Genomic DNA, 72089 nt, shown 5'->3' on the forward strand with positions numbered 1-72089 from the left:
AGATAAAGGAATTTAAAAAGAATAGAAATGTTATAAAGGAAAAGGAAAATATTATAAAGGAAAAAACAGGAAAAAACAAAAATTAATATATAATGAATATGCCAATTCCAAGAATGCCAATAATGAATTTCAGGAAACTCCAGATTCCAACAGTACGTACACCTGGAAGAGGAGGAAAAAAGCTGTGTGTGTGTCCCTGTACGGGATTCAACACCACTCAGATAAAGAGGATTTATTTTTCTAGGCTGCAGCTAACACTTGAGTAAAACAATTGAGATGCAGTATAAGTACTCTTTTTAAAATCTTTATTTAAGTAAAACTAGTAGTACCAAGTAAAATTGTAAAAAAAAGAAAAACTAAATAAAGTTAGCAAGTGCAGCATTAATGGTTAAGTTTAAGTGAATATCAACAACTTAAATCTCTGTTTAGTTGTTGAAAATAGCCCTGTGCATCATCATTATGTAAAATCATGAGATGTCAGTGGCATCACTGTCCAACATGTCTCTAAATTCAGCTTTTCATGGTCTCTGAAAATCAGCCATGTTTTTTACTTTTTCACAATGCTTTTTCCAGCTGATCCAAGAGGATTATCTAATGCTGTATTTTTCATTTATTTATTTAATTTCTTATCTAATTGTCTTTTATCTTCTTCATCTTCTTCCATAGTGTATCTATTTAATATGATTTATGTACCGGGGGTATACTCTATTTGACATACTTATCATAAATTTTCAGCAAAACTCAACAGAAAATGTTTGAAAAACTGTTTGAAAAAAAAGTTGCATAAAATATAAATATCTAAATGTTTAAAGTCAATGGGTCAGGGATAATGACTTCAGTGCGTGAATAAATGCAGCAGAAGTAGTCATGTTGATATAAAAACTCAACAAGAAGGTATCACATAAAGTAAACTGGCTACCCCAGATGTCCTGGGTGTAGGATATCCAAGTGATTTTCCACGAGATCACGATTTTTATGAAGGATTAGGACCTGGCACTTTCTCAGCACATGTGTTTCACTAAGCCGCGTGGCTGTTTTAAATCCTGGTGTTCACGCACTGGATACTGCTGCGTAATGGACGGAGCCCCGCCGCTCACTGCTGTGTGCGGCAGCGGTTCAATCCAATAGCAGCTGTGGAGCGGTGTATATGGGCTGAGCCACTAGTGAGTCACTAGGTGGGGTTTAACTTGAGTATAAAAAAAACCTCTTTCTGAAACTGTAATTCTCCTCGAATCACAGTGAGACTAACTTTCTCCCATCTGAAACCACTTGGTAAGTTATTCATCTGTCATGAAAAGCTTGAATTTGCTCTACCGCCTTTACTTTGCGATTTTTGTTGAGTTTCTAACTTAATGGGATGGCTGTAAGTCTCCTCTCCTTGAGGGTATTGATATACCCTATGAGGGTGTGGTTGGGAAAGTAACGGAGAGGTTTTGGCGTAATTAGAGTGCTGGCGTGATTTAATTTCGCGGTGGAGTTTATCAGTTGATGTTGTAGTTCAGAATTGAATAGCGTCTAAAAGTAAAACTTGGCTACATTGTGTGTGTCCATATCAGATCAGAACGTGGGTGTGGCCCATCAGTCTACACACTGATGTAATTACTGAAAATCTTCTGACATAAACTTTTAGAAATACACAGTTATATTTGTGCTCACCAGCCATGGATGACAGAAGACAAAGAGGTTTTCTTTCTTACTTATTTGATGGACAATAACTTTCCTTAAACAGGATCAGTAAAAGAGCAACCATCTTTTTTTTTTGGATACCACTGGCAGATGTTTATAGGAAAGTGTTCCATTCTTTCTCAGAGCAGATACATTTCTAAACAGCAAGTGCTACTGATCATATTAGTGCCGGCCTTCTGATTTCTTCCTTAATGTTGTCCTCTCTTTTACAGACAGACACCAGCAATCCCACCATGTCTTTCATCCAAGCCTTCATGCAGCAAACGGTCTATCTGGGCATGCCTGATGAGTCAGTACGTAGCTCTGTGTTTCTGTTCCTGTTGCTAAGGCCAACCAGCCTGTTATTTGCTTTTTTTCTCTTCCTGTGGTATGCTGGGGTGGAAAAAATGATCAGGCAGACAGAGGCGTGGAGAGAAGTTAGAAGATAGGGAGGGAGAAGAATGAATTAGTTTAAAGGTGAAAATTGGAAAGAAAAGGGAGTGAAGCTGAGCACAAAGATAAGATGAGAGTTGCATTAAAGAGAGAGGGAGTTTAAACTGTAAAAGTTCTATGAAATGAGAATGATTACTATTCTGAGTCTTGGCAGTGTGTGACTCAGAAGCAGGAATTTGTGCCCCTCCCTTTATAAACTCCGCAAGCTGAACAAAATGCTGCTTCTCCTTTCCCTGGTTGCTTAAAGTGAACAAGGGGAAAGTTGCATGAGCTTGTGCTGCATGATTTCAGTGTGAGCTCTTTAACTCTTCAGTTGCTGTTAGGTTCAGTCGAACAGGGGCGTGTCCAGGGATTTTACAGCGCACTGTCATGAGCTTTGAGAAAACACGGAGGGCAGGGCAGGATGTAAAATCTGTTGCAAATATGTTTATTTTAGCGTATTTTGTACATTTTAAGCTGAAGAATCGATACAGGCAATGTGACTGATAAATTTGTCCCAGCACTTATCATCTAAAGTACTGGAAAAATGCACTTGTGTGACCCACCTCATGCACACCTCAGAGCAGAAGTCAAGTATTTACCAGACACACAATAATCAGTGTTTTCTCTCAGGTCCTGAAGAACGAGGGAACAGTGACTGCAGCTCCCAATTTTAGCCCGAGTGGAGATGCAGCTGTCTTGGATAAGGCCATCAAAGCAAAAGGTAAACTTAAATGGCACAAATGGATCCTTTTCAGCATGTGTGAACATGTTTCGTCCTGAGATGGCGTCTCCATCTAGGGACAAAGAGCTGTTTTTTCTGTTAAGACTGTGAACATCCTCTGCTGGCCATCATGTATAATTACAGTGTATAGTGCTGTTATTCATGAAACTGGTAAAACATTTTTTATGAACATCTGCACATCTCTCTGTGGGTCCCCAACTTTGTGAAAATACACTGTCTGTACCGCCATATTGATTAGGAATGACAGAAATTGTTATTCTGCTCAATCACACTGCAGGTGTGGATGAGAACACCATTATTGAAATTCTGGTCAAAAGGAGCAATGAGCAGAGACAGCAAATCAAAGAGGCCTACCAGCAGGCCAGTGGCAAGGTAAGGAAGCCTGCATGCACATGGTGACATGAAGATGAAAAAGTCTTTAGTTTCCCACACTCCCTGAGCACTACGTTATTCTCCTATAGCCTCTGGAGTCAGCACTGAAAAATGCTCTGAAAGGAGATTTGGAGGAGGTGGTGCTGGCTCTGCTGAAAACACCTGCCCAGTATGACGCCCAGCAGCTGAAACTGGCAGTGAAGGTACAACCCACTCTAAATAAATAGTGATATAAATGTATGAACTTCTTAAACCTTTGCAAATCAACGATACTGGAAAACCTCTGTAGTGATTGCTTTGGTCTCACCATTATTTTTGGTGTGATACCATCCACCTACTTCCACATATTCTCCCATTGTTTTCTTAATTGCAGGTTGAGAGCTGCTTGTTTTAGTTGGGTTTGTGAACAGTTACTGGTCTTTCTCTATGTTAATCTATCTCTCACTGCATCCCTATCTCAGGGTCTTGGAACAGATGAGGATACCCTGATAGAGATTCTGGCTTCCAGAAACAACAAGCAGATCATGGACATAAAGAAGGTCTACAAGGAAGGTGTGTGCCAACAAAGTTGAACCAGCAGTTGAACTCAGAACTAGTTTTTGCTACAACTGTAGATACACAGGAGACAGAGAAAGTACAGCCTCAGGAACTTTGGGAGGATATAAGAAAAGGCCAAACTGCCCCTCCCTTTTTCAAGCATTTGTTATTTATGTTCCAAGAATACAAGAAGGACCTGGAAGAGGACATCAGATCTGACACCAGTGGGGACTTCAGGACTGCCCTCCTCACACTCTGCAAGGTACACATGTCTACACTTCCTTTCTGTCTTGTGTACTTTCTTTGGTGTTTTGTTGTCACATTTTGTGGGCATATTTACTGCAATTAAATATTCAGTCACAGCACCAGGACACTGTTAAGATTTGAGGCAACAAGACACTCCCTGCTGTAAGCTGACGCTGGTTAGCAAAACATGAACTCACTCCCTTGACACACATTCATTTATACACACATTTGGGCATCTAAAATGATCAACTCATTTCAAACTCAAGATGATGGACATCTGTTTAATTTAAATGATGTCAATCTTTTTTTGTTGTTTTTAAAGCTCAAAACAGTTTAAATAATTTCCCCTTATGTCTTTTTTTTATCATATAGGCTCCTATAAATGCAGTGAAATGTTGGCCTTAGAGTACAGAAGCTCACCTTGACTATGTTCATCACAACATCAGTAACTGAACTTGGTGTGTTTCTGCATGTCACAGGCCAGCAGGACTGAGGGAGTTAACGAGCAGCTGATTGACAGTGATGCAAGAGCTCTATATGAGGCTGGAGAGGGCAGGAAGGGCAAAGACTGCTCTGTCTTCATTGATATCTTGACCACCAGGAGCGCTCCTCATCTTCGCAAAGGTACACTAACTTTCCACCGTGTAAAGTAAAGTCTGTTTTTACTTTTTGTCTCTGTCAGATGCTTCACTCTTGTACTTTTTTCTTTCAGTATTTGAAAGGTACTCAAAGTACAGCAAAGTGGATGTGGCCAAAGCTATCGACCTGGAGATGAAGGGAGATATTGAAAGTTGTCTGACAGCAGTAGGTAAAGGCAGATACCTGAACTATAACTATATTACTTGAGTATTAAACCATCATCTTGTGTTCACGATACATTTAAACTTGAACCATTGTTTTAAAATACCACAGTGAAATGTGCTGGAAGCAGGGCTGGCTTCTTCGCAGAGAAGCTCTACTTGGCCATGAAGGTAGAATATATGTGGGCAACTTCAAACATGCACACACAAACATACACACACTCATACATGTTGTACCTTCTGTGACACTTTTGTTCTCATTAGGGTAAAGGTACTCGCAAACATATCCTGACTCGCATCATGGTCAGCCGCTCTGAGATTGATATGAAACGGATCAAGGACGAATACAAGAAAAACTACGGCAAAACACTCTACCAGGAAATTCTGGTAAGCAAACAAATAAAGATAATGACAGTAATCAGATTTTTTTGACTGAGACTGATTAAAGACTCACATTTTTATTTATTTTCTTTTTTTTAGGATGACACAAAAGGAGACTATGAGAAGATTCTGCTCGCTCTCTGTGGTAGTGAGAACTAAAAACCTGTCACTGCGATCAAAGTTAAAAAAGCCCATGATCGCCCATGATGTGGCAGACCGTCCACAATGTCTTGTTCTGAATGCCTTATGCACTTGTGGAGAACCAACAAGATGTATTTCTTTATGAAAGTCCTGACATTTTGCAAGCTTAACGTTTGCACTGCTTTCACGTACACATTCTTTGCTGGTAATTATGTTTTATTCGAAAGTAATTCAGCGAATATCTGACAACATCTAGCGACTGGACTTATACACAGACTTTGTGCTCTTTTTCTGATGCTAAAGAAGCCAAAGTCAGTTATTACAGTGCAGCTGATTTACAGAGATTACTATGTGCTAATCATTTAATGGTAGTGTTAACCTCGAAGGAGCAGCTTCACATCTGCAAATACATGCTTTTTTAATGAAATGCTGTCTAAGGTGTCTTCTGTTTTTCTGCATACACCACACATCAGTCACAAATGAACCTATCAACATCTTATATTGTTGAATGATTGAATTTGCAGCATGATCACAAATATCTACAAATAAAGATTTTTTTTACATTTTTGAGAAACATCCAACAAACATCAAAGTCATCAGGAAGCGCAGTTAGTTAACTAGCCATGTTAGTGCAGCAAAACATGAAAACATCGAGGAGTGAACGATAAGTCAGTTATTTCATTGTATTTTAAGGACCTGGCAAGTTGGGTAATAAAATATGGCAAAGAGGCAGGTGACGGACAAGTACATCAGTCCAAATGTGTTGTGGCCTCCAATTTGACACATGAATTTGAAATAATTAAAAAGGAGAAAAAAAATAATAAAAACCTTGATTTAGTGAATGATATTTATCAGCATTCAGTACATCCTAAATTTGTGACCATTTAATTTTTTTCCCCATAATAATAGCAATAACTTGAGTGCAGCAAATCTAAGGAAGCAAATTAGTGTCTCTGAATATGTTCTAACTCATTTTGCTGCACTAGACAGAATCGTGAGTAGGTACATTCAATAATGGACAAGACTTGATATGTAAGACAATTTTTATTGCACAACCATTTGGCGAGGTCGAGTGCTGGAATCCAGTTTGCGTAAGTACTGAGAGGACAAAGAGGGTATAACTGGCAAAGCAAGTTGGGATCACCAAAGGGTGGTGGAGTTGTGAGAAATAAAAGTAATCAAGAATGACCGCAATTGTCGCGTACTTACGAAGATGTCTTTTAACTTTAAGGAGAAATTGAGAATTTTTGGATATAGCTAAAGCCACAAGATGGCAGTATTTCAACTCCAGAGATGCCAACTACTCTTAAATAAACCAAAGAAGAAGAAGAAACGAACCGGTCGTGAAAGGTCTCTGTTTGGCTATCTGCAATAGGGGGATTGTGATCACAGAATCTGGCAACTTCATAGCTCACCCGACCAGCCCACAACTGTAAACAAGCGGAGGACTCACAACCATAAGCTAACACCGGGTTACCCAACGTTCTTCTCAGTATGTCTAAAATGTCTCTCACTGCACATGTTGAGCAACTCTTTATTACTTTTGAGATGCGACAACACGACAAATGATACTGACACGAATTATAAATGTGTTTAAAGCTATTCGTTAACTAATTTTAGCATGACGGAGAGCTAGCTCGCTAACAAAGCTTAACAGATAGTTTGGGAATGACAAGTGAAAAGTTCAATTGTGCATAGTAATGACTATGTAATGAGACAAATCAAATGGTAAAAAACACAGAGTTAACGTTGATACTAAACGGGTTTATTAACGTTTGAGTTTGAGTGGGCCTTTGCCACCCGGTTTAACATTACCGGTAACTGAGCTGGTCAGAGGGTCCCATCCTTTTAAGGCTGCCTGCGTGAGCTGCTGATGTATTTAGCCACCCAGCATCTCATTCAACTGAAGTCTAAGTTCACATTCAATAACGCTTGCTTTCCCACTTCTGTATCCTGTGTTTCAGGTCATCTGGGTACACCAGTTTATTTAAAGTCCCCCTTTAATAAAAATGGCAGCAACCTGACCCATGGACCACTGCAGTGTCTGCTCAACCAGAGGATTATTTGTGGAGTTAGATCATGAATGACAAACTCGTCTTCTTGGGCCTGCTGTACTTTGTCCAGGGCATTCCCTACGGTCTCCAGTCTTCTCTGCTTCCGGTCTACCTGCGTGGAGCTGGTCACTCTCTCACCCGCATTGGTTTCACCAAAATCTTGTACTTTCCCTGGGTACTCAAAGTATTCTGGGCCCCTTTGGTGGACCGAGTTGGTACTAAGCGTCGCTGGCTGGTGGGGACAGTGACAGGGCTTGCTCTGACATGCCTAACCAGCGCTGCCCTGGCACCAGAGGCACATATGTGGGGAGTTGCCGGAACTCTATTGGCAATGAACTCCTTGGCCTCTGTTCAGGATATTGCCGTAGACGGGGCTGCAGTTGGCTTATTGAAAGGACGAGGGGAACTGGGGCTCGGCAATACTGCCCAAGTTGTCGGCTATAAGGCTGGGTCTGTGTTTGCCGGAGGTGGACTTCTGGCTGTGATTGACGTCGCTGGATGGAGCTGGATGTTTGCACTGCTGATGTTCGTGTACGTGGGCGTGGCTCTGTTTGTGTGGGGGGCCCCTGTGCTGGATGATGAGACCTTGAGGGGCCAGCAGGCAGACAGCAGCAGGAGGGGAGAGCAGGCAACTGATGCTGTGAGGCCATGGACGGTGTGGAGGAAGCTGCTGGCAGTACCTGGCACACCTTGGACAGTCCTGTATGTGCTCACATACAAACTGGGTAAGTCTGATGAATAAACTAGATCTGTTTTAAAAACAGACTCGTGAACATTGCGGATATCTGTGTATCCTGTTAGTCGTGTATTCTTTTGTTTTATCCTAAACAAATTTTGATGAAACTGTGCTTTTTTTTTTTTGTCCACTACCAGTTATTGTTGACAAGTACTGTTGTTTGGTAAACGCTGTGCTCCACTGCTTTAGGACAGGAAACCCTAACCTGGAAATACAAAACTTTTTTTTCAGCTTTTATTCGTGGATTGATGACTTTTCTAGCTATTTGGGAGTTTAAGATTAGATCTTTAAACTCACATTAACGGGGAATCAGGGTCAAACAGCGGTGCTGAACGAGATGTCAGACTGGATTTCTCCAGAGATATTGGAATAAATGAGCTGAAAATCCGAGGACAGGCATATGCGGATAAAAACAGTAAATTATCAAAATAGTTGCATTTGATCTTCAAATGATTAATCTATCATTGCTTTTGCAGACTGAGTTGAAGTGATCACCACAAACAGTCAAAGAAGAAAGCTAAAACACACAAATACTAAACTAGATACAAGGCCGGTTCATCCTCACGACGTGGGACACAAATGATCAATTTCATCTGCTTCGGGGCTTCTTTGGAGCAATGAGAAGTTTTGATTCCAGAAACAATCCTTTTTGGTCCCGCTTTTTTCCTTTTTGTTGCTGTCTTCAGGCGGGACCTTGAGATCACCACTAGATGTCTCTGTTGCCGTTTTAATAAGTTAGGGACGTAATTGTCACAGACTATTTATTCTGTCCGTACAGGACAGACCATTGTGCTGACGGTGGAATAGAGGCACTGAACAGTTAAAGCAGTTTATTTTCAAGGTTATAAGATCACAAGTACTGAAAGTAGTGAAACTTCAGGTGCTTCAATGAGCAAATAATGTTAATTTGAATGCACAATGAGTTTGTGCTCACAGTTTTGTGAAAACTGAAAAAAACTAACAAAAAACCTATCGTTTTAAAGTAGTTTTTCAAAAAGTCGAGCTTGTGTGTGTGTGTGGGAGTGAGAGTTGATATGACCAGAGTTTGCTGTTTGGTAGCAGAAGGGGATTATGTAAGGATTAGAGCGTCTTTGTGTCTGTGACGTTCAGAAACTGAAATGGAAGACGGCACATCCTGCTGATGTGTGTTTACGTGAATGTGTGTACGTGGGTGGTGGGAATATAATTGTCTCCGCACATTTGCATAGCCCTCGCTTGTGAAAATGCATGAGTGTATATGCCTTTGTTTTTAAACTGTGTGTATGTGTTTTTGAGAGAGTGTTAAGGGTGGCTCAGTAATCGGATAAGCCCCCGCAGACAACACTACTAGACAAAATATGAAAGCTGGCTGGACCCCCTAATCTGTCTAGGGAGCACCCCCAAACCCAACACTCTCTCTCTGTCAAATGAGTGCACACAACACATTATTGGCTGATGCTCATGATTAGAAAAATAATTGCTTCTAATAATTTCAGTGCCGTGATTCTTATCTGTATTGACAGTGTTGTCACTTGGAAGCATTTCCCTCAGTAGCTATTGAAATATTTCCCATCTTTGCAGCAATAAAACAAAGGTTGTGTAATATTTTAGATTAAGCCTGGATGTGCCAGCATAATTGCCTTTGTGTGACGGTATTGTTTTTGCTCAAGAGTGTATGTGGGTATGTTTGTGTGAGACCGGTAATCTGCCTGTCTGAACCCCCCACTTCTCACACTCACATGGATATACAAGCACCAACCCCTCACCCTCATCTTTCCCTAATGAACTCTGAGTTTGTGGTGCGTCCAACACTGTGACCAATCACTGTGACCCCTGTGCCATCTGAGGCTACAAGCACGATGGGAGAACTGTCTGGGTAGACTCGGAGGGATGGATGGAGAGCGTGAGGAGGAGGGAAACGGGCAGAGAAAATGGGAAAATAGCCAGGAAAGAGGCAAACAATAGAGGCTCGGGGTCTCTCAGATGTTGGATATAAACATTTTAACATGTAACGATTACTTTTTGGTTAGTTAAACTATCAACAAACCTCCATGAGATTCATAATAAAATATTGGATCAATTGATATTTGATTGATGGCAAAAAGACATGAAGAACAACTTTTGACAAAAAGTTTCCACAAAGATAATAAGCTGGCTTGTCACATGAAAAGGCAACAAACGCCTCCAAATGGCAGCAGAAAATATTTGGATGATGTCTGACAAACTTTAACGTGATAAATTACATCTGTGGTTACTTTACCATGTGCAGTTTGGTCTAACTAAATTCCCTTTCGAACTGGTTGGTTAAAGGCAAAATGTCAAGAAAAGCGTGCTGAGAGAAAAGTGGATTCTGTAGGTTTCCAGTACAACTTATGAGCCAGTGCCTTTCTGTGTGGAATTTGCTTATTTTCCCCATATCTACCTGGGTCCTCTCCAGACACTACAAACTCCTCTCGCAGTCCAAAAACATGCCTGTGAGGTTAATTGGTGATTCAGAATTGACTGTAGGGGTGTGAGCTTGTTGAGTGGGAGCGGTTGTTAGCCCTTTTTTTCTCTGTGTTAGCAGGGCAGTTGACTAGTGACCGTTGCCCTGTGATTCCAGTCCCTACTCAGCCTCAGGTTAAATGAAAACATTAAATGGAACATTTGCTCCTTTGAAACTATTTTAGTCCTACTGTAGAAAAACGGACATGTGCTGCCTTTCCTCAGAATGAAATGTCCTTTCCTTTAACATTTCTTATTTTATACAGTTCAGGTCATAAATCTTTAAGTGTGGCTGAGGTGTCCATGTATGTTTTTGGAAAGTAGCTAAAAGGCAATCTTAGCTGAAAAAAAAAACAAGTCTTCATTACTCCTTTAGTTGTTGCAACTTGAAATTTTAACTATTATAACAGAACAGATTAGGGAACAATATTATTTTGCAGATTCTTTTGCCATTTGCTATGTATTAACAGGTTGGCTCTAATTGATATGGTTAATTTTCCATATTCATTACTTTCAAACTACATATAAATAGTGCAAATACTGTTGTGTTTTTATATGTATATATATTTATATATAAGGTCGAGAGATTAAAAGAAAACATTGTCTGTTTGGCAAGTGCTGTGAATGGTGGTGAGAAGAAAAAACATTTTTGGCTTCCTTTTTGGGAATTAAGCCAGATGTACGGAGTTATGGATGGATAAAAAAAAAGAAGCTTTTGTTCCAACAGTGCACACACTTTAACATCTCCCTCTGATAAAAGACAGCTCTTATAGCTTCCATGTTAATACAGTCATCAAAAACTCAGAAACACCATGTGTTCGGTGAGGTGGGAAATCACCATCGCCATCATTTTGAACAAAAACTGACCGTTACAGTATTGGATAAGTTGGACTCATTGCAGAAATGTTGTGCAAAACTGCATTTTATCTATCAGTTTTGGAATACAAGTTGGGAAGAGAATGGAAGTTATATCCAAGAAAAGAAAAGAAAAGAAGAACTGCAGGGAAGAAGGCTGAAGAGGGGATGAATTAATGAACACCCACCACATGGTGCCTTGAGAGAGGCAGAGAGCAAAATGGAAACAGAAGTAAACACATTTATCCCTGCTAATGCACTGGGTTATACTAAATGTCTATAAGTCAATATGTCCAAGATGTAAATACTGAGATAAATGCGTAAGCAAATACATTTATTTTTTTAATGTTTCTTAATGATTAACCATCAGAATTGCCCGAGCACTTAGCAGTTAGAGGACAGTAAGTGATGATATTGGCCTGATTTGTTTGAAAAAAAGAAAAAAAAAAAGAAAATAATACGAACCGCAGGAACTATACAACCTGAGTGGATATTGGAATAGCATCATTTTAGATGATGAAAAAAGAAACAGTACTATTTATGTTTAATTATTGATGAACCTTTATTTATACAGGTAAAATCTCATTGAGAGCCAGGGTCTCATTTACAAGAGAGACCTCATACACCTTTGGGTTGTGTAGAGTGATTATGGTGGTCTTGCTTTTACCTACTGTGGTCATAAAGTGTTCTTTCCCATGTTCAGGAGCCCTCAGGGTCATAAAGAACTCTTTGACATCTGCATCAATCTGCACAGACTCCTTGTGTTATTGTGTGCATGGCGAAACACTAATATGTGTTGCATATAAACAATGCTCTCTTTTGTCCTCAGGGAACACAAAGAACCGAAAAGTCTGTGGTTATGTATGTGTTTGCTCATTCGCCTTTGTATGTATACGTGTGTGATGTGCTCAAACTTATAGTATGTATGAACTCTTTACTTACCCAGCTCTTGGCAGGGAATGATAATGTCGCTCTACAAGGTGACTGTGTGTCCTCAGTGATCTCTCCTGCTCTGTCAGCTCTTTTGTTGGAGCTTCTGCGCAGACTTCAGGCTTTCACCCCACTGTCCTCGTTGACCTCTCACCCTCAACTCAAGCTTATCCTACTGTGATCCCACTCCATACCACCACCCAACTTCTTCCTGCAAATGGTCACACAAACACGCACGTATGTGTGCCACAACTTTAAAGCCACGTGCCTTCACATTAAAGTGTCCTGAAATGACTGATGTCGTGAAGAAGCAGCCCCTACTTCCTGGATGATTGAGATCTTCATGCTGTTCCTAAAGGGGAAGCCAGCAACCCTGAAATGGAGGCTCATTTGGCTGTGTGATCCTGCTGTAGTTGGAGCACACCATCTGGTCCTCCTTTTACTTTAAAAAAAAAAAAAAAAAAAAGGGTGGCCATCATCCCTGTCTGCCAGTCCAGAGGCACTGCCCCCGACTCCTATGCGATGTTGCACTGATGTTTCAACCAAGACAAACCAATAACACCCAGAGGTTTAAGGAACTCAGGCAAATCTTATCCTTCGCCTGCTTATTCAAAAGGTGCTGTATGTGCTTTGTGCTGTGTTTAAAAGGTGTAGTATATACGAACCTCTCTATTTACCTTGCAAGGTGACTGTGTGTCCTCAGTGATCCCTTCTGCTCTGCCACTGTCCCCGACGTCCTCTTTGACCGCTCAACCTCATCTCAAGCTTATCCTGCTGTGATCCCACTCCACTACCGCCCAACCCCCTTCTGCACGCACGCACGCACGCACGCACGCACACACACACACACACACACACACACACACACACACACACACACACACACACACACACATACAGATCTGCCACAAAATTAAAACCACTTGTCCTAATATGTACGATGTGAAGTGCCCTAAATTGGCACTCTATAGCAATACTGAATTGAAAATGTAATAAATATCATGCAGGTCACTCTTTTTGGAGTGTTTAGTCTACGGTTTATGGCTATTGATCAGGGGAAAGACGGATAGAAGAAACTTCTGTAAGGAGGGTCCCATTGAATTAAAGTAGATGTCACTGTTATCTTGCTTTTTATGATCGGATGCATATTTATTGACAGATCTAGTGACATAGTCCATATGGTTGGTCAGTATCTACTTGCATTTTCCAAAGTTAAAACTTAAAGTTTTTGTGCCTGTAATAATACAACTTTTTTTTATAGTTTTCTATTTCTTTTCACTTTTTGATTTGATTTCTTGCAGTATGCATTGCTTTATGGTATCTGATGTTCTAAGTGTTAAACTTTACCTATTTATGTTTTGAAAGCACATTTGCATACATTTTTGTTTTTGTATTTGTTGCTGATGACTGCCTTCCCTGTTTTTGTCCTGTTGATTGTATGATGCAGATCAGCTCGTTGTTAATTACCTGCAAGAATCTGAATCTGTTTTAAGAGAGAAGAAAAAAGCAGCTACACCCATGAATGGATCAGATATGCTGAGGAATGCCAAGGGCTGAGATGTGTCCATTTTCTCTTATTGCTGTTAAATGTTGAAGTTGTAAAACAGATTTTTGAGTGTCAGGAGTTTCAGTTGCCATCAAGCATCTTTTGAATAACCAGAGTTAAAGAAACTTACCCCCATCTGCCTGCTACTCTTCCACTTAATGTTAAATAGTTTTGTCTTTCTGTGCTCACTGTAAACACAGCTTTCTTTAAACCTGCCATCTCTCCTCTGTTTCCTCTCCACTAACCTTCTAACAATGTCTCTCTTCATCTGCCCCTCCTCCTCTTCCTCTGTCTGTATCTGTCTCCCTGGTGCTGGCCTATCTATGGCGTCATGTTTGACTTGCAACTTTTTATTTTTCAATGTATAATTCTCATTTTGTGCTCTGTATCTGTTTTTCCCCCCAGTTTTTCTTGCCTTTTTGAGCCATCAATGTTTCTCTCTATCTTATCTCTTCTTGATTTTCTTTGCTTTTTTGGTACCAACTTGTTCTTTTCTCTCACCCTCAATGCTTTCCTGTTGTTTTACCCTTTCCTCCTTTTCTCTACTTTGTTAAATCTTTGTGGATGTCTAATGAAATCCCTGCTGAAATGGACAATTGTTGCTTTGAGAATATTTATAGACAAGAATAATCAGCCTTAGTTGTGTTTGTCTGCTTATCCCCCTACAACCCCCTCTTTTTTAAAGAACTAATTAGTTGAAGGCAGGACTGTGAAAGCTTTGAGTTAAACAACAGACAGACACAGGAGCACAGAACCATGGATAAACTACCCTTGGCATCATGTTTACTGCTGCTGCCTGTGTTTACTTTATTATGACTAATATGGTTACTGCACAGTTGATCCAACTCAGAACAGTTCAGACAGACGACGACAGAGATTAAGACGTGAATAATGCACCGAGGTCAGCGCAGCCTTCGCTCAGCATTAAAGAGAGTGATGATAAACAATGTTTTCTTTTTTTTTAAATCTCAAACAACTTACTGTAAGTTGCTTGTGTCTGATCACCCAAGATCTTTTGTAAGATTATGTTCTACATAATGTTTGCCAACAGAATTTGTTTTGTTGTGTATTTGTGTAGCCTTTAGCCAGATACTTAGGATAAGTACCAAAAGCTTAATATTTGCCCTGGTGCTTATATACCATCACTGGATAAGCAGATGGTTTCCTTTCTCCTCAGAGGTGGGCTAAAGTTAATCAGTGACAAATCAAACCAGGTCATTATCATCCTTACATGACAAAATTTGATAGATATTTGGTCAATTTATGTAGTCCAGCTATTTTCACCTGAGAGTCATTGCAAAAATGTGAGCCCTACTATCCTAGCAGCAATTTGAAATGGTAATTCATGTTTTTTTTATAGTATTGCTTATGCTACTATCTCTGGCTTATAGTTGGTACAAAATTTTGCTGCAAGACTGCTCAGAAAGACCTTATATTGGTCTCGCATCATCTTAGTTCTCATGTCACTACACTGAAACGCTCAGTTTTGTGTCCTGATGCCTTCTTTAGTTGATCTCTACGTTTCCCCTTTATAACCTGTCTGTTTTGTTTATACCTGCTTCAAATTTTAGACACAGCTGACTTTGGAACAGCCAGCATCTTTTGCCAAGTTGAAAGAGTTTTCAGATTTTTTTTTACATTTTTGCAAGTTTTTAGGGAAATGTTGTAAATTTGCAACGTTGGGCATAGTTGGGAGCAGAACTGTCTGGAGGCACCAGCAGACATGTCTCTCTCAATGAATTCAGCCATGGTCTGAGTTTCCAGAGTTTGTTCTTCTTTTCCATCTCTGATACAGTCACGTTCTTTATCATACTAAAAGGAACACACACATCCCCCCCAGAGCACTTACAGCTTCACATTCAAGAACTTTCGCACCTGTCCCTGAACAATGCAACAGGCAAAAAGCAAACTAAAAGGAGATGAGTTCAAAGGGAAATTTGCAGGTAGACTGAGTTCAAGACCAGATGACTGGACCTATAATCACTTCTTCTATCCAATAGCATTGCGAGGACAAACTATAGGACCCATTAACTATGAATCTGAGTGAGTGGCTATGACTTGTGGAGTCCCCCAAGGGTCAATTCTTGGACCTCTTTTGTTTAACTTGTATATGCTCCCTTTGGGTCAGATATTGCAGAACTTTAACATCAATTATAAAAGTTATGCAGATGATACACAACTTTATGTGTCTCTGTCACCAGACGACTGCAGCCCAGCAGACGTACTGTGTCAGTGTCTGGAGGAAATAAACTCCTGAGAGAGAGTTTTCTACAATTAAATGAAGACTAAACTGAGATCATTCTGTTTGGTAGCAAAGAGAAGAGGGTCAGCATTGCTAAATATCTTGAAACTCGGGCCCTTACAATCACTGACCAAGTTCGTAACCTTGGAGTGTTGATAGACTCAGATCTGACTTTCAGCAGCCACATCAAAGCTGTCACCAAGGCAGCTTTTTACCAACTCAGAACATCAACAGAATTAAAGGTTTTCTCTCCCAAAAAGACCAGGAGAAACTCATCCATGCATTCATCTCCAGTAGACTTGATTATTGTAACGGCCTTTTTACTGGACTTCCCAAAAAGAGCATTAAACATTGCAGCTCATCCAGAACGCTGCTGCTAGAGTTTTAACCAAAACTAAGAGATCTGAACACATCACATCAGTTTTAAAATCTTTACACTGGCTTCCAGTCAGTCACAGAATAGATTTTAAAAGCCTGCTGATGGTTTACAAATCCCAGAACGATTTAGACCCAAAATATATCTATGATATGTTCAGAGATGTAGACATTTTTAAATCCAGGTTAAAACATTTCTTTTCTCATGTGTCTATGCATGAAATCTGCACGGTATCTTTTAACTTATCTAGACTGTTGCTTGTTTTAATTCATTTTAATTATTATTTATATTCTTTTACATATTTTTAATGTTTTTTCAATGTCTTTTTGTGTCATATCTTTTTTTTTTTTTTTTTTTTACAAAATTGAAAAGGTAAATCAACATTTACCCAAGTTTGGTTGTATGTTGAAAGTTTTGGAAACGATTGCGATTCAGTCTCTTTTGACTTTGGATAAATAGACATGCTTGCTTAATTCTGCTTATCTTTTTGAGTAAAGGACAAAAAGTGCAGATATAGGTTGTCAAGTATCCTTTCTGATTGTCTGTTTTGAGCGTCTGTGATTTTTCAGCAGTAACGCATGAGTGACAGAAGAGAGAGACAAGTATTTGCTACGCACAGAATCCTTATTTCCTTCCCCGTGTTTCTGCAGGGTTGTCACACCACTGTTACAGCGGTGACACTTTAATTCTGCTGCTACATTCCCCATCACTGGGAGCCTCTCAGCTTTCTTGTTTTTTTTCAGCCTGTTTCATCTGTCTTTTTTCCTTTCCTCTATTTTTGTTTGTCTCCTGGCTGACTGAGAGAGTGAGTCGTCAGTTGTGCTGCGTCGTCTTTGACAGCAGTCTGGGAGCCAAGCTGTCACTCACACAGCTCCTTGGTCCCACTGTCTTTCTGAAGTCAGTCTCCATTAATATAATAATGCCGTGTAGTTGGCACAACTGAATATTTTACTGTAATGTTCAGCAGAATATTACCCCCACACTCAACACCACACAGAGAAAGTCTCACTGTCTGACAGAAACTTTTTATTTTGACTGAGAGGTCTTTGTGAGGTTTGTTTCATCTGTGGAAGTTTTTGTGTTTTTGTTGTGTTTTCCTTTTTGTGCTTTAGGAAAAGTGCTAGGCCCCTGATTGATAAAATGACTGAGGGTATTCTTTTTCTTGTCAAGCATCTATTATTGACACTTTCCAGGAATAGGCCTTGGTGCGCCGCACATAAGTGTGCCTCATTTGATCCTCTCGTCGTCATCTCAGGAAAACCACGTTGTTCAGACTTGCAGGCTAAACAGTGTGATACAACATCCTTGTTGCATTTGACTGTGATTGCAATAGGCATGTGTATTCAGGAAGTGTCTCACATATTTACTGCAAGTGAAAAATGTTATTGCTTAGTCAGAGACCTACAGTACATAAAATATAGTGTATTGATTGTACTTTACCCTGCAAGACTTAATTGTGCCACCAGTATATGTCACCATATGCGTACCTCCTTTAACACTTCTCTCTCCCTCTGTCCCTCACCTTTCTTTTTAACTGTTCTATCCTCTGTCTTCCTGTCCTCCTGTCTCTGTGTGTACAGGTGAACAGGGTGCAGTAACCATGTTTCCTCTTTTCCTGTTGGATCATCACATGACCGCCAGGGAACTTGGCTTCTGGAACGGTGTTATTGCCATGGGCTTTTCCATCTGTGGGTCGTCTTTAGGAGGCCTGTTGCTCGCACAGTTCAGGTAGGCTTAATCTACAGTGGTAGCCTTCCTGTGGTCAAATTTGACAGGTTTTGTGCTGGAAATGGATAAATTCTTATGAACATAAAATATTTTAATTGCAAATCCCAAAATTTATGTTCCTTTTGAGGACTTTTAAAATTCATGTAAGCATGTTAATCCAACTCAGATTGTACAAAATCAAGTTTCTGAAAGCTGGACGGACATTCTCAGATAATGCAGTTGGAGATCAAATCAGTCCTGTATGATTATGCGTAACTAGACTCAAAATGGCTGAAGTGCTCTGTACATGCTCCAAAATTCCAACTTTTTGCTTGCTCTTCTTAAAAACGATAATGCATAAGTGTTTATTAATGCAACTGAATTCCTAGTGAAGGTGCTCTTATGAACATATTTTTGTCAGACTGCTAAACACATAAGTAATTGTGATTGAAGATCAGCCCGTTAAGACTGCATGTCAACTTGCTGTTGTTTGAAGCATCTTTAGATGGTTGTTGTGCTCTAATAAAATCGTATAATGTACCCGGCCGTCGCTAGCAACAGGAGCCGCGACGACGAGGTCACATTGAGTAAGAGGGCTTTGAGCACAGAAGCTTTGGGTGGTAGCCAAAGTGGAGCTGCTGTGGGTACATGTCTTGGTGTTACTAGCAAAGTATAGTCAGTGAGTTTGAAAGTGAACAACTGAATCATAAAAGTCATGAAAAAAAGCTGATTTATCTGTAAGTCAGTTGTGAGTTTTCAACTCTGAGAAAGGAGTGAGAGATAAAATAAATAAGGTCCAGTCAACTGCACCACAAGAAGAAGTAACCCTGCCTCACATCCTGGGTTCTCGTCCCATAAAAAGGTTACAGTCATTATCGTCTTCCTTACCTCATTCCTAATTGACTTCCAAACTGTTTGTGTGCACTTCATTGGATTGTCCTTGTTCGTGGTTGCCTGTCTCTTTCTGGCTGACACTGTTTGTACAGTTATTCAAACGTTACCTTGTTTGAGAGCTCAGGGACCCCCTGTGTGGTGTGTGGTGCGAGAACAGCATGAGCAGCAAATTCGTCATACACTTTCCTGTGCACACAAATAAATATCACACATACCGCTCAGAGTTTGCACAGATACTGTAGACTTAGATGGGTGTAACTGTCAGATCTACAGGCCCTTATGAAGATGTTGTGATTGTGATCATCATATTAAAATGGCTGGTAGACATATTATTGATTTATTTTACTCACTGGACATGATGACACTTTAGAAATGTTCTTAAGAATGTAGTTACTTTACATTTCAATGACAATTTCTGTTTTACATATTCTAGGCGGTCAGTACTTTAACTTAATTTTGTTTCTTCAGGTTAATGCAATTAAAAGTGCTGTCCAGGTGACTGACACGCTCTCAGTAGAAGGCAGATCTCATGTGATTTCATTATGGTTAGGGTCAGAAAGAAAATCAATACAAAAGGATTCTTAATTCAAAATGATTCAATTAATTGCAAAAGAGTTCTAATTTCATAAACTATTCAGGTCTAATGTGTGCTAGAAACATCAAGTAAACTTGAAAGCAGAGTAAAGAGCTTCAGTTTATGTCGTTTAACGACACATTATTATTATTATTAATAGCTGCTATTCAATAAGATCTGATTGCAAACAACAAAGGATGATGGACACAATGCGTTTTCATGCTATATTTTCACAAATAAAAACTTTCTTTTTGGTGATGCACAAACAAAACTTTTTCAGTGTTTGTGCATAATTTCTGAATCAGTCAGCATGTCTGTAAAGTGACTTTGTTGTTTAGTACACTTGTTTTGTAACTTTTTAGAGAATCCGAGATTCTAAAGTCTGTCTTGAGTAGTTCATGGAGACGTGAGGAATCCTCTTCTCGCGTCCTGGTATCTATGTCAGTATTGTGTGTTGGCATGTCCATGTGTTGCTTCTTTATCTCTCTGATGCCAATCCTTTTTGGCTCCCAGGTTTTTGTTCTTTTTGTCAAGTAACACAGAAGAAGCCTCCGAAGGCCAAAGTTTTGTTGAGGGGAAAGTGCTTTCAAAAGATTTTGGCTTTTGATCTTTCCCTCTGTGTTCATCTGATTTAAAAAGGGGGTGAAATACTCACACACCAACGAAGATGGAAAACATTTGGTGCACCATGCAGATGTTTTTATACACTTTGTGGGAGTCACAGGTTTAAGTAAATCCAGACAAAAAAAATGTTATTTATAGAATTTTCATTAATTATTATTACTTATTACTGAAGCACTGCTCTGCTTCAGTATCCTGCCAATGGTTCACATTTACATGTGTGATAGAGCTGAGCCCTTTTCACACGTCTGTTATGTGGCATCACGAGTTTTATCAATTTGTTAAAGCAATGGCCTTCAGTCACTCGCAGATTGGTCACTTTACAATAATCTTCCTCACGACTTCATTCAGACATGCCCACGGCAACCACAGAAAAAGCCACGACGCGCTGGTGAGATCAACCAGAACTTATGAAGTTACGTGTACCAGTCAGGTCCTCGTGGAGTCCCAGCTTTCTCACAACAACATGTCATATCGCCATATCAACACTTACCAGCTTCCACAGTGGTAGTTCAAAACATGTCAGTGCTAACAGACGGCAGCAACTGAAAATATCACTTTTCTACACGTTTGAGTATTTTGAGCTGTCATTGTTACACTCATGAGGGTTTAATTGTACAACTGAAATAGAGTAGTTGTTATCATCCCAAGAAACTCTGTATTTACTTCACCTGAGGACACCGTCTTCGCCATCACTGCTGTGTGTGAGATGAAAAGCAGTGCAGCAGCACTCAAAACCCTGCGAGTCCCTATAGAGTAACAGTTTTTTCCAACCAACATGCTGTTTTGCCATAAAATTCTATCTCAAGCATAACAAGCACACTGCAATGTGTTAAACTAAATTTAATTTTGGCATATAGTTTGACAGAGAGCCAGTGCAGCAGGAGATCATTTAATTGACTGTGGGGTTGCTGCGCCAAGTACTTGGTCACATTACTTCTTGTCAAATTTGGAAATAAACAAATTTGTAGCTAAATCCAATACAATATGTTCTCTGGTTAACACTGTGCAGTGTTCTAAACAGTTTAACCTGTTTCTACAGATCAAAACTACACAACTCATCTCTCTATTTATGAGATGTTCTAACTGTTGCTAGTTCATTAGACAGATTTACCATTGTTCTGTTTCTATCTCCTTTCTTTTTACTTGGTTTATCAATAGGAAAGTAGCCAATTTATTGTTTCTAAGAATGTTTAAAAAGTTGGAATATGAACCTGTTACAAAAAAAAAAAAGTTGTTCTTTTAAAATAGGTGATATAGTTGGTAAGATACAAACTAAAGAGTGGAAAATAACTCGTGCTTTAATAACCCAACATATTTATCTATGCTTATTCAAGTCATGATTAAAAATACAATTTGCTGTGTGAGATGAGTTTTATACACTCGACTAAAACTGAAGAAAATCAGGCCTGATTGACTTGGATAGAGAGAGTAAAAATGGGTAACTTGAAGCTTGTTTTGTACTTGTACTATAAAAGATACTTCACCTTGTCAGCAAAAAAAAAGTTGATAGAAGAAACAAAATCATGTGCTAATAAGAATTTAAAGCTACATGTGGGATCCTTTTTTTTTGTATATAGTGCCAGATAAATCCTTTTTTTCACCCACACATTCGCTCTCACACACAGGAGTGGCTGTTCAGTAGGTTGTTCTCCCACCTCTAAAAGCTCAGTTGGAAGGTTTATCCTCTCCACCATCAGGAACGGCTGAGTGGTCAGTGAGTGACCCCCTTTAGAACCACCTGAGAACCTGAGAACATGGCTATTCTTATCTGAGCCTGGCCCGTGTGAGGTGGAAGCAAGGCAGGTTTTCGTGCTCCCACACACACACACACCTTGGCATCTCTTGAGAGTGTGTGATATGAAAGGCCATCATTGAGAAAGGAGGTAAAGGAGCGGTACAGAGAAGAATGTCTTTAGCATGTGAATGGTGCAGGGTTGGTTTTCCAGTCTGGAGGTAAGAGGGTGGGAGGATGTTTAGTACTGAAATCAAATTCATGAATCAAGCAGAATTGAGGCCATTTCCTTGAGCTTTTGAGAAAGTTGTTTCTGATGTGAACCACTATTGCTTAAAAAGCTTTTTTTTTTTTTTTTTTTGTCAGTGCACTTATCCTCTCAGGTCGAGGATCTTGCTTTGTGTGACAGGCCTCATCTTCTCAAATAAATAATTACATGCAAAAATCATGAACACATACACAGAGTCCTTTGAGTGGCAGGTATCCTCTGAGTGATTGGCATTGTTAATCCCTGTTGTCACACAACAGTGTGAGTGCGTGCACGTGTATGTCTGTGTATGTTAACAGTGATTAATTATCTTCCTCATGCTGAGGATCTCCTTAGGTTATTGATTACGTCACGAACCGAACCCACAGGGGATGATTTTCTTGCACTAACAGGGAATCAATTAGTGTCTGGGGACTTGTTTACTTATGCACATGTACACACGCAAATGTGTGTGTGTGTGTGTTATTGTGTGCAAAATGAAAAGAAACTCTGGGTGTCTCAAAATGCAATGAAGTCTCTGTCATCACACTACCCACTGATACACTCATACTTAAAATGTTTTGAGCATGTCTGATGTTTGGATGTTTTGCTGGTCTTTCCCCAGTATTGGGCATCTGATGCGTCGTGTGTTTGTGTTGCGGACCGTCAGCATGGTCTTCCAGAGTTCTCTGCTCACTGTACTGGAACCATCACCGCTCATGAAAGGTGAGAAACAGGCTGTGCCAGTTCTGATGTCTATGTTACACAAGCAAAACCGTAAAAAACATTTCCATTAAAGTGTATAGAGTGACCTCATAAATCTTGGATTTTTCATTTTTATCCCATGTAGGCGAATCATAGATGTCTGACATTAATAAGCTTCATGAGCTTGAATTTCCTATGAAGTCAGCTCAGGTGAAGTTTGTATAAAGATTGTTTGAGTACTACATAAGCTTTGGAATAGAATAGTTAACCAAACAGTCAAACTACGAAGAGGAGCAATGATCACCCTTGCACGTTCACCGACTGCGACTCCAACACACAGAGATTTCCTTCCTGGAAGCGATTGGACGTAAGATGTTTGTCAGTTTCAGTAGAATATAGGCAGTGATATTTACCAGATTTATGCAGAACATTGTGGTCTTTTGTGCTAAACAGATTATACAACAAACCACACGGATGGCAGATGTGTTTAATGCAACTCTGAGTGCCAGCTGCACTCTATAGGAAAGAACAGTCATGAAAGTTGCAAGTTGTGGCTGTTTGACATGCTGTTGGTTGAAATCAGTGACGACAAGCACAGACATTTAAGTCAGATGTTTAGTATTTCTGGTTTATAGCACATGGGTGTATGATGCAGTGGGCATTTTTGGACAGGAGAGGTCTCTCTTCAGAGAGCCATTCACTTGTAAATGCCGAATCGTCCCATCTAATCGCACTGCACAGCCACATCCACTTAATTTATCTCTGCCAGAGATGTCTGTTCCCTTTATGAAACCTCTCAAACTGAAAGTTGAACCCCCTCCCTCCTTTGTTTGAAAACCCAGAACAAAGATTTCCGAAAAACTCAATAAAGAAATCCAAAACAGAAAAACATTCAGTTTTAGATTTTCAATATTACATGATAACACTCCGCTTCCCACTCTTGCTGTCTGATCAGGCAGTGTGTCTGTGTGACTCCACGCACAGCCTTGTGTTGCTGACTGAAGACTCTTATTCGGCAAAAACTCTGGCGGCTTGACTGAATAATTCAGTATTCGTGGGAGCACAGACAGATAGGCTCTGTGGTTCCTCTGTGTTTCCCCACTAACTCTGCTCTTCCACTTCCCCTCAGAGGATAACACTACATGTGTTTTGGGGATGTGGGGGGGGTGACACTCCAGCAGCTTACCTTTTCTTGCTGCTTTGTGTCTCTGCTTTGACATGTACATGAAATGGTGAGAAGTGTGGGAGAGCAGACAGCAGTGTAAAGTATATATTTTTCTTTCTTTATTGGTCAGGGGGGAAAAACAGTTGTGTGGTGTTTTACTGTAAGTGGACACTGATGTTTTGTGACTGGTTTTGATTCATTTTGCATGCATGTGTGTGCTTCCTCAGGTATGGCAGTCCTGAGCATGAGTGTTCAACACTTCCTGGGTGGTCTTATCACCACGCTAACCTTTACTACAATGATGCACTGCACTCAGAGAGCAGAGCAAAGCATTCAGGTAACAGATCTCACACATTCATACCAGAAATTTCATTCTGTAGACCAGGGTGCTGTTATATAATAAACTCCCTCTCTCTCTCTTCACCACCTTTTTGGTATTGATTGTGTTGTTGAGTAGTGTTAGGTCATTTCCTGTGGCTTAACAACAGTCTTTTCTTTTAGCCCTATGTCATTGCCTTCTTTTCTTTCCTCTCATCTGTCTTGGGTTAATTGTGCTATATTGTAATGTTAGGTTACTTCCTTTGCTTGTCAAAGGGAGGCCGGGGAGGGAAATCCTCAGCGCACAGTACCACACCTACTGTTACATATACCTGTCAGTTCTCATCAGCTGTTTCCACCTGGAAAAAGCTCAGCCTCTTCTCACCAGTTTCTTTTCTTTGCTTTTCTCTTGCGTTTTCTTCCTTTTCTTGCTGGCTGTGTGCTTCCAACCATCTCACCGGGCTTCTTTGTCATTCTGTACATTCTGTCATCTAAATAATCTCTTTGCTACTCCAACCTTTTCCTCTCCTCTCTCGTTCTCTCCTCTTTGACATAACTCCTTTTGTCCCTTTCGTAACTGGGCCATCGTTGCCTGGAGGTGATCGTTGTTCACACATCAGCTTCAGACGTCACTCTATCAGTCTCTGAAAGTGACAAATTATCATTCAGACTGCCATGAGACTAAAAGTGCAGAAGCAGGATGGAAAAAACATCCAGACTGCAGCACAGGTATCAGTTTTTTTCATCAGTCAAATAAGTGGAAAGAACAATCACAACATGTGATGATGAGAACAACAGTTCATTTGAGAGGTTCTCATGACACATAGTTTCCCTTTTACTGTCTCAATGTGTGAACCTGTGTGTGTGCGCGTGTGTGTGTGTGTGAGAGAGAGAGAGAGCACAGGACAGGAAAACATTAACTTGTCTGTGCTCGTTGTGTGTGTGTGTGTGTATTATTGAAAGTAGCGCTATCCAGTAACAGAAAGCTGATAGTGTGAGTGCTTGTTAACGATCCCCAGGAGGAAGAAACCAAATCTGTTAAACAAGTTGGTCAGAATAAAGACAGTCCACTTAGCTGTGGTCACACAGACTCTCAGAGCTTTCTACATCGGCCTGCAGATGACAGCTAGGACGCACGGTGTCTGAAGTGATTGATAGCTCCTCTTAAGTATCAGATAATTTCCCGTCTTTTTCTTTTTCAAATAACTGATGTTCAGTACAAATTCAATTTTTGACTCATTACATTTTTCTGTTGATCATTTTTATTTTGATTATCAGATCATCTACTTAAACCACCAAATGTCAGAAAATAGTGAAGAAACACTATTTCATGCCCATACTGACACCTTAAGATGTTTTGGTGCATCAGACCAATTGTCCAAACCTCTCCAAAGACACCAATTTCCAGGGGGAGGAGAAAAGCAGCATATTGGAGACGGCAGCATACTGTGGAGAATTTTACAGTCATTAAGGGTCTGCCCGATATCCTATTCAGTTACTTGCCTAACGTTTGCAGTTCTGCTTCTAAAAGTTTTTATGGAGGTGATACACAGAACAAAACCATCTTATTAAGCCCATAAAAAGAGAAAACTTTATGTGTATCACCCTCGTTAGCTAAATGTATTTTTATCAAAACTGTTTAAACCAACAAAGGGCAATTTTCCTTTTCCTTTTCACAAGGGAAGATTTACATTTTTGATGTTTTTTGTAAGTGCAAGCAAATGTATTTGATGATTTAGAAATATTTGAGAATTGCGTAAGTGCCAAACAAATGAAAACTGTAGTTTTTGTACCAAACAGGTGGACTCGAAGCACTTGTTAAGAATAAAGGAATCCTGATTTAAATTGATTATTTTGTTCATTCAGTGGTATAGCTGTCACTCGAATGCAGTTTTTTTCTGTGTTACCTGCTGAATGTGGTGCTCATGGACAGAGAGAGGAGGCTTGCAGAGATTAGGTAATCTGTCCTTCTCTTTCTCACTCTAAGTCCGTCATGAAAGCCTGAAGGCTGAGATCAGATACTCCTGTCCGTCTGGCCTCTTTCCATCGTCTCATGCCATGATCTCACACTTTTTCTTTCAGACTTTTAGCCTTGTATTTTTCTACACTGCCATTTTCTTTGCACTTTGGAGCATTTTTCTGAAGATTTATAATCACAGTCTCACTCGTTTCTCTATCTATTGTGACTAAATGTTTTTTTTTGTTGATATTTTAATAAAGACTTAATAGTCTACCTATGACACCCACTCTGCTGTCCAGTATGCTACTTCATCCTATTTATAGTTTCTGTTCTTTCAAAGACTTCCTCCATTCCCCTTTGCTTCTCACTTTCTCCCCCTCTGTCTTCTTTTAATGTCCTTTCTCATAATTCCTCCTCTAATTTCCCCTCCTCGTCTTAACTCTTTTGTCATTCTTTTAGGCCACCCACTACAGTTTCCTGGCGACTCTAGAGGTGCTGGGGAAGCTTATGTTCAGCGCCCTAGCCGGAGGTGTGGTGGATTGGTTTGGTTTCCAGGTTGCCTTCCTTTTCTTCCTCACCCTCTCTGCTGGAACAGCCCTACACGTGTGGACCGCTACCTTCACTGGAGCTCTCAGAGAGCACCAGCTCAAAGAACCGCCCAAATGAGATTAGGCTTTAAAAGTCCTGATTCAGGTAACGTTGAGGTGCTGAAAAGGCAAGGAGATATTCAGAGTTTGACTATGACTATTTAGATGCAACGAATGTTCTTAAATCCTATTAAATGTAACATAATTTCTGCAAATCTTTTCAGTATAGACTATCTTGAATAAGTATCAGCCATTGTTTAAGGAGAAATCAGCCATGCATTCAAGCACTCTGTAACAGAGTGATTTTTGTTTTGTCATTTCACTGCCAACATTTAAAAAAAATAATTTTTTTTTTTAGCATTTCTCTGACAAAATTGTCCTTACATTTATTTTATTTTGCTTTCGAAATGTCAGGAAAAGTCTTAAAAATGTATAGTTAGGTTAATGAACCCTATAGATACTTCTTAGGTAAGCATTAACATGTTGGGTACAGGTGTATTGAGTGTTTTACGCAAAGTGGCATTGGTACAACCAATCGGCATGTGGAATTTATGAGGTTCAGTGTGTTTGGCAGTGACATATATTCATATACTGAAAGGTTAGCTTCACTTAGACTTAAAGGGAAATATAATCAAAGCTGCCTCTATCATCTGAGCCATTTTAATGTAATGAGCCAGCAATAAGAGCTGTAGCCAAACGCAATATTGCTACTTTGTTCTATCATATTGTACTGTATGTGAATTTGTTTTTTACATAGAAAATAATAAATCTCTGCTACCTCGATCAGCACTGTACTTTATGATCAAGATACATAGAGTGAACAGTAGCTGCATAAAGTAGAGTACGCACACATTAACGCTTAGTTGATGCATATGTTACTTCAGTCATAACAGCCAGGCTATCTTTTTGAAGAAAGGAATGAAAATGTATTTCACCTTCTCAATGAAAGTGTTAGTTCTTTATCAGTAACCAGTTATTTGCAGAGGAAAATCCCTTCCTGTGTATAATTGAACCCATTATGTCGTACACTTGTAATAAACCTTAGCCTTATACATTGCATGGTGCCATCTTGTCTCAGTTTTTGACTCAGACTCAAAGAAACTCAGTTTTCAAGAAGACTTGAAAGTTCATCCGGGGAAATGACAGTTCTTAATAACTTTTTATAACTTTTGTTTTTTATTTTCAAAGCAGTCAAATGTACAATAATATGTACTTTAACCTATACTGTAACTCTCTATAGTGCTGTATCCCACAGATGGTCCATTTTTGCTGGCATGAAATATGAATAAACCAAAAACCTAGTGTTCTGCGACACAAGTAATAGTCTTTATGAAGAGGATTTTGAAAATTTGATTATTGTGCTGGAGGAGCCAGCGTTAATTCTGGGATATTGCTGGATGAATGGGTTTAAATAAAGGCATCTCAATAAGTTTAGCAAACAGCAAGTCAATTGCTTTCACTCATTTAATAAAAAAAATGGCATGCTGATACATAATAACTGGTTTATTCATGTAGCCAGTTCCCTTGTAGCAAAGCACATCTCTTGTCTCTCAGCTGTTGTGTTGCTAGAGATGTGCACAGAAATAAAGCTGCTGAGTAAATCTAGGAGAGTCTGTTTTTATTAGTGGTATTTACATTTGTCATTAGATTTGACCACAGTTTTCTATCCCCAGCGGGTCGGTCCTGTGTAGTCTTTGCAGGTGCTCCCTCCTTAAAAAATGCACCGTGGCATATAACGGCCCCTCAGCACAACACTGATTGTCTCCAGTGTTCTGGCTGAGGGCTACATGTGTGAATAGAGCCCATGTCACAGGATCCACAACCCATACAGCTCTAATGACACAACAAATGCTGTGAAGGAGGATTAGGCCAGCTTACACAGCCCCTCAATACACCTCCACTTTACACTTTCTCACCCAGCCTCATTATCTCGGCATTTTGTTTGTGTAGCGGGACGGGGAGGGAGTGTTTGAATGAAGGCTTATGTATTATCTGCTCCCCACTCTTTGAAAGGAGTGTGCATCAAGAGCAATGATCCTGTTTGGTGTCGATTGAAAAGTCATATGAAACCTCAAGCCTATTTAAACACACAGTACAAGTTACATACTCACAGAGACTGCTGAAGCTCAGAGCTCTTTCATTAAGAACTGTGACTTTAGTCATCAAGATATCACCTTGAATTTAAAAAATAGATACAATGCCTTAAAATTCTTCCTAATGTTTGTCCCTTTGAAGGAGTATATTAAAGGGCTTTTTGTGTCTGTTTCAGATTTCACTTGAACATGTGAAAAAATCTAAAACTTCTCAGCCTTTCAGATGGGAGTTTGTCAGCTATCATATAATCTGTAAAACTAATTCAGAAATCTTTGGTTCAGAAAACACTGTAAAGATTAAAAGAAAATTACTGAAAGCATGAAAGTATTGAGAAGCTCTTGTTCTGAACTGTGGAGTTAACTTTTGTGGTCAAGATTTTTTGGGAGGGGCCAGAAATAAATGGCTTGGTGATACTGGAGCTATAATTAGCATGATCACACACCTGAAACTTTATAAAGTTATAAATATGAGAATGCATCTGTATCTAATTAGCTAACCATGCTTACTATGTTTACATCTTATTCATTGGTCTGGAAAATACAATTTCTTTGTTGGAAAGTCTGTGTAATCTTCAATATGTTCGATATTTTTTAATATCACAGATTTCTGAATAATCTGTGATATTCAAAAACATGAATATAAAAGAAACATGTACCAAAATGAAGCCTTTTAGACAAAAGTGAAGTGCTGCAACAATGTTAAGTTTGACAATAATAACCTTTTTTTGGAAACAAGTCCAGTTTGAAAGACTTTGGGGGAACCTAGTAGCAGAAGCAATGTTGTCATTAGTGTAGAATCCCATGAAAATAAGTGTCCCATGTTTTTTTTATTATTGGTTTTTAATCATAAAACAAGCTATTAATATTTACAGATGCAGATGATGATGGGCATCAAGGGGAGCTTTACATTTATAAAGCTTCCCTTGGCAAAGCAAATCTGTTTGGCATAAAAGGTATTCAGACTACAATTCTGCTGCCATAATGCTGGACAGGACAAGGGGGAAGAAGAAAAAAAATATTTACAGATGCAGAAGGTCATTCTGTAACATTGCACAGTTTTCACATTGCTCTAGAAAAGACATACACGGATAACAAGGTCCTTTCAAACTGGGACCATCTTCATTGTGCATTGATGTCACATGTTTAAGTACAGGCGTGGCACAGGGGGGTGAAGTTGATCCATTGCTAATATGCCTCCGAACATAGGGAGGTGGAAATGAAGCTCAACTGAGCAATATGTGCAAGCTAGTATCACGGAACTCAATGCTCTACTCAACAATGCTGTTTTCACTCAGCTGATTTCAGAATGCTGGCTTGATGTCAGTAAACACACACTGATACAGAGCTGAGCCACCTCTGTCTGGGGGTTAGGGTCAATTACCACCTTGGTAATTCAGCGGTGGGTTTACTAGAAACATTTTTTTGTGTTGACCGATATGTGAAAGGGCTACTTACTCTACAGGGCTTTTCACATTTATGGTACTCAGCATACAGTACGGTTACATGTACAGTTGAGCAGAGCTAAGATCTCGGCTCGACCTCACTATCTAATTTGACCACTGTCCTTGTCCCAGTATAAATGCAAGGGAGGGAAACGAGTTATTGACCAAAGCATGTCCAATTCTGTTGTGTCTGTTACAGTTGTGGTCTTTAACTTACATGAATGGTGATTTTGTCAGATGATGCTGAGGTTATAAAATCAGGATTGTATTAGAGCAAAGCAACAGTCTGATAATGCTTTAAGTGACCACACATAGTCTCGATGGGCTGATCCCAATGTAACGCCATCGCACAAAAGAAACAGAAATATATGTGAGCCAGTGCAGCTTAATTGGGAATTTGGCTGTATCAATATATTGCTATAAGTTTAGAAATAGAGATCTATAAAAGGATAAAATGCAAAAAAAGTTATTCAAATTGTTCTGGCCCCTAGGAAAAAATGCCAATCAAATGATACCAGTGTTAACACACAAAAATAAATAAATAACCACTACTTTGCTTCCCTTAGACAGCACACTCCTCAAATATTTAAATAAACAACTGAAAGACCCAGTGAAAGACCAGCTCCCCTGAATGGTCACCTGTTAACTAATCTACCAATCAATTTAAGAATGACCCAGAGATGGCACACAAATACAAAGAAATGGGACGTCACCATACAGCATGTTAGACTAACATGCTTGCATATATTTTAAAGGTCCAGTCTTGCTCAGACAAAAATAATAATTTGCCTCTGACATCTTCATACATATAAAGTGTCTTTTGGCATCAAAGCACTGGCATTAGCAATACTAAATGCTGCAAACTTCATTATGAAGTCTTTACGTATGAACAAGATAATAAACAAGAAGGAGGGGCGGTGTAAAGTCCCATGACTTGTGAGACCTGTATTAAAAGCTGTTTTATTTTTCTCGCTTTTTCTTTCTTTCAGTGATGTCTTTTAGTTTTAGTTGCCATTTAAGTTGCTTTTAGGGAACAAAGTTTTCAGATTAAAACAAGGTTTAGAAACCAAAACTAAGTAGTTAGAAATAGATTGTGGGCAGTTCTTCAACATGCCATTTTATAATTTTACCCCCCACCTAAAAAAAAATGCTTCTAAATTAGCTTAGCTAGGGCACTTCAAAAGCTGGCATTGGAAATACAAATTCAGCTTTTAACACTGCAATTAAAAGTTCTCTGACTATGTGAACCTCATAAGATACTTATTATACTTCTTTTCCTCAAATTGGGACAATCGCTTAAAGTATCACTTGAAAAGCCTCTAACTCCGCCTCTTGCTCTGCCTCCCTCTCCATAGGGTCATGCCTCTTTATCAGTATCAGCAGGCAATGCTTTCTCATCAACAGTAATTCATAGTAAGGTATATTTATCATTCATCACCGCGTTTAAACATTTTGTGCTATGTTTAAACATATTTGGTATCTTTATTAAGAATAGAAACTGTTGGGATTACCATCATTAAATGATTGCACTTGGAGATCTACATTTTATTTGAAATATGTCAATAATTACATTTGGAACATAAACATATCGAGAGAGCTACACGAGTGACCAGAGGACCAGTTTTGTTGCAATGACCGGAGTGTCATGATACAACTTATCCACACAGTTGTGGGTTGTCTGAATTACAAAAAGTGACTCGAAAACAACGGCATAGCAATAATTTACATTTCTCAGAAATAAGTAATAACTTCAATTACCAAGCTGTTAGCTTGTGCTAAGCAGCAAAAATATAAATGATAGAAATGAATAAATAAAAAGGTTTACTGAATGATATTTTTCATACGTTGGGAGCACAGAATTTTAATGTTATAAAATTGTGATTATTTGAATATATGTTCCCTTTCTGGTTCCCAGTTTTCCATGGGTTATTCTATTACTTAAATTGGTGCTGGGTTTTAGTCCTATTCCAATGAAACTGAATATTTTCTCTTACTGTAAAACACAGAAAGACAAAACCCTTGCTTCTCTTTGAGGACCATCTGACTAATTTGATTCACCCTCAAACCCTTCTGTAGACTGTTTCTTTTTGTGAGTGTGTTTCATATGTGAAAAGACTTTTCAGAGATGAGCAAAAGAAAATTAGAAATGGGTTAACTGCAGGTACATCATTTGAGAGCTCTACTTTGAGGCTGGTTTAAGGAGAGAGGTAGGTAAGTGGTCTGGATCCCACAGTATTTGATGACAGTGAGACCTCTTACGTGGTTGCCAGATTGGCAGAAACCCCCTATGGAGAGACAGTGTTTTGGGGCCATCCTTCCTGCAACCAATGAAGTGATAGATTGGTGTGTGTGTGTGTTCCTGCACATGGCGACTCTTTGTGGAAAAAACAATGGCAATTTGACTTATTTTACACATTTCATTACATGCCAACCTAATGTGCTGAACATAGACAAATTATGAAATAATTATCCAGGAAAAGGCAGTACAGATTCATATACACACAGAAACAAACACACACACAGTTAATAATTGTAGGTTTGTGAGAACAGGAATGTTTTGAATTTAGTTTTGAATGTAGACACAGTAGTAACAGGCCTCAGATAAGCAGGTAGTTTGTTCCACAGATCTGGACCACGGGAACTGTGAAAGCACCAAAGGTAGATTTGGATTTAATTTTGGGAACAACTAAAATACCTGCCTCTGATTACGTCAAAGACCTGAGTGGTTTGTACATGGTGAGCAAGTCACAGATTCACTGGGGGGCCAAAACCATTTAGTGCAGCATGGACTGCTAATAGGTTGGTTGTGTAGGATGGTTTTGAGATTCAACAGGTAACAGGTGGAGGGACTTTTGTACTGGAATGATATTCAGATTCAGGTTAAAATATACTTAATCCCCAAGAAGAAAATATTTTGCTACAGTTTTCCACTGGACATATAAGAAGTAACAATAGTAATATAAAGAATAGAAACTATAATAACTAACAATTTCAAGAAAAATATAAACTTAGGAGTAAAAAAGGGAATTAGAAAGTATATATGCACTATGTACATTTATGTGTGTGTCTACATGATAACTTATTAGTTATCAACTACTGGCCAGTAAGAAAGTAAGATTATCGGAGGGTGGAATAATGTATAGCTTGATAGCCACAGGCAGAAATGATTTCTTGTGGTCAGCAGTGCTGCACCTTGGTAGATCTCTTACTGGATGAACCTCTGTGACTGACCAGGACATCATGCAGTGGGTCTAAACTGTTCTCCTGTTTTGTACATTGTACAACATCCTCCTCTCTTACACCACCGCCAGAGAGTCCAGTTCTACCCCTACAACATTGCAGGCATTGTGGATCAGTTTGCTGAGTCTGTTGGCGTCCACAACTCAGTCTGCTGCCCCAGCATACAACAGCATATGTGCAAACTTCCAAGTTCGTGTAAGAACTCTGGCTGCTTCGTTCTGAATGAGTTGAAGTCGTCCTACTGATTGTTTAGACAATCCTGCAAATAAAGTGTTACAGTATTCCAACCTGGTCAATATATATATAATATATATATATATTATATTTACATTTATAAGTTATAGAAACCTTTTCTGGTGACGTCGGTATGATTGTATGCTTATCAAGGTTAAGGTTTTGTGACTTACTACTGTTTTAGAGACCGTAAAGACAGATATTAACAGATTTTTCCAAACGGTTAGGAACAGACTATTTGAACCAACAACAAGAATTTTGGTCATGGGAAGTACATAAGTTTTGTCAAGTGTTTGTAATGGTGGCTCAATATATTAACATGTACGCAGGAGTGTTGTGTTATCGCAGTTTACAGATTTCATGCAAACTACTCTTTGACACAGTAGTGCACATGGCGATGTGTTTGTCTTCACCAGTCAGATTCCCCACATGGAAGAGTAAGACTGGGTTTTATTTATTCTTATTTTGTATTTGCTTTTTTTAATTTTTTTTTTTATAAACAGCTATTCGGTTTCACTAACAATCAGGCTTGGGTAGAAGTCTAGTAACACCACCAACTTTATACCCATATCACAGGGGAACCACAGCAAAAGGATAGGCAGGCTCATTCACCCTGTGCCAAGTCTGATCAGTTAATCACGGCATCATAAGACACACCACAAAGACAGCCAGACAATAGGAAACAGAAATAATAAGGCTGATTTTTTTTTGAGCATCCAAGAATGGGGAGAGTTCACGGACAGTGACAGTATATCTCTCGCCAGGTAGAGTTACATCTGTGGAGAGAGGATGGGAGGGAGGCAGAGAATGCAACATGTTTTAATCTCAGCAAACAAAGGTGTTGTATCGTTTTTTTCCCCCTCTTTTGTCTCTGAGCACCTCGGGGGGAGAGAGGTGTTGGCTTTTTGCGCTGCTTTTGTCCAGTAGCTGACAGAATGGTCTCCTGGGAAACCTGAGTGGGCAGGTGGAGGAGCCATCAGCGGCATCAAGTGTCACAGTGTTTCCTTCACTGGTGTTTACTTTTTGTTTGTTTGCAGAATGTGAGACATGGACACCTCTCTCTACTGTACCATGAGTATTTCTTCGTGTTCTTCCCATCGCTTTGTTCTTTGTCCTCTGCTTTATCGACTAACTTCATCGTATGAGTCCCCATAAGTTTTGTTTGTTGTATGTTTTTGACCCTGAAACATTTCTGGTTGGAAAATGGATAATAATTTGAATAAAGAAGAAAAGAAAATGATTATCTACAACAGTCCGTACAGCAGCTACTGTTTATCATATAATCAATGATTGGTTTAACTTGCATTTTTTCACTTCTGATTTTAGACTGTATTTTTTATTTAATTCGTCAATTTATTTACATTCACAGTTGTGTTTAGCACAACTGTGAATGTATCAGAGTTAGTCCATGAGTTCTGAGTTCACTAGTTCTGTTTGTGTTCTTCATTTTCAGGCAATTATTTATTGTATGTATTTTTGAGGAAAAGGAAAAGTATTCTGGCAATAAAGTAAAAAAAACCTCACAGTCTTCACGAGTGATGGAGACATCATCATTACATCTGAATTTATTTGTAAGATATGTTTTGTGAGATACAAATAATGATACAACACAAAAACTCTTCATGAAGAACTGATTTCAAATATTGTGATAGATAATTTCTAAAAAGGTCTTCATTATTTCTTATATTTTTTTGTTTCTATTCAAATAAAGTTTTGCAAAGATAATAAAAAATAGCAACAGGGATATGAAGTGTAACAAAAAATAAAACATAGAAGGTCTTGTCTTTCTCGCTCCTCAACTTTTTTTTGTGTCTTTTCCACCAAAGCAGTCCACTGCAGGTTGGGATCCAGGGCCTATCTTAGAACCAGTTTGTGCTGTTTCTACTCCAGGCCAGGAACACTGGTGTTTCAGTTGTACAAACTCTTTGCTGTACCAGAGCAAAACATCTCTGACATGAAAGGTTTAGTTTGTCAAATCAGAGCAACTTAAACATTTTTTAATAGAGCCAGAGAGAGACAAATTAAAAGAGTTTCAACACCAGATGTGAAGTCAGTGCAGTGGAGAATGAACATGAGCTAACTGTTCCCCTCATATTCCTCCAGTTTGATGAACTTTCTCCCTGCACTAAACAGAAGTTAAAACAATGTATTGGAAGAGATATTCAAAGTTACATAAAGACTCTGTGATGGCTCTCTGGCTGTGAAAACTCACCAGTTCTACGAAGGTTTAAAGTTTAACAAGTTCTGAACTCGCTCTTGCACCAACTCAGCACCTGTGTACTGAATTAATCTGTACTACTCATATGTACTAAGACTCTCTATGCATGCACCAAAATTCCCTCTTTTTGCACAACGAGCAAATTCTATATAAATACAGTTGGAATCTTAGTAGCTACTTTCATTCACATATTTTTGTGGGTCTGAATTTGTGCCTGAAATTCAGCCCATTAAACCATATGTCAACATATAGTTGCTTAAAGCATCTTCAGACTGTCACTCTGCTCTAATAAAATCCTGATTTTAAAACTGCAACATCATCTGACAAAATCTCCATTCTAATAATTCAGCAACAAAGTCTGTAGAATGAATTCGGCTACACTTACATGTGTTCGATGATCTCCCACAGAGAAAGTTACAAGAGGCAGAATACTTGCCAGAAAACATTTTCTTACACCGTTCACAGCATTGTGGCATTGGACAAACTTCAGTTAAGAACTCCATTCCACTCCTTTGCGTGTGTACTGATACAGGAAAGGTGGTCCAGTTAAAAGGCCAAGTCAAGCTGCAACCATAATCCGACTCAGTTATACATGTAGCTGTGCTGACTGACAAAATCTGTTCACTGACAAACATATACTTTTGTATTCACAAGTGCCAATATTGTCGTTTCTGCATGGGCCTGCAGGACTGCATTTTGCCATGCACACACACCAATACGCACACACATACACACAAACACCATTAAACACAGCCTTTAATTAGCAGAGAACATCGAAACTGAATTTAAAACTTATTCAGCTTTTTTGCTGCAGCGGATGCTCTGAAGGCGTCACAAATGTAACAAAGTTAAACATTGGAATTTTTCTTCATCTAACTGACTTTTTATCCATCCAACTACTGCCGCAAAATTCCAGGGAGGATCCAGCATGAAAGTGGGATCGACAGAACAGCAGTGAGGATTTGGTTTGCTGTTAGCTAAGAAACAACATCTGAGCTGTAACTCTAACCCACGCACAGTTGAGAGCTGGTGTAATTCCAATTCAGGCAGGCTGATATATTTTCCAGGTGACAGCTCATTAACACTTGTGTGTGGATCACATGATCTGATTTCTACAGTGGAAACAGGCCGTGAGATGCAGTCAGATGACCTCGATGGAGTTAAAGTTACTACGAACACATTTTCAAAGCTAAATAAAGCAGCAAACGGTTTGCTTTGTAAAGATATAATGTCACAATGGCACCTTTACTGGAGAATGAAGTGACACTCATCCTGATTGTTTTAATGTAAGCTGTTCTGTTATATGTTGTGACAGCTGGTCAGAACCTGTGTGCGAGTACCAGTTAGATTTCGGTTTTGGTTCTGTTTTGGCCTGAGACACTGCAGTTTTGAAGCAACACCAAATTTTACACGCCACACTGATAAGTTGAAGTAAATGTTATTTTCTATGTCAGAAATGTTCTTTAAATCTGCCTGGAGGCAGGATTTGCTTGACAAACACACTGAAACCATGGAATATATCCAGTACATGACCATTTATCCTCTTCTGTTATTTCAGGGTGTCATATAATTGTGTTGTTGAAAAAAATTCCCTGTTTGGGAATTACCAGTATTTGAAAACAGCTAATTAAAATAAAATAAAAAATCACACACATAATCCCCTACACTTAATTTAGAAAGCACCATTTTACATTCTGACGAAGAGTAAGAGTAGCATTTTCAATTAGTTTCCTGTGATATTCTGAGATGTTACCTTATAAAATCCCTCTGAGCAACAAGCCCAAACCATACTGAATAACTTAATGTGAGAATAAATTGTATGTTCTGTACTCATTTCATTAATAATACACATTTAATTTTCTCTGCTCCCTGCCAACACAATCATAGTTGTCTATTTTTGGGTACAGGCTTTTAATTGGCATGAATATTCCAATAAGAGACAATGGGGTGCGTGTTGAAGTGTATACAGCATGTGATTCTCTGAAAAAAAGAGCCACACAATATACGACACACAGACGTTTACATACAGAACAGGTAAAATACATGTGCACACAGCACAGTTTTGAGTTTGTCTGTGTCATCACACAGTACATCTTGGAGTGGGAAATTAACTTATGCCTGCTGCTTTGTTTATATTGTAGTAGTACTAAATTAAAACTGAATATTTATCACTTCTTTTCTTGGTTTTTCAGTAACTTTTGTAAACTACAATTATGCTATATTGATAGTATCCAAGGTGTAAACAAAGTGTAAACAAAATTCAGTCATCATCACCTACATTATTGCTTTCCAGTTTTGCAATTATACTTTTTTAAAATATTGATGTATACCGTCAATCCGTCAGTCGGGTCGCGGGGGGGGGCTGGATCCTATCCCAGCAGTCATTGGGCGAAAGGCGGGGTACACCCTAGACAGGTCGCCAGTCCATCACAGGGCCACAACACTGACTTTTCATCCTTTCCATTACTAACATCACTGGAATCCCTGCCTTCAATGCCTGTTCAAAGCCTGTTTACACACATATATTCTAATTACCACACACAGATCCCTGTGTATAACTTTTCTCAGTTGGATTTGAATATAAAAAGAATAACTAATATGACATGAAAATCAACCCCATTAAAATACTAAAATAGTAAAGTAAGTAAATAAGTATATTCATATAGCACCTTTTCTTTTTTTAGATAAAAACTACAAAGTGCTTTAAAGAGGAACAAAAACACAATAAAAGATAGTAAATTACATAAAAACTCTTTCTAGCTACAATCTTGCCTAAATAAAACACAAAACAGAATAGATGGTTGAGATAGTTGGATAGTTGAGCAACCGGTTGAATTAAGGGGTTTTGATTTGAAATCGAGTTAGTCTATGGAAAATAATAATAATACCATTCTGAGTTTCACTGACACACACGCAGCCTCATTTCTCTTGAGAAGGTAAGTGTTTTTTAATTGTATCGCTAAATCTGGGGGGAAAAATGCAATTGTAGCATCATTTAAGCTTCAGTTTGTCAAGGTGGGCCTAAAGCGAATCTCAAGAAAAAAATTATAAGTCTGTCTCTAAAGAAGTTTGAGAAGCTATGCAAAGTATACATATAAAAATATTTCATTTAAATCCAGCATTTGTCAGATAATGATTTCAATACAGTAAAACAATGCCAAACTGCATTCTTCAAAAGCATAGCTCTGTAGCAAATGAACATCATGAAACTGAAAACACCACAAAGGAAACCACAACTGTTGACTATCATAAATCTGATATCAAGTAATAAAACAATTTCCTTTAAAAACACTCATTACACATACAGTAAAAACTAAATTTTTGTTTCAGACACAGGGTTGGTAATCCCAATCACAACCCCTGGTGTAAACTGGTTTTGTCTCCAGATTAATGTACTCATTTTTACCATGACTTATGTTTTTGGGTGTTAATACTTGGTTTAGAACTGGTTTAGATTTGGTGCCTGCTTCAGACCAAAAACTTGCCTTGGATGAGAGGGGTTGTATGACAAAAGACTACCCAGAGGTACTGTAGTTGACTAACAAGCAAGAAATAAACCTGTCTCCTTCTTTATTCTTTGATATCATCTTCTTAATGAGGACTTATTGAAGTTTAATGAAAGCTCATTCAGCTTGCTAACAGTAGTAGGGGGCTCATTGGGTTAATTAACAGCAGTGTCACTGTTTATTCAGAACAAGAATATCCATCTTAAAATGGTTTAAAGAATACCCCTTATTTGGGGTGCTTCTTATGTAGAGTTATATGAAATGAAGGGTGTCACAAGCTTATGATCTACACTTGGTCATCCATTTTGGATTCTCCAGCACCCTGTTCTCCTGCTATGACGTTAGAGACTTAATCAGACTCACTTCACCTCAATTCAGTCCACTGATCATATTTCTTACGCTGGAATATATTGATTTTTTAAAACTTTTATTATGATTTTAAACAATTTTATTGTTATGGAAATTTCAACCAAAACAATAAAATCATCCAAACGTCCATTTGAAGTGATTGGAGCTGCTCTGTGGTGAAACAGGCTCTGCCATCCAGCCATTCAATGATGGGCTGGGATGTGACAAGCTGCCAGCTCATATGGTGTTGAGTCTGAGTCACGTAGCTCTGGTCGTGCTCTATCTACAGGCTCCGACCCCTTCAGCTGAGCTTTGCTGCAATCCCACTGCCTGTCCCTCAGTCCTCGTCGTACTACACACACTTTCACACACACAGACCCATCCTCTTCCTGAGGCTCATTTGGACCATTAGGGCCAAGACAGGAGAAGCCTCATGCTTGTGCGCACACCCCACTACTTCTCTTACATTTACTGTCACCTATTTTCTGACGCTTTTCCAACATTCCTCCATCTCACTGCTTCTACATGTGGACAACCCGTTGGGACTAGTTGTTGATGGGGGAGGTAAGAGTGCATTGTGATGGTGGTGTCCAAAGGGCCTGCCCCATATCTATCTATCTATCTATCTATCTATCTATCTATCTATCTATCTATCTATCTATCTATCTATCTATCTATCTATCTATCTATCTATCTATCTATCTATCTATCTATCTATCTATCTATCTATCTATCTATCTATCTATCTATCTATCTATCTATCTATCTATCTATCTATCTATCTATCTATCTATCTATCTATCTATCTATCTATCTATCTATCTATCTATCTATCTATCTATCTATCTATCTATCTATCTATCTATCTATCTATCTATCTATCTATCTATCTATGTTTTTCTGCGTCTTTGTCTATTCATAACAGGTCTTTAAACTGCTCATTGAGGAGTCGTTGTTGTCGGCAGACTCGATCATATCAGATTCCAGGCCCTTATTATCTTCAGTGTCTCTCAGGGAAATGATTCTTTGGCAAAGATAGGCAGAAATCAAACTCTGAGAGAGCAGCCACTGTACTCAAATTTCACTTAATCCCATATCAGAATAACTGTGGGCTCAACAAATGGGAAATGTCAAATTTGTCACACTGATATCACTTACAAATGCTCGATGTCATGCTAAGATGAACACACAGATTGTGTTACTGATGCACAACATTGATGTAGAATATTGTTAACTTACTGTTAATTTCATTACTGATATAATCAGTAAATTTGCCTTTTATCATACAAAATTAACAGTATTTGTCCAGTTCTCTGTAACTCTGAATACACTCAATAAATGTACGATAACAAAATATGTTTTAATGACTGTCGTGTGTGATTATGCCTTTATGGAGACTTCTAAGGAGATTTAAAGTATTTTTAGTTTTTCCTAACAAAAAACAGCGCACACTTGGGTTGTTTGGGATTATCTGTAAATACCACAACTTCCAAAAAACCTGCCATGTCTCAAAATGAAGCTATAGTATATGATGGATGTACTGATGTGGATAAAACATTAAAGGATTAGGAAGGCTCGAGGAAGAGGAGGAAAATGGAAAGACCGTTGAACAGAGTGGGGAGATACAGGACCATTATTAGACTGTATGACATAGTTAGGGATTCAGCCTGGGGCCAGAGCAACTAATGGGGGTCTCTCTTGTCTTGCGCTCCCTCTACCTCACACACACAACTATCATATTCAACACTACATGTACAGTTATGGATTCATGCATGCTTCAGTGGCCAGAGCTATACAAGCAGACACAAGCGAATATACACTCACAGCTGAGCTGCCGTGTCCAATCCAAAGAGGTTCTCAGGCAGAGTTTTGAATAACGGATTGCTAAATCTTTGCTTCTATTTGAAACCTCACAATGTTTCCATCTCTTGGTGCAAAGGAGTGCTGAACATAGCATGCTGTTGTATCAAAATGCTTTAGCAACACAGCATGGTCCTACACATCCTATTATCCTGTTGCTTCACAGAGAATCTAATCTTGTATTACGATTTACGCAAGTGTTGATGTGTCATTCTTTAGACAAAGGAGAACAGTTTACCCTCTCATCTCTCTCAGTACCTTGAAAGCCACACCATTGGTGCATTTTACCAGTCTTTAAGGAAAACGGCTTACAGTGACACGCTGCTGAGAAAAGCCAACTCATCCCCACCAGCATTTGTTGTGCTCTGCCTAATCTAATTCAACAGCTAAAACCACTGTGACAGCAGCTTCTTGCTTAAAGCACCAAATTATAGTCTTACAGGGAAATGGCAGCAAAAATAAAAATGAGAGAGACTGAGCAGAGAGGAGACAGCAACAGAGAAGACAATGCATCCAGATCAAGAGATGGAAGTGGGATAGAGAAAAGAGAGGCAGGGTAACAGTAAAGCAGGGCGTGTATCTGGTGAAAACATCAGAGAGACAGTGCAAGGACTGATGTAGACAGCTGGACAAGGACATTTTAATCTGTCTAAATAGGATCTGCCCAATGCAGGGTTTTCTCCCACACAGCAGGCCGAACACCAGGGTTGTGACAGCCAGACGACAGCAGGGAACCACAACGCTCAGAGATGACACAACCTCTGTCCATGTGTGAGTGAGTGTGTGGGTGTGTGTGTGTGAGAGAGAGAGAGATAAAGTAAATGTGTTTGAAAGTGCAGGCTTCTATGTAAAGAAGAGGGAGAGCGTTAGGCATCGAGACTGGAAATCATAATGTCTGGTACCGAAAGAAGAGTCACACAATCTTTGTAGTTTTTGTTATGACCACTGTTTGATGCAGTCCTCCAATTTATAGGATTAAAAAATCAAAAACTTTAAAGTTAAAGTGCACATAAATGTGTTTTTTTTTTATTCATGGTAGTCATGCATGTATAATAAGGCTGCTTAGAATGTCAGAATAACTCCAGTTGGTGGGTATTAAAACACTGAAGAATGAGAGGGTGCAGCGAGATGATAGCTTTTTAGATGCAGGCACCTTTGTTAAGCTCTCCTTTTCTTGTTCATACAGACCAAATAGACTAGCAATGTGAACTCATGGAATCAGCTGAGTGACAACAGCAGAAGGTGTCTAAAGCAATGTTTTCCACAGTCCCAACCATACTTTACAAACAGAATAGTGAAGAAGCACAACAGTTCACAACAGCCCCACCTTGAATAGGCCATGAGGACTGATCTGACTTAAGGAGCAACCAAATTACAAAATAGAAAATTATTTGGAAAACATACAAAAATGACAGCATGTTTTTTTCTGTTTTTACATTTTGGAAAAAACTTACAGTTGGCTTGAAAATGTAGGTTGAACACTTAGACTTGGACTTAGACTTAGACTTAGACTTAGATTCAACTTTATTGATCCTTTTGGGATGACTCCCTCTGGAAAATTCAATCTCCAGCAGCTTGTGCAACAATAGTCAGCACACAGAGGGTAAAAATAAAAATAATAATAATATATATATATATATGTATATAAAAACACAAGATTGGATAACAAAACTAGATAACAGAATATACACTCTTAGAGAATATAGAATACATGATTTATTCAAAAATTAGTATTAGCTCACTTTCTCTTGAGATGTTAATGTGCAGCTACAAAGTGAACCAAAGCATAAGGCAAAGTCTATAATTCTATGCAACCACAGGTATTGTAATCTATTGTTAGGTAGGAACTTCAATATTGTGCTAATTAGCTAATTAGCTTGACAAGTAGCTCTCCACCTGATTAAACACAACTTGTAGTCAAATCAAGGTCAGCAAATAAAAAGTACACAGCTTCATTTATACCAGCATTTCAAACATTACGCTGTACATAAAAACATAGCTTATAATGACAAAATTTCTGTAATAAAAACTAGGCACATTTCCATTTCAGTTGTTAATTATCTATATACAATACATAAAGGGGATGTCCTGGTCCCCTTCTTCTTTAAAATATGCTATATGCTTGTTACCAAATTGTACACTCATTTCCTCTGGTCAATGCATTTTCTCTCCTAGAGTAACTTATCTCTACACGATTTATTAAATCTCGTAGCCATGTTGTGACTATAACAGCGTATTCTTTAAACAAATTTTTTTTTGTTGAGGTTTTACAGTTTTTACTCACTTTAGATCAAATTTGATACAGACATCATTCTATAACCTGTAAACATTTGTATCACAGCAGCTATGTCATTGGACATGGACACTGTTGCATGTATATTTAGTAAAATTGAGTTATTGTGTTATTTTGCTACCAAAATAAAAAAGTTTTTTTTTCATGGTGGAGCTGGACAGTCAAAATGTTTGGATGTTACCATGGCTTTCAGCCCTGGAAATCCTATGTAAAAATCTAAGAATTCAGAGGTTTATTTATGTCACTGTAATATTGTTGTGTTAAAAGTGGGTAAAAGCCCAAAATTCAGTACAGTAAATTGACAATTCACCTGTGTTTCAGCATGCACCAGAGTAATGGAAACAGTTGTACTAGCAACTAGAAATTGCAGATGTTCAGTGTGCAGTAAACAGATTCTCAGGTGTCCTATTTTCTCGCGCTCGTCTTTCCAACAAAGAAAACAAAATTCCGTATTGGATCTATAAAATGGTTTGTTTTCATAATCACCTCAAAATTGTAAAGAATTCATACGAAATTCCTCCAATTATTTTATCTTTGTATGAGTGCCCCATAGTTGACTGGCGGTGTCATGCTGGCCAACTGTCAACTCTTTCAGACAGGCTAATGTGCTCTCGCGGGCCCGGGGACCCAGAGATGGTGATGGGAACACAGTTTAATTGGGGTAATCGGCACGCTTTTAGGGACCTGCTTATCAAGACACACAGGCATGCCTCATCAACGATAGACAGACAAGCAAAGTGACAGCTCTGCTTCACCATCCAGTGCCTTCACCCATATCCCTGCATTAGAGACCCCGAATCAGCAGGCAGGAGATGTACTGCATGATCATGGATGTGTGTATGTGTAGTACAATGACATCTCTGGAACGCTAACAACATTTAACAATATTTAAATGTGTCAGTGATACGGTGACTTTGCCTGAGGGAAAAAAAGGGAAAAAGGTGAGGTGGTGATAGTAAACTGACAGCTCCAGGACGTTTTTCATAAAATTGAATTTGCATTTGAAAATAAATGTTAGCAAGTATATGTATTTCTACCATGGACCTATAATCAAAATTGACATGGCAAACAAGTTTTCATAAATATGACAAGATAACGAATATCAATTATGCCTCAGTTCAGTATTATCTAAAAATGATGGCCGAGCACTCTCTGTATGATCTATGGTGATATGAAACAACAAACAACAGTTTAATTCATTGTCTGAGACAACAATGCCTGAGATTGTTTTATCTAGTCTCATTGTGCATTAATGTCGTTGTAAGAATGAGGCTGATTAGAAACTGTCTGACTCTGCCCCAAGCTGCACACACACACCCAAGCACACAACCTCATGGATCTCACGCAACCTTTCCCCAACTCCCACACGCACAATTTCTTATTTTACACATGACTTTCTGTAATAATACAGTTTGAACAAATATTTTTTTCTGCTGTGTGGCCTGCCATCAGATATCAGAAATGGAATATATGCAACTCCGATATAAATAGGATACTCCTTTAATACTGTTCTTACATCATGTTAAAGCATGCCCCACAGGGGTTCATCACTTAAGCATGTTTTGGTATAGTGGACATCTTTCTTAGAGTTAGTTTGTGTATTTCAATTATTTATCTGTGCACATTGAAGTCTTCCCTGCCTGTTTCCTCCCTCCTCCCCTTCCATTATCCATGCATGTTAAACTCCATGTTAAACTATTTTGCAAGGCGTGATGGGAAACCATTTTTGTGAGCCTCATTCTAAGACAAAAGGTCCTTTATTTGATGCCGTGTTTTCCGGTGGTCTTACATGTAGAGATATTGCCCCTTCCTGACTGAGGGTCAGTACATATTGTTTATGAAAAACAAAAGGATGATGACGTGATGCCATGTCTAGACTCCATGCAAATGAACACGGATAAAAAACTCTTGCAAGCTTGCGTACAGTATCTTTAAAGCTGTGACAACACACAAACATATCTAACAAACCACACGTGCGCACACACACACTGTGGCAGACAAAGTGGGAATGATTATGGTAATGATAATGATCATGGCTGTCATCACTGTCTCCTCCACCATGTTAAAAATTAATCTGAGTTAACGGTAATCCACGTCTCCTCATTAGATTACTGGTGTAGGGAGGGGAGACTCACAGGCCATCTGTACATCATTAACAGAGTCTCAGTGACAGCTCTACTCTCAACTTCCTCCATCCCTCTAACATCTCATCTGTCCCTCCGTCTTTGTCTACATCTTCGTCTATCCATCTAATCCTGTGTCGCTCAGTCTACTCTTCTTCTCTGTTTTCTGCCCTTTACTAAGTGTGTCAGTCTAGATGTGCGTCACATTCACAAACCAAACCTGCGGACAGAGAGGATTTGAAAATCATACTGATCTGAGAGCATTTCTCACTTTCCCACGGGTTTCTTTATCACATGGTATGATTACCAGTCCAATGTTTTTCATCATTATCATAACATTGCATTTCTGTTATGTCATTCTACGATGTCATTCCCTTCTGTTAACCTTCTTCCAACACACAAACAAACAAGTCCAACCTTTGTAGAGATTTCAGCAGAGAAATGTTTTAAACTGCAGAGGTCAACGGTCAGGGTCAACAGTGCCAATCGCTGAACAAGAACATTGTATTCTTTGCAGTAACGGTTTGAACAACCAGCAGCCATTTAAGAAAAAAGAAAAAAAACACAGAGGGAATAACCTTGACACATTCATCATGAAATGGTGTTGCTCATGTCACTGGAACAAGTACAGACAGGCAGAAAAGGGAAAACAGGGGAGAATGCCCAAAAATATTACACTAAATTCCCATTGAAAGTTTGTTAATAAAACAGCTTGATGGAACTGCCAACAACACAAACAGTTTAAGGAAAAAAGAAAATAATGCAATCCTGAAATAATGCAAACACATTTGGGGACATGAAAAGTTCCAAAGCAACACAGTACCAGAGACAAAGTGCAGAGGAAACAGATTCAGTGAATACTTGTGTAGAAATCAAATGAATCCCAAATGCTTTCCAGTATGCTTTTTGTCACCAGACTTTTGATTTTACAAATTTATTTATGGATTGTTTGTTGGCAATTGACATGTCATGTGGTCTTTTAGTAACACCATCTCATTGCACCCTCTTCTTCTGCGTTTCTCGCTAAAATTAGCACCACCCACCTAAAAAAACCCATCCCTTAATAATCACTAACAAAATTTGTATGAATCATTGTTGAATTCCTATAAATATATGTACAATTTCACAAATATTTGGCTGGAGACTCTGTTAGAAAAAGGCAAATAATTCTTTAGAAAAACTTTCAACATTTAGACATACTCTTATTATTGATTGTGTTGCTTTTTAAATTTTTTTTTACCCGAGTTAGATTATAAGATTGTATCCACTCAAATACATGACAAATATAAAGCTACCATAAGCAGCTATAACTGGTGCCACCTGCGAGAACTCAGTAAAAGAGAATGAGATAGCTCCTGTAACTGTATTAAAAACAAAGGCAAGTTGGTACAAAAGTGACAATCTTACAGTGTTAATGTTGCTATTTCTATATACTGTATCTACTAAACACCTACAGAAATGAAGCATGAAATGACACTTTGGCCACTATTATGGAAACAAGTCTCAATGTAATAAGTAAAAGCACAAAGCAAAAATCAAGGTGTTGGACGTGTCATCCAGTTTCCCTTGACACACCAATGAGACAGAAGCATGAAAAGATGAACAGTATAACCAGTATTTGAGTGGATCACTGGAAGTGGACATGTCAAGTACCTTAAAGGTGTTTATATCAGCAGCCACTTCATCCACTTGTAATAAGGGGACCTCCAGATTATATAACAGTTTCCTCCAGGCCAAATTAGACAATACTTTGTATATTGAAGAGAAGTGGGAGAAGGAAGGTAATTTTATTCTTTCAAGGGAACAATGGAGGTTACTATATAAGTCACAATGGGATTCAACATCTTCAACAATGAGGTGAGAATTTGGCTAGAAAAACCTTACTAGTTTTTTCATGACCCCATCCCAAAAGCAACACCAAATGACAGCCTCCAGATGGTGGAGATTGTGTGGGGTAAATGAGGCCAACCATTACCATGTATTCTGGGAATGTTCAAGGATGCTTCCTTACTGGCAAGACACCTGGTCTAAATGGTCATGAGTCAATGAGTATGTTAAGCCTGTGTTTAAGCTTTTTAAATTTTTTGAACCACTCTTTTTCTTTTGACTCAGAATAATGCCCACTGCAACGCACCCTAAATGTTAGCCCCCCCCTCAATTCAGTTCATTGTTTTTATGTATTTCTTGTTAAAAAATGTACATTACTGGCCATTATAGAAACTCCCATTCTGTATGTATATTACTTATTTTTTCCTTATGTGGTTTGTCTATGGATATATTTGAATCAACACATGTCCACTACCCCACTTTTGTTGATTTATGTAATATAGATTAATTGGGGCGAGTATGTCTGGTTAAAGGACTGGAGTCTTGTTTTGAAAACCACAAAGAATTCTGAAATATGACATTTAACTCCCTTTTGAGAGTGTGTTTTTATTTGTTTGTACTGCTTTGTATTTGTATTGTCAGCCCTGTTCTTATTTTTCTTGGTTTATAGGATGTCCAATATTGTTGATGGCAAATATACAAAAATAGAAAAGATGAACAGTAGACTAGAGGAACTGTAGACTTGTCTTGTAACCTTAGATGCAGATATAATACTCCATCTGCAAACAAAGAACAGTGGAGCTCCTTGTAGGGACAAGGAAATAAAACGTGTATTTTCTGGTAATTTCTTTGGACCATAGTCATAACCCCAAAACCATGGTACGAACAACCACTGGTGTTGGTATGAGCATGGTGCTACCTTTAATCAAAGCCAGGCAAGATGTTTCCTTTATGTTTTCATAGCAGCAGCTAACATTACCTTCACAATTACCATGAAGACATTTAAAAAGTCAATCATATCATCCAACTCTAGCACTCTTGATACTCCAAAATGTTCCTTTTAATAGGACAGAGTGACTGCTCACAAGAGATAATTGTAACCAATCAAAAGAAAGGGGTGATGAGCACAGAGGTACTGTAAATTACTCCAAGGCGCTTGATAATTGATACCATCTGTACCTTTATTTTAGTGTAGGGCAAGTCTGCTCAGAGGTCTGTCCTGCTGTGGGCAAACATTCTCCACAGTCTACTTATTTCCAATCAAACATACTTACAGCGGTACAGTGCAAAAATACATCAATGAAATGTGTTTACGAGTGGAAATTGCTACCCAGTAATTTTCTGCCTGAGCTTTTGAATTTTCAGGATTCCCAAATCAAAGCGCGATCTTGCACAGTGCAATGCGAAGCCGCCACTGAACTAAAACTACGTTTGAGTCCTCAAGTCTCAGGTGTGGCTTCACACCACTTTAACCTCAGCCAGTTCTCCAGCTCTCTCATTTCGACAGGCGCGTGGGATGAGAAGCTCATCAGCTTTTACTGTGACATCTGTTGGAGAAGAAAGTGTGGAAACTAACAGAAAAGTTCAGCTGCTCGTCCTCTAAGGTCTTTTGTCTCTGCAGAACTCCATTGATTTTTTTTTCTTCGCTAACTTCACAGATAGCTTTTAGTATGGTTTGGAGGTGGAGTCCACAATGTTTCTAATGTGTGTGTATGTGTGTGTGTGCATGTGTGTATTGACAGATGGCTGTCATTGTATGAGAGCTGGTTTGCACATTCATGTAATAGAGGCAGAAAAACACAGCAAACATATGCAGTGGACAGCAGGACTCGCTGAGTGGAACTAAAGGAGGCACGTTCACAACACAAACACATCAGTACATCAGTTACACAAATGCTCAGTGTATGAACAGTGCATGCATGTCAGTGATGTGAGATGCCTTAGTGTGACTCTTTCTGTTGAGTAACAGTAACTGAGTTTCTTCTGTAATCTGAGGATTTTTGCCAGGTCTAAATTAGGTGCATTTTTAAAAAAAAGAATGGATGAGGACTGTTTTAGAAAGAGATTGAAAATTAATCAAGGCAGTAAGATGAAGCAAATGTGAATTGCAAACTGCAAAATTCTTAAAAACCACCAGAGGGAATAAACTGGGAGGTCATCATGACAGTCTCTGGGTCAACTCTGTCTTTGTATTTACCCAGTGTGTGTGTGCATATGCATGTGCCCGACCACTCCAGCCCTGCGCAGCAGCCTAACCGTTCCTGACAGCCAATGGCTCATTAGAGCTGCTGTTCTATGTTCCTACCTCGATCCGCCTGCTCCCAGTTTTCTGGACCCAGCCCCCAAAACAATAGGTGTGTGTGTGTGTTTGTCAGCTGACTGCGCTTAGGCCTGAGCTGGGACAGGGTCTGTGGGCAGTGGGGTCGAGAGCGGGGGAGTCAAGGCCTATTCACGAGGCACAAAGACATAATTAACCAAATTGGCAAATGGTTCAAGAAACTGCCTCTTGAACATTGTGTGCTAGCCTTTGGTTGCTATAGCAACTCTAAATTTGTGTCCACGTTTGGGTATGTGTTTTATGTCCAACTTCCACAATAAAAGTCACAAATGATTATCAGTCATACCATTCAGGCCACACACACATCTTTCACACAGATTATATGTGCAGTGTCATCATTCACTTGGTGACACTTGGTGTGATATTTCTAGATATGCACAAAGGTAAAATCCTTTCAGTTTAGGACATATTTACACATCCAGTATCTGACAAACATCAAATTCAAGCATTTATTTATTTTTCAATAAAGTTTGTGAATATAGAAATAATCTTTTTGTTCCAGGTGTGTCTGTTTCATCTCTGAGGCACGAATGATCACATTTGCATGCATCACATAACCTCACACATCTAATTCTTCAGAGGTGTGTGTGTGTGCGCGTGCTTTCATGTTCATGTCTGTGTGTGTGTTTGCATGTCAGTCAGTGGACACTCCCCTCGTTAGTCAATGAGACATCGATCACCATGACAGTGGGACAGACATCAAGGACGAATTGCGTGTTGGTCAATAGTTGGGCGACAGTTCTCTGTGTGAAATGTACGCGTTGAAAGCCGGTCTTACTTTACTACTGCTAAGGAAAATAAATTCATCCTTCAACTGGAGCTGCATAAGACACCCCTTTATCTATCAAATATAGATTTTACAGCAATGCAAAAGTTTGTGCTTTAAAGCAGCGCTGAGTTTAGTGAGTAAAAAGTTCCTGTTTTTCATAGTTACAGTGAGGTTCCAGGGTTTGTTTGTTTGTGTAAAGTTGTCTTCCTCCCAACGACTCCAGCCCTGTTTTGAGGTTAGTTTCTGTAAAGTTGTGCCTTTTGGCACCAAGCAGCATTGTGTTTTGGGAGCTCATTGCTTGGTTAAAGATAAACTTCAGGTCTGACTGAAGAGTTCACTCTTTCTCGCTCTTTTCCCCTCCCTCTGTATCTCTCTGTCTGTTTCTTCCCCTCCCATCCTTCGTTCAGCCCCTTGAGTCACAACAAGAAGCAGCAAACAGCTTGTGCATCCCTCGTACCAGGAGAAAATGCCCCATTTTCATCTGTTTGAATCTGACATTTTTGGCACATTAAATATTGGACATTAATAAATTAAATGTAATGAACTTACATGAAAGAGGAAAAGAGTCCACTGGTACAATGCAAGAAAGTATAAAAGGCAAGAGTATGATAGAAAGAAGCACAACAACAACATAAAAAAACTCGAACTTTTTTCTTTAATTCCAATTAACTATTGCCTTCTGTAGCCATTGGAGATTATTGTTGATGTTCATTTATTCAAACAAATATTGAATAATTTATAGTAGCGGGAATAACAACATTAGAAATCACAAGGACTTGGCGCCAGTGTAGGAGAGAGGTCTGTCTGTGAGGAGCGTGATTGAGGAGCTCTCTTAATAAGTGCGACTTATTGGTCATTTAATCTAATTAGATCTCCACTGGGTGTTTTGTAACATTGAAATAATCATAGCTGTTTGAAATAAGCTGATACAGCTGACCAGCAACAGCACTGATTTATATTTGACTAAATTTGCTGCAAATCATGAAATACCAACAAGCCATTACAAAAAAATGTATCTGATATTTTCTGGTATGTTGGCTATATTATCACAGGCTACAGGTCATTATAGGCATGCATTTTTAACACCTGTATCTATGTCGTGTGTGTGCTTCAGTCCTATTTGTGTCAGTGTGTGTATGTATGTCAGTTCAGGTATGCAGTATGTAGGTCGGTGTAAGTGACACCACTGGTCACACCCCATGATTCCGTTGCATAACACCTTGACTTCCGCCAATCCCATAGTGCTCTTCTCTCCATCTTTCCTACCAGATCTTCCTCTTGCGAAATTCCCTCAAAAAATGGGAAACCTAACTTGGAGCACTTCAGTATCTTGCAGGGCTCCCCTCTTGAAGACAGCTGAGATTGTATTAGGAGTATTTCTTTCGGAAGATGTTCTGTTGTCTTTGGTACCAAGTAGCAATAGTAACAAGGGAGGCTGGTAGACCAGCTCAGTGTTATCCAAAGCACCAAACATACGAGCAGATCGACAACCTACCCGATCCATGGTCCTTCACGCAAATCTAGTGGGAGTGGGCTATTCATTTCTAGGATTTATAATTTTTCTGCCCTCAATCCACTATGTATGGCCTTCACTTTATGAGAACTATAGATTTTATAATGAAGATGGACATAGTCACATCGCAAATGTCCCACATTGGTTTTTTGACTCTCAGTTTGAGCCTCAAGTTAAAATTTTGTCTGTCAGCAATTCAAAAAAAATTATTGGAAGTGACATAGAACCGCCAAAACTACACATATCCATAAGGTAGTGGCTTATCATTTACAAAGTAAAGCATAACTTGATATATCACCAATCATTTTTTTTTTATTCACACTTTGAGCATCATGCTCTAATAAAAAGAATTTCAAACTTGGGATGACATTAATAAACTCGGTAAAAACATTTTTACAGATGTTTCAAATTAACTGGTAAGTGGCTTCCCATAGAAACTCAGACTTCTCTTTAGAACTACGAGTTGTATCCTGCCAGACGTTGTATATAAAGCAGGTTTAAGTCATGTCTGCCTAACTCCAGGATGGCACAGTCATTCACCCTGTCTAATCATCTGATCACACTTGCGGCTTCATTCACCTATTTCAGATCTACATCTGATCTCTCTCACCTCCCCCAACCTCCTCTCATATCAGCCCATTATTTTTCTTCTTAATTTGGAATTCATCCATCTGTGGCTTTGCTATATTGCAATGATATTTCTACCATAAAGTTTAACCTTTGATTAACGAATTTGATAACAAATCATTGTTGCTTCACAAAAAAGTATAATTAAGCGACAGCACTCTTCTGACAGTCAGATCAGCCTGAATGTTAAAGAATACAATACTTTTGTTAAAATGAGTCTTACTGAAAGAGCTCAAATGGTAGAGGCAGTCATAATTATTGCAAATAGGTGGCTGCTGACTATCACCCATGAAACTGCGTATAACTTAAGAATTTAAAGCCAAATTAAGATAAAACATAAACAGAACAGAAGACAAAAAAAAGTTTGTTAATGGTTATGTGAACTTACTTGGGCATCATACGTCAGTGCACAAGACCATATTTCCAGTTCCAACAAGATAAACCACATCCAGTTTATATTTGTTAGCAGGACACACAATCATTTGACAGTGAATGAAAACAAGTGTGCAGCCATTTTTATCACCAGTGTTCTCTCGGTTGTGCACACATGACCGTGATTCACAGCACCTTGTATAGGTGTGACATGTCTGGGTAAATTGCACATTGAGCATAGCTAAGACTGTGTGCCTGTGTAGCACTACAGGACCAATTATCTGCTCCTCTCATCCTCCTCTCTAACCAAAAGGCCCCATTAGAGGTCCATAAAGATATTCCAGATAGACCAGAGACCAATTAGGCATCCCTAAACTAATAACAGGTAGACAAAGTGACAACATAAGCATCCAATCTACACGTGTCGACAGCATGTGTTATGTTGTACCTAACAAAACCCTAAGGCCCAGTAGACAAGCACATATCTGAAGACAGGCTGACTGACTAATATGGCAATAAAGGAGCATTTTATAAAGAAAAAAATCAATTACACATTTTTTAAAGTTTCGTTCAGAATGTTATCTTTGATGAATTATTGTGATATGGTGTCCTCCTGGTGGGGGAAGAATTATTCAAATGCAGCACATCTAATTCACCACACTTTCAAAAGCAGCCATGATTGATTTGTATTTTTTCATCAGCACTCTTGATTTTGCTGAGAGAGTTTTGTTCCAGCTCATATTCACGCCAAATGGAGATGCCAAAAAGTGGCACCAGAATCCCAAATCTCCCACTTCCACCCGTCCACTTGTCCCAAACCTCTCCCTCACCCTTCTTTTCATCAGGCAGCCAGAGAGGGTAAGATCAGGTCGACTATGCAGCAATGAAAGAACCGTGAGACACAAGCCCAACGACCAAACCAGAAGGGAGGAGAGAGGCGAATGGCAGAGATGGAGAGGAGGAGGAGTAAGAGAAGGGAATGGACTTCAAAACAACAACAACAACGGCAAGAAAACAAACAACGGGGGGAAAAAAACAAGCAAAAGAAAAGAGAGAGGAGCAGAAGAAGCTCACAGGCACCCAAGGTCCTCAAACTAATTAGGATGATTTGCATTTATTTATGAGGTTTAATGAGTAGCTTTTCAATAGTTTGTTTTCCCCTAATATGAATATTTCCTTTTCATTACAGTACATTGATGGGAAATCTCATTCTTTCCAATAATCACATCCTGGCTTTTCTGTTTTTGCAGATACAGTATTTGTTAATGCATGTGTTTGTTTGAGGCCAATGAACTTTCAAGAGTTTACAAGGTATTTATTTATTTATTTGATCACTTTTTGCATTTCTTTCAAGTTTTACAAAGCATACTCAACTCTTGATTTGTCATCATACCACCAAAGGTCTGTGGTGTGACAGCAGACTTTCCACCTCACAAAATGTAGATATGGAGAAGACACCTATAGAAGAGGAAGAGAGTGAACAGGAGAAATGACTAGGTAAGAGGGACAGGTGCTTTGTGGATTAATGAAACATGATTAAACAATCAGGATACTGTTGGATGGATCATGGTTTCCAAAGTTCAAACCACTGGTGATCACCCAACCTGCATCTAGTGCTGCCAGCACGTCGTCAATTTTCTTTCCTATGAATCATAATGTATGAAATGGACCAATCCAAAATCTTCTGAAGATGGTACACAGAGCAGGAAACATGCTGCTTCTTTTGATCCGGTAACCTTTTATCAAATGCCACCATGAGGATGACAACTCTTGGATAGACTGTATTTCACTCCTCTGTAATACCGTCAGGTTTAGTTATTTTTCAACCTGCACCCCGTTTCCCATCTTCAATGGTCTAAATGTTGATGAAAATGGTTGTAATTGGTCTGATATTAAAAGAAAACCATATACAAATAAATACTGAAATGTCATCTAAGGAGCAATTATCCTTCTCAAAGCTAAAGAACATGTTTTAGATCCTATTCTGCCATGCTTTGATGCACAGATGACAAGGTCATTTCAGGTAATACAATAATCTCCACTTTGTCTGCAGCCAGTTTCCTGCTTTAAGAAAAAGGATTTCTTCAGGAAAAAGGATTTTTTGTGTAGGAGCTTTTTTACTATCTGTCTAGCAGTAGTCAAATCAAAAACACAATTACTATCCACGAGCCACAACTTCAGCATGTCCCAGTCCCTCGAAGGTACTGCGTGAGAACAGTGCAAAGTGTGCCCACAATAACTCATCTCCCATGAGCTTTCAGTGCAAGACTTCTGTTGTGTTCGGCACACATCTATCTCTGTAGGAATCCCATTCAAAATGTTGCCAAACACTTATCTTACCAATATGAGCTTTTACAGTGACACAAATAAATACTTTGTCACAGACAGTTTCCATATGGATTACAATGAAGCCATTTTATGGTTTCAAAGACAAAACAATTGAAAATACCAGAACTTTGCTTGAATATTTCATTCAGCAATTCTGTCTATAATAATCTAATCTGTCAATGTCTGCATGTTAATATGCTCTTGCTGTCAATGATTTCTTTGAAATGTAAAGATGTGTGTAACAAAATGAACTACTAACTCCTTTAATAGCCAAATAAAACTATTTTGACATACAAGTTTTATTTATTTGGGTTTTATGAAACAAATGTAAACATAAGGTTTCAGTACTGACACACTTAATTTATGATTGAATGTTCTTTAGTAAGTTACACATTTACCAAACACTTAAGGCTGCCTTTGTCTGGTTCTGGTGGAATTCTGATTGGATATTTCAGAATGTCTTTTTTTTAATGAATTTTTAGCCCTGTCCACAGTTACATCTGTGTTCTTGGGGTCTCTCGCCTTTTATTTCTCACCTTTAATTTCTCACCTTTACTCCTCCGAACATACATTTGGTCATTGTTTCCATAACGTTCCCCCAGAGGGAGTTTTTGCTATCATTGTTTTCAACTGTAAACTTAAACTTCATCAGGTTGGGGATCTTTAACTCTGCAGTTACACTATTCAGAAATTTCAGAAAAATTGTTTACATTTTGACACTTTTAAAATCTGCACTGATCTCTACAAACTTTCTGTTCATACAGTGTGTTTGTCAGTCCAGTGAGTGTTGCCAAACATATATTTAATTATTGCCAAAGACCATCCAGCTAGATCAAGTTAAGAGGCTTTTGCACCACTGTATTGACAATATTAACAACATAATTTGAAAAAGCAGTGAAGAGACGTCCTGGTTTCCATCCAGAAAGCCATTCTCACAGCGGCTATACCTTAAAAGTCACGACAAGGTGACAAGACAAGGTTCTGCCTTGGCAAAGTCTAACACCTGCTCTGCACAGGTTTGGCTTAATGTAGATTGTACAAACACAGCTCACAGAAGAAGCTCGGCACTTCTGAAGCACCTCCCACAGAATACCTCAGGGAACATAGTCATAAATCCTTCGCCAAGTCCACAAAATGTCTGTAGAGTGGATTAGTAAACTCTCACACTGCCTTGATAATCAGTGAGAGAAGAAGATGGTCTGCAGTTACAGTATTTAGAAATGTTTCTACATCCTGAACATAACAAGCATTGCTTCCTGTGTAGTTAACAATTATCAGTTTTTGATTGTGCATGCATAACTGTGCATGCAGAAATAGAACTTTTCAAATGAATGCACATTAACTTCTGATCAAAACCTTATCTCCACTAAATTTTGTAATTTGTAGTCTGTCTTATATTTTTTTGTTATTGTTTCCAACTTTACAATTATCAATTTAAAAAGAAATTAAAAAAGAGACAATGAGCAACTCTCTGCAGATGTTAATCAGTATCCTGTTTACCTCCTGCTGCACAGAGACACAATTTTCTGATCATCATTAACAAAGACCATATTATCTAGCCACACTGACCTGTGTGCTGGATTTCACTGGGAAGCCCTGTGGCACTGCTAAGGATTATGAATCAATGAATGAGAAACTGAATCCTTGGCAACACTATTGAATGTTTATGCTGCAGTGTCTGTGGGTGTGTGTGTCTATATGTGTTTTCTCCCCAGAGGTGAACCCTCTTAGCGTGGCCAACTGTCCCCATGGCCATATGGCTGACTGTAATTATACATTATGTTCATCTCTCTCAAGCTGGGGCTTGTTTGGAATATATGTTGGTAAATGTGTGCTAACACTGTATATGAGTGTTTTCCTCTGTGCATGTATGATGTGTATATGTATTTATGTATGGATGCACAGTAAACCTGGGATTAATATACAGGCAGATGGAGACCACTGTATTACCAGATTCAATGAAAACTATTGCTTTGGATCTCACATGTTTTATATATTCTCTGTTGGGATTAAATGTAGGGATATTTACAGTATATCTCACTTCCAAATGGACAAAGGTCCATCATTTGTGTGCTTTCCGTTTTCGGATGTAGCTCAGGAGGAAGAGCAGTTGCCAGTTGGAAGGGTGGTGGTTCAATTCCTGATCCCCACATTGCTTACAGATGTGTGCATACATTATAGTGCAGATGTGTATGATTGAAAAAAAGCACTGTGTAGATGAAGACGTGCTGTGTGAGTGAAAAGGAGAATCTGGCATGTAGTGTAAAAGTGCTTTAAGTGCTGTATACGTACAGTCCATTAACCATTTTACTTTTTATTTGACATGGGAGTCATTTGACTCGGGACCGAATGTTGATTAAACACTTTCCTACTGCACTCAAAATCCGGATTTTACTGGGTGATATAATTGATTTTATTTTTTTTTACCAATATAAAAAGGCTTTTGAAAACCTTACTGAATCTGTGGTTTTGAGACTATTACTGGTACACTGTGGTTCCAAAGTGTTAATGCTCTGCCAATGGTTTTGTCTTTTTGCTCACCGATAATGTGTTCTTCTCCTGCATGAAAGAAAAAACACACATGGTCGTAAAAACTAAAATGCTCCTTAAATTATATTCGTATTTGATTCATAATTATCTTGAAATTAGAAAAACATTGTTTATTGATAATATTTGATGGGCACAAATCTTAAGTAAATCATAATTGGTTGTCTGACATGCAATGTCAATATTTTATTTCAGATTTTTGGTTTTAAATACAATGAAATTGTGCTCACAGAAAATCTGCTGGAAGAAAGTTTAAACCGGATGGTTTTTTTTATGTAAAATTTACAAAAACAAAGAATAGATGTTTTTTTTTTTTATTTTATTGTGCTATTGGACATACATACAGATTATTTAGAGTTCACCTTCAGCTGTCCATGTTCTAAAGAAATAGCCTTGATGTGGAAATGGAGCAAAGGCTGATGTGGCAGGAAACACAAGACATCAGTAGATCAGACAGGTAATAAACAAACCAGCAGTCATTCACTATAACTGTAAAGTTTGGCTTTTTTTAAACTTGTAGGAGCATGTCATTGTGTATGTTGGTCATGATTTAATTGTTTGACCAGACTTAATATTCCTAAAAGCATAAATTGTTATAAATGAACCGTCTTGTTGACTGTGATGTGACTACACATGGACTACCACTGCCATCATGGTAAGGCTTGACAGCAATAATCAATCAACTTTGTTTTTTTTAAAGAGTTCACATTTTATAAAGTGTTTGTCAGCAACACGTTATAGATGATAACTGAGTGGTGGAAATTAATATGACAATCAGTCCTGCTTCTTAACCACACCTTATACCCCACCTCTGCTCCCCTGTGAGATTTATCAACATATTTGTCTGCATATGCTTGTATGAGCATCTCTGTGTTATGTATGAATGCATATTCTCTATGTGCGTCCATAATGTGTGTATGGCTTTGATGTGATTTATCTGTAGCCTTTTCTCTGTATGTGTGCGTGAGGGTGATGTGTTGTGACAGGTGTTGTGGCCGCTCGTAGTGTAGGAGAAGGCGGAGATGGAGGAAGGGGAGGAAGAGGGGAGGGGGTAAATGAGAGCAACACAGATGATTATTTAATTACTGTCTAATACAGCATACCCCTTCCTCCCCCTTATAGCTTTCTATCTCTTCCCCTTCTCTTTCACTCCCACTTCCCTATCACACACACACACACACGCACACACACACATGAACACGCACGTACACACACACACACACACACACACTACTCCATTTTACTCCCCCTTTTCATCCTTTCTTTATTAATGAACAATCCGGGCCTTTCTACAAATCCACCAGGGCTTACTCTACCCCCCAGACACTGTGTGTGTGTGTGTTAGTGTATGTGAGAGAGTCTGTGGTTGTATGAAGGGGGGTTTAGTTGCCTCCTCCCATTGGAGGATACAAACACAAGCACACACACACAAACACACAAAAGTACACAGAATACACAAGCACACTCAAATTTCGAGACTAATCAGCATATTCATTTGTTCATTGGGTCTTATTCTATCCTGTACTTACATATGGATGTATCTGCTTTTAACAAGGACGATAATATATTTAATTTTGTCATTTTCTAAAAGAAGGACTTCACATACATTGTACTGTATATCTGCTAGTCTACATTAATGGACCCGTGCCACACTATTACAGGCTGTACTTTACATACTCATATGACTGTCACAATGTAATGACGTTATGCGAATAACTAATGTGTTGTGTGTTATGAGTCACTAACCCAATTATGTTCTCCTCGCAGCACTCAGGTGTACAGTACAGCAGAGTGGTAAGTGTGTGAGGAAGCACCAGGTCTTACAGTCTCCACTGTAACAACAGAGATGTGACCAGTCTGATGTTTTACAGTGTAAGACAGATAGCTGCAGAGGAGAAGAGCATCACCTATCAACACTTTTGATGTTGTGTACTGAAACACAGAGAGAAAAGTGCATCATGTTATACATCAACACATCATGTTATACATCATGCTGATGTATACATAGTATATATACATCTATATAGATATATATATAGATATATATATTGTAAATAACAGTGAAAAGCACATATCTATATCTATCTTTCAATACACATGTATCTCTCTATATGTATATATACACATGTATGTATGTGTGTGATCATATGATCACAAGATGATGTTCATTTTATATTGAATCATATACATTTGTTTCTAGAGCCTATTTACATTGTCTGAACTTACAAAGATCCAAATGCTGATGAATTTAAAGACCAACAAGTTCTCCTTAAATCAATACCATCAAAGAGATTGTTTGTGCATTCTCCCAAGTACAATCCATGACAGCATCCTGTAAAGTACCACCCCTACAAGCAATATGATGCAAATTCAACTCATATTAGCATTTCCACATAGTTCTCAAGTAAGCCACAAAGTCCTCATTAGCTGGAAGAGGGGGACTGGATGTTTCACTACGTGCAACAGATCATCATTCACCTTTTTGCGATGTGAGATAGACTAACATATGACAAATTTAGTTCTTTTTTAGGTCTGTTGATAACATGTCAACCCTTCAGTAAAATACTTTGTTACTTCCTGATAGGGTTGTTCAGGGTTAGAAAAAGATCATGGTTAAGGCTAGAATACATTCTTTTTACAAGGCAACCATCATCGTCATGAATGCCATTTTCTTTGTTTAAAAGGTTCAACAATACAACAAGAAAATAACTGTTATTCATCATCAACAAAAACTGCACAGGTTTTATGAATACAGAAACTGTTGTTAAACCTTTCCGTCCACTCTTCCTCTTGCTCCTCCTCCTCTCACCCTCCCTCCATCTTTCTCCCACCTCCTGTCTCTTCTCACCTCATTTTTCTGACCCCTTCTTTGTCACCTCACCTCTCACCTCCCCGCTACATCTCCACACCTCTCCTCGTCACCGCAGCACTCTGAGCACCCCTCTCACTTCTTCTCTCCCCCTGTACTGCTGCTTAGTCTCACCTCCCACTTTCCCTCCCCACCTCCTTATCTTTCCATCGTCTTCCTCATCCGTTATCTCCCTTGTTAATAATTCAGCAGAAGTGCACACATGAGTGGTCATTGCAGAGCTTCACATGGGGGATCTGGAGGACAAATGAAGCATAAGGGTGGAGGAATTAAAAACTTCCCCACGGCTCCACTACAGGGCCAGAGGAATCTGCCGCCTGCATGGCTAAAGCCCGTCTGTGCAGCCTTTCCCTCATTTCCCCCCGCCGCTAAATGTTAGCACGCCTTTTTCAAGATGGGGTGGTGGGTTGTTGAGGGGGAGCTTTAAATGCTAAGTATGCCCTGAGTTGGGAGGTGGTTGCGTGGGGACCGCCTGGTGACATTTTGTCTCTTCACACAGCTTGCTCTCCCATTAAAAAGCTGCAGAGACACTCTTTGTTTCAGCCACAGAACACACCGGTTTATGTATCTCAAAAGACAATGAGATTCAAACGTGAGAATGTAAATTATAGATACTGGCACATTTGTCAACCTTTTCTCACGTGAGTATAACAACTAATGAATAAAGTTGCAAGTAAAATGGAGTAGGGATACAAGATATTTCCATTAAGTCTCCACTTTTAAATCCACAAATACTGTGAAAAAGCAACATTAAAAAAAATTTTTAAAAATCCAATTTTATTTTATTTTATTTTATTTTTTGTCATATATATGACATATGTGAATGAGTCCGTTTATTACTTTAAATCACTGGCACATTTATAAATGTCTCAACAATAAGGCCAGCAGTTTTAACGTAGACATTAACTAACTGATTTAATAGGTGGTAATTGTGGTGTTGGCAACATTATGTGCCAAATATGAATGAGAGAACATTACGCTTTAATGCATTTGAGTCACAGCTGAGGATTTGCAACTTTGCAACTGTACCCTTCCATTGCTGTTTTAATACAATACAATTTCATTCATTTCATGACAGTATGGCATGTTAAAACTGAACCTCTACATGGACTTAGGTGTGGTACTGTGGCTTCCGACAAACAGCAGTGACAGTGGAGACAGTATTCAGGTGAAGGTTTTCTCGAGATGATTACAATTCTGTTGTAGCATTATAGGCTAGCACAATTAAACTCTCACGCTGTAGTGTGAAAGTGTTCAACAAGATTAAATATGTCAAAAGGTGATATTTTCACCTGGATAACCTCTGCTATACGAGACAATAAACTGTAGTATGACATGAGAAAACTATCTTGCCTTTTGTGAAGTTTCACTGTTTTGGTGAAGAAAAGTGGCCTATGAATTATTTTTAAAGGGGAAATAATCATGGGAGAATAATTTTTTTTCTGTGCTCGATAGTATATATTTTGATATCTAAAGTCACTCCCAACCCAAAAACACAAAAAACGCAACCCTGGCACTTCGTTTTGGACTACCTAGATTTGAAAATATCTCACTTAATGAGCTCCTAAAAAATGAAAGAAAGATAACGCTAAGGGTACTAACCACCTTTGCTTTTTGGCTATCAATTTAAATCTAAAGGTCATGTGATATCATTAAATTACGTCTTTACTAAATGGACTTTTAGGGGAGTTTCCTTTGTCAACATGTGTTTTTAATTTTCTGACTATATTGTTGATGCATTTATATATAACTTTGTTATAAATGTTATGATAATCTAAGTTACTCGTTTTACATACAGTCTTAACCCTCATTATATATTTATGTTTTTTTCTTACCACTTATTCTAAAAAGGAGTTGCTTCTTTCTGATATCCATGATATCCATGAAATCCATGTCAGTGCCCTGACCAGAAACCTGTGAGAGCTTTGTTTCCAGACAAGACACTGTTGGAATCCTAAAACAAGTGCACAAAATGACCTTTATCCTCCTTAACCTGTCTCTGTCTGGTTTCACTCCGCTTCTTTGCCATAGTGTCTTTACTACAATCACTTTTTATTACAGTATGAACTCCTGACACCTTCAGCGAACCTTCACCACACTAATACAACAGCTGCCTTCCATTTTCAGCTTCACACTGAGCCAGTCAATGATGGAGTTTTATGTGTTGAGTCTGTTTGAAGGAACAGACTCAACACATACATAAAAAATTATTAAAGATGTCATGCAGAAACATGTCAACCTCAGTCCAGTCAATTGTTTCTCTCCAACATTAAACCTCACATCTTCTATTCATCTAAGATCAATAAAAGACCCAATTTTGTGTTTAATCATTGTCTCATAAGCAGAAACAGATCTGTTGTTTATTTCTGTATTTGGGTTGTTGTGACATAACAGTTGTGATGATGATTGGTAAACAAAAACAATAAGATGGGTTGATAGCTGGGCTGATAATACACAAATATTATAATATTGTGATGTGAGATAATCTGATCAAATCTAAATTTTATGATTGCTGTTTATACACTTTATGGTTTCTTATCTCCTATTTTGAATTAAAATAATATTCTTAACAAGAAATATGCTTAAAAACATTGACAAAAAGAGTAAATGAAGTCCGACAGGGATCATTTTGTTCAGGTTTTTAATGACGTTATGATTATATTGTTATTATGCATATTTCTGGCTACAATAAACATATAATCGAAATCAGATGTCATGACAGCCCTATTCTACATGTTATGCAGTTTGAAAAGAGACATTCACTCAAAGTGGCAGTAATTTCAAGCAAGTCTGGGGGTATATGGAGAATCCTACAGTGTTGTTTTATTACATAGGTCTGACTTGTGTTCGAGACACAACACTACCTCAGAATCAAAAGGAAGACGAACATGTGCAGTACATTTTGACTTGTCTCCTACCCATTTCAGAGAGACAAAGTTTTCTATTTGAAACTAGGAACCAAAAATGAAGTGTTGAGTTGTGACATCTCTTCCTTCCCTCACAGCACTGCAATACCTTCTGTTTTCTCTTCTTGGTCAGTTTCTGTCATTAAGGAGGATCATTACATATATCTTACAAAGAAAGATGTAAAGCTTTGAGTTCATGAAAAGAACAAAGAAAAAATAAGTGACAGGCTGAATGTCACTCAGACAAAAGAAGAAGAAGAGGTGTGATGTGTTCCAACATTGCTGCCAGACTGGGAGTCAGCAAGGAGGCATATGTCACTGCAAAGTCGCTATGGCAATGACAAGTACACTGATGACTGAATGTGACATGTGGAAATACAACAGACAGACAGCCAGCCGACCTACACACATACACAAAGCTGAGTCAGTGAGGAATCACAACACACGTTCAAAAACAACATTATGGCATATGCAGATAAACAGACATTCACACACAGAACAACTACATTTCACTCTTTGTACCATGAGTGGTGGGTTGGACTTGGAAACATTATCATTAAAGGGACAAAGATTCTGAGAGGCATCACATGGCATTAGAGGGCGGAGAGGATGTAGAAACTTTCAACTCTCTGAGGATACATATAAATGTGTAAATAAACAGGCTTTAATACCCAGGAATGGAACTCAAGGGGTATAATAACCCAATGATACATGCACATACTCACCCCTTTGCTGTAGTATTTAATATATTATATCGAGGTGGTGTAACATTTCCTACCAAGCACATTTTCCAAAGAAATTTAGCTGTATTTAACCATAAATTTGATCAGGCAGATATAAATGGTGGGATCTGAATGGGAAATATGAGCACAAGACGGAAACAACTTCCTATACAAACAAAAGCAGCAGGAGCAGAGAGAGATGATAGTGGATAAATATCCTCCACTCCTTTTTCCTTGTTTTTGTCCCAGTGAATACAGTACGTAACAACTATGCCAGGCCATGTGTTTGGATACACCTTTTCCCAAATTTGGCAGTACTAGTAGCTGTGCAAGGTCTGACAATAATCTAATGGGTAATCTAAGACAAGACTCCAGCCCTATTGTAACTGAGGCATAGAAGAGGAAAACCACTTTTCACTCTTCCTGAGTGGAAACATACAAGGAAAAGACATTTCATTGTTAATTTGAATGGAAAACAAATCCTTTGTATTATTTTACCAGAGAGGTATTTTTACTGTAAACGAGTAAATGAGGCACAAGAAAAACCCAGTCGAGAAAGTCAGACTTTTGAGTGCCAGGTGTGAAGCTGCTATGGAGCTGTTTTTAGGCTCAGGTTCAGATTTTTTCTTCATGTTCATATCCAGTGGTTTCAATGCCCAACAGTGCATATGTGTCTATGTGTGGTCTATCTGGCACAGAAGCCCAGCTGTGGTGTAGCTAGACACTCTTAAAGCATTGACTTAAGCCCTTAGGCTATCGAGCGCAGTCTAAAATGAGCAACCATACTGAAGCAGAAGAGCAGAACAGAAAGACAACCTAAACAAGATTGTATTTTATGTAAATCTCGCAACTACTTTTAAGAGGTAAACACTGAATTTGTAGGAATGAGATGATATTTAGCCTGTACTTTTAACATCAAGTACCAAGGGGAGATCAGTTTAAATTTTATGGTCTCTAAGTATAGTAGGACCTACTGTATGGCTGACAGAGAGCTGATGGAAGCGAAGTGTACAAAAGAGGTTCACATTCTGTGAAAGCATTGGAATGAGCTCTACATGCTGGCTTGTCTAGACACTCAGGAGCACTTTAGAAAGAGACACCCATCCACATGCCTCATCCTCTAAAACTCCCCTCCATCCACAACTTTACATATGCACATCTTGAGCTTTTTGTTTCAGCTGACTGGAAGAAGCAACCATGTTTACCCCCAGAACCTTTCCTGATGGCAAGAGACAAATTCAATGACTCTCAGTCACCAGAATCTTTGTCTGTGTTCTTAAGCCAAATTAAAAACCAAAAAAGGCGAGAAAAGGTGTACGAAACAATATGGACAACACTATAATTTCTTACTTTTTTATAGTTCTTGCTTTGTTCCTCCTTGGACCACTTTTGTTGAAAATAATGGCTTCATACCAGGGCCACTCCAGAAGACATGCCGTATTGGAGATGCTCTCAAACCATCACAGCCTGGCTCTTGTCAAAATCGGCTAGATCCTTACATATACTTACTTTACCTGCTTCCAACATATCAATTTAAACAGGATATATCCTAGCCCTGGACAGGTGCCATTTAAATGATGCAATCAATATTGTTAATCTGTCAATGCTTTTATAGTAGTGGCTGTTCAGTGTTCGCATGTAAGCTGAACAAAACAACAAAATAACTGTCAGGTCTTACATTTACCTTCTAAAATGCATTGACATGACATGACTAATGTGTAAGTGACTTCACTACAAGGTTTCAGGTGGACTATTCTTTTGGATCTGCTTTAAAGAGCAACAGCTCTGCCCTAAGCCCCTCCTTGATGATGGAGCTCTTCACCTTATCCCTTAGGGTGAGTCGTACCATCCTTTAAAGGGAGCTCAATTCTGCTGCTTGTATTCATTAACCCATTCACTCATCATAACAGCTTGTGACCATAGGTAAGGATTGGAGCATATATGATTTGGTAATTCAATAGCTTTGCCTTCTGACTCAGCTCTCTCTTTACCATGACAGGCCATGGCCTCAGACTTAGAGGTGCTAATTATTATCCTGTCTGCTTCACACTCAGCTCCAATTGCCCCAGTGCTGGGGGTCTCCACTTGATGAAGTCAACAGGACTACATCATCTGCAAAAAAATAAAAAGTAAAGATGCAATCCTAAAATAAACAGGAAATAATCTGGCCCTTGGCTGATCAAACAGAATCAAACCCAGAGATGCCAAGAAAGCTGGGTACTCCGAACTCATTTATATACTCATATAAGCAAAAATAACAATGAGAGCCCATTCCCTGACCCAGTGACGCAGGGAGACCACCCTCGTGTCAACCTGGGAAAACTCTTGATCGCATAAACAGGGGGCTATAGGTAAGCCAACTCCTGCCACTACCTTTTACCTTTTAAATGTCCAACCCTCCAGTTTCCAGAACCTCTGCAGTGCGTTGATGTGAGCCCAACCATGTCTAGACAGGCAGTATCTCTCAACAGTCCTGCTGGAAAAATAAGCAATGTATATATATACGTATCATAGAAATACCTTTAATGTAATTGTTAAATATCATTAATGGCAGCTATCATTTGACACTGGCTAGCAAATGTACTGTACTTCAGCTGATGAAGCTCAATTAGTACATTTAAAAATAATTAATAATTTCAATAAATGTTTCCTTACTTAGCAACCAAAGAGGGTGAATCATGGTGTGATAATGTGTTTGCATTGCAAGTAAGGCTGATTTAGCGGTAGGTTTAAATGACAGATTGTGTCATAATTGTTCGCGCATGTTGGGGGTGTGCTTGTGCGTGTCTGCGAGTGTGATTGTAGTAATCCATTATTGATGATATCCTGATGAGATCAATCAAGCCAGAGTTTTCTCGTCTTTTGGCTGCTGAAGCTGATAATGCCGTTATAACATACTAATAGCCATGTCATGAATATTTAAATCACAAGGAACACACATTCCATATTCATGACTTCCCTGTTTTTGTCTTGTGTTTTTCTTTTTTCCCTCCTGTCTGAAGTCACCCCCCTTATCATGCATCCCTCACAGTTGACTGTATCCATAAATCGGTTACTGTCACCATCACAGTTATTGCAAATCTAATCCCTATTAGACTGGAGATCACACCTACTGAATATATGAGATCTGTGTTTTTCTGCCTGCGCACTTCTCTTCAGCCGTGACCAGAAGTCCACAGAGAGGCAAACCATGTCTCTGAAGCATCTCCATCTCTTCTGTTCTGCTGCTGCATTGTTGTTTTATTTACCTCAGAGACAAACACCATATTTATTCATGATGCCTCACAAAATGCTGGTAAAATAAACATTTGTTTCCTCCTAATGAAAAGCATGTTTCTGAAATGAGTTGTTTTGTTTTGTGCTCGACCCCAAACAAGTTTGCTCCCGATAAAACAACTAAGTATGAAAATGAAAAGGCAATAATGCAATTGGTTACAGTGTAAATGCATTTGTTCCAGCAACTATCCTGTGGAGGCAGGCGGATCAGTAATAATTCATAAACAAAAGAGCTAACTGTGTTCATAATTCATAAGCAGAGAAACATATACACCCCAGTCATTGCTGTGGCTTGCTGGGCCGCAGAACAGAAGCCATTTAAAAGCTGTCTTGCATAGAGGTTTCGAAGGTAGCATCAGAAAGATGTTCGCCTGATAAACTGATTTGTTTTCAAACATATATCAATATTCGTCTGCAAACATCCTCGTGCTCTTTGATAACCAACAATTAGATTAGCGATGGTTCAATGTAAGTTTCTAATATTTTCAGATATACAATGACAGCATCTTTCTACTAGTTGTGAGTATTTGTGAGTGTGAGAGTGTACGTGCGTGTATGTGTGCCTCCGTCTGTGCTGTCTGGCATGAATCTTTCAGTCCTTAAATGGAGGCAGACATATTGAATCTTCTCTTATCCTTAGGAGAGGCCTCTGGCGCAACACACACACACACATAACCAAGGCTAGGAAGTGCTGTGTGGGAATATTCACACACCATTAAAAAATGATAGATTGAGGAATATCAAGTATGGCATCTGTGCATGTGTTTGTGTGTTTCCTATTTTGGAAATAAAAGACAAAATGAACTTCTTACTTATCAACAACAGGCACAATTAACTTTATAACATCCTAAACTGAATTTTTGTTTTTTGATCCATTTCCTAATCATCGTCGTCCCCTTGGTAAATGAAAAGGACTTATTTCACATTGCGTCCTCCATTTTATCAGCAGATATTACTTCAATTCTCAATTGGAGCACTGAAGTTTGCATGGGCAAGCTTGACATGCTGGAACTCTCAATGAATTAGGTAGATATTTTATTTAGATATTTTAGCAACTTTAAACGACTGAGGCTCATGAGTATTGTAGTATTTAGATGCATCTGACTCATCAAAAAATGTTGATCAAGAAATGATTCTTTCGAGAGATTGTTGAAATCATTAAAACTGGGGCTCAAAATATTAACGCTGAACATTCTTCCAGGGGAAGAGTTTAGAAAATGGAACTACATCTCTGAAAAACATGGAGACACACATAGAGACACCCTTCTTCTATATTTTTGGAATGGTTTGTCTAATGTCTCCCTGATGTCTTTACAACACCTATTATCTTTAGCTAAAGGACTTGAACTGGTGCAAACTGATAACAAAGAAAACAATTATAGAAGCCATGTTAGTGACTTTGAATTCACTGCTTCAATGTGTAGCCTATACCTATTAATGCTTTGTTTGGATGGGTTTTGTAAACTGACAGTAGGTGTGTGTCTTACAGTGAGTCTAGGTTCCTCTCATATGCAGTGGGGGCAGGGAGGGACCTAAAAGGGGCATTCCCTTAACTGACCTCTCTGGACCTCTTTGGATTGCAACAAACATTATAAGTAGCTTTTATTCACAGGCGCACACACACACACACACACTCAAACTTACTCTTCTACTTTAATACTCATGCTGTGTTTGTGTAAGCTGTACAGGTTGCCTCAGGCACTGAGTGGTTATGCTGGAGTCCACAGACAGAGAGGTCTGATGGAAGGATGGATGGATAAGAAGCACTAAATTACATGCTGACTGACCACAGAGGTGGAGACTGAAGCCTCAGGGCTGAAAGCTGTCTCTGTGTTTGTCCATATCTCTTTACCTTCAGTCTCCCCATTCATTTTCATGCAAGCTATCTTCCAAGAAAGGTATTTTTTTCATGCTGATGAATACTTGCTGTACAAATTGCTGAGATTGAATCAGGATTTTCACCGATAACCATTTTTCACTTTGCAAATTTCCACTTGTATGGTTTGTTAGGGAGTTGAACAGAGGACGCGAGTTTAGTGAATGAGTTCAGAGCTCAGTCAGTTCAGACGTGTTTTTGAGAGCAGAATATAAGGAATTAGTAAATGTTAAGATTTTGGACATCAGTAATTATAACTAGAAGCTAAAAATATACTTTAGAAGTACTCGTGGATATGATGTCAGGACTTATCTGGCTATATTTAATCCATGGAAATTCACGGTCAATGCGACCGTAAACTTTAGAAGCTTACTCTGACCCATCGTCTACCAAACACTGATACATAGCCTGAACATAGATTGTATGAGAAGGACGTAGCCTCCAGAATTGGAAAGTAGATCCAATGTGGAATAGCTTTTAACAACAATTTGTTGCCTTTTATGGCTAATTTGTTTTATGACTGAATACTGCTGCCATGCACGGCACTGCCACAGGAAGAAACTTGATGCTCAGTGTCTTGTCCAAAGTCACTTACACATATGGAGAAACTGTGGCCATAACGGCAAACTTTGTGATAGGGGTGCAGCCTGTTTTGAGGCACAGCTTCCCATGGCACCCATACAGCTGTACAGGTGTGCTTCAATGTCTGTAGGTTCTTAGCTCGTAAGTGAAAATTTGCAGACTCAAAAACAAAATAATGGCTAAAGCTTTGATGATGGTTACATCCATATTTCAAATATCATTTGTGAAATTCAGTCTGCTTGTTTCAGAGATTCTTAATTCTCTTTTAGAAATTGTTTTTTATCTCTCCATCTATCTAGGTATATATCCCTCTATTAAGAAAATAAGTTAAAAAATTAGTCTGTAAACATGTTTTTCTATACAATCTTCTTTTGTACATACTTATCTAAATCTGGATCCAGACTTTTCCATCCTTTGCAGAGCTGCATGAAAAAAAAAATCTTAGTAATGGTTTAATATTCAATTTACTATGGTGGGTGTTTTGCTTGATATAAATTTAGAACACAGAAAGTAAACTCAAAGAACATGCTTTTTCTTATGAAGTCAAATGAAAGATGCTAAAAAAAAGGGAATGTGCAACGAGTTAACCTTCAAGAACTTTGATCAGCTTCTGAAAGGCATGGAACACATTTTTCTTTGGTCAATATTTCCTTTGCAAATATTTTTTTCCATCTTTGGACAACCGCGCTGTCCACAAAGACAGACAACTACTATCACAACTCACAGACATACACACAAACACAATCTCTTGCACCATCAAACCCTACAGTCGTCTTGAAAGGCCAGAGGGGGTTCCATTAGTCCCTGCCACCTGCTGTGATACACCCACTTATCCTTTCTCCCTACACACACACACACACACACACACACACACACATACACACACACACAGCTGAATGCACTTGTGCAGAATCTTATTCTTCTTACAGACTCACTATTACCCTCGTTCCAATATGCATAGCACAAATGAAGTGACATTATCTTTTTTTTCTCATGACGGATTATTTTCTGTGTTTATTTCTTGATGTAATAACCTGCAAGAAATATTCTAGTACCGTAACAGGTCTGACTACTGTATTTCTTACTGGGGGAGGGTATTTTATTGACGATTCTTTTGTACATGCAATACATCGCAGTACAGTAACC

At 38.7% G+C, this 72089-nt stretch overlaps 2 protein-coding genes across 3 annotated transcripts; both read left to right on the forward strand.

The window, feature by feature from the left end:
* Nucleotides 1-1178: 1178 nt before the first annotated feature.
* anxa1a (annexin A1a) lies at nt 1179-5739 on the forward strand. 2 transcript variants are annotated; one of them, XM_072388272.1, is made up of 12 exons: nt 1179-1272; nt 1899-1979; nt 2731-2821; nt 3120-3214; nt 3304-3417; nt 3676-3766; nt 3934-4013; nt 4477-4621; nt 4710-4805; nt 4910-4968; nt 5062-5184; nt 5278-5739. In XM_072388272.1, exons 2-12 carry the CDS (start codon nt 1920-1922, stop codon nt 5335-5337), a joined length of 1014 nt encoding a protein of 337 aa, XP_072244373.1. In that variant the 5' UTR covers nt 1179-1272; nt 1899-1919; the 3' UTR covers nt 5338-5739. The 2 variants fall into 2 exon arrangements, with proteins under 2 accessions (XP_072244373.1, XP_072244374.1); XM_072388273.1 differs by having other exon boundaries at nt 1184-1272; nt 1903-1979.
* Nucleotides 5740-6667: 928 nt separating this feature from the next.
* On the forward strand, nt 6668-28091 carry mfsd3 (major facilitator superfamily domain containing 3). Its single transcript, XM_072388274.1, has 6 exons — nt 6668-6811; nt 7284-8098; nt 18102-18249; nt 22925-23025; nt 24397-24506; nt 26907-28091. The coding sequence occupies exons 2-6, from the start codon at nt 7399-7401 to the stop codon at nt 27111-27113; spliced, it is 1266 nt and encodes a 421-aa protein (XP_072244375.1). The 5' UTR covers nt 6668-6811; nt 7284-7398; the 3' UTR covers nt 27114-28091.
* Nucleotides 28092-72089: the final 43998 nt, after the last annotated feature.

This window comes from Leuresthes tenuis, unplaced genomic scaffold (genome assembly GCF_036924035.1).
Source record: "Leuresthes tenuis unplaced genomic scaffold, fLeuTen1.0.hap1 SCAF_6, whole genome shotgun sequence".
Taxonomy (NCBI): domain Eukaryota; kingdom Metazoa; phylum Chordata; class Actinopteri; order Atheriniformes; family Atherinopsidae; genus Leuresthes; species Leuresthes tenuis.

Bases quoted from the DNA above. Each gene is read 5' to 3' on its own strand.
- anxa1a (XM_072388272.1), top strand. From the start codon at position 1,920: ATGTCTTTCATCCAAGCCTTCATGCAGCAAACGGTCTATCTGGGCATG. The intron at 4,014-4,476 runs GTACACATGTCT...TGCATGTCACAG, and splicing joins CCCTCCTCACACTCTGCAAG to GCCAGCAGGACTGAGGGAGT. The intron at 4,806-4,909 runs GTAAAGGCAGAT...AAAATACCACAG, and splicing joins AAGTTGTCTGACAGCAGTAG to TGAAATGTGCTGGAAGCAGG.
- mfsd3 (XM_072388274.1), top strand. From the start codon at position 7,399: ATGAATGACAAACTCGTCTTCTTGGGCCTGCTGTACTTTGTCCAGGGC. The intron at 8,099-18,101 runs GTAAGTCTGATG...CTGTGTGTACAG, and splicing joins TGTGCTCACATACAAACTGG to GTGAACAGGGTGCAGTAACC. The intron at 23,026-24,396 runs GTGAGAAACAGG...GTGCTTCCTCAG, and splicing joins ACCATCACCGCTCATGAAAG to GTATGGCAGTCCTGAGCATG.